At 36.8% G+C, this 66,319-nt stretch overlaps 2 protein-coding genes and 2 long non-coding RNA genes across 14 annotated transcripts; 3 read left to right on the forward strand and 1 right to left on the reverse strand.

Moving 5' to 3' along the window:
- Window positions 1-8,896: 8,896 nt before the first annotated feature.
- Window positions 8,897-14,955, forward strand: LOC129741344 (uncharacterized protein K02A2.6-like). The gene is made up of 4 exons (XM_055733068.1): window positions 8,897-9,412; window positions 9,472-9,543; window positions 12,051-14,326; window positions 14,382-14,955. The coding sequence occupies exons 1-4, from the start codon at window positions 8,897-8,899 to the stop codon at window positions 14,953-14,955; spliced, it is 3,438 nt and encodes a 1,145-aa protein (XP_055589043.1).
- A 703-nt stretch (window positions 14,956-15,658) lies between these two features.
- Window positions 15,659-16,315, reverse strand: LOC129744332 (uncharacterized). The gene is made up of 3 exons (XR_008736895.1): window positions 16,211-16,315; window positions 16,010-16,121; window positions 15,659-15,941 (listed from the first exon to the last, which is right to left on the reverse strand). It is a non-coding gene; the product is annotated as an uncharacterized LOC129744332 (long non-coding RNA).
- Window positions 16,316-36,003: 19,688 nt separating this feature from the next.
- Window positions 36,004-38,948, forward strand: LOC129747560 (isocitrate dehydrogenase [NAD] subunit beta, mitochondrial-like). Of its 7 annotated transcripts, none has more exons than XR_008737527.1 (6): window positions 36,004-36,360; window positions 36,449-37,083; window positions 37,148-37,539; window positions 37,876-38,085; window positions 38,493-38,677; window positions 38,785-38,948. XR_008737527.1 is itself a non-coding variant. In XM_055741839.1 (4 exons), the coding sequence occupies exons 3-4, from the start codon at window positions 37,933-37,935 to the stop codon at window positions 38,637-38,639; spliced, it is 300 nt and encodes a 99-aa protein (XP_055597814.1). In that variant the 5' UTR covers window positions 36,004-36,360; window positions 36,449-37,539; window positions 37,876-37,932; the 3' UTR covers window positions 38,640-38,725. The 7 variants fall into 7 exon arrangements, 1 of the variants encoding a protein (XP_055597814.1); XR_008737526.1 differs by having other exon boundaries at window positions 36,449-36,744; window positions 36,835-37,539; XR_008737528.1 differs by having other exon boundaries at window positions 36,004-36,263; window positions 36,325-36,360; window positions 36,449-37,539.
- Window positions 38,949-49,554: 10,606 nt separating this feature from the next.
- On the forward strand, window positions 49,555-66,319 carry LOC129743971 (uncharacterized). 5 transcript variants are annotated; one of them, XR_008736764.1, is made up of 4 exons: window positions 49,555-49,824; window positions 49,890-50,017; window positions 50,076-50,241; window positions 66,226-66,318. It is a non-coding gene; the product is annotated as an uncharacterized LOC129743971 (long non-coding RNA). The 5 variants fall into 5 exon arrangements; XR_008736762.1 differs by having other exon boundaries at window positions 66,178-66,303; XR_008736763.1 differs by lacking the exon at window positions 66,226-66,318 and adding an exon at window positions 58,272-59,529.

Genomic DNA, 66,319 nt, shown 5'->3' on the forward strand with positions numbered 1-66,319 from the left:
GTTACACCTCTTTTTCACCAGAAAAAGATATTGGTTTTCCAATGTTGTTGTTGTTGTTGTTGTTGTTGTTGTGTATTTCGTTTGAATTGGCCTGAGAAACGAAGCATTACATTGCAAATGTTAAGTTTTTTAATCCATTCTACGTTAAGCTGTTGCTTGAAGTTTTCGAAATCTAAGGTCTTAACCTTGATAAAAAATAATATTTTACACTCAAACAATTAAAGATCAGCCCTGTCTTATACATGATTTCTATATTTTCACGAATCTTTAGTTCAAATTCAAAAGTTATTCATTGTTTTGTATTAAAAAAAAAAATTATTTAAAAAACATGTCTTGAGATTAACTGCAATTAGAAAATAACTAAATATTTTCCTGCAATCTGATAATTTTAAGTTTTGTACGACAAATCTCTATACAAGTTGTTTTTATAATATGTTTCGATGTATTATTAACATATTTCTATACAAATTATAGAGTAAGGTGGAGTAAAAGTACGTTTAAAGATTGTCACAAACTGGGAACAGCAAAATTCCAAACTCTGGCGTGGATTGGTAATCATTTGGACTGCCTATATCCAGACATGAAATGAGGCAATGTTGCATTTTATGAATCACAAAAAATCTTAAAGGGGCAAAAGTACAAACTGCAAATGGGGCAAAAGTACAAATGATACACAGAGTTCAAAGTTTTAACTTTTTTTTAAAAAATGCACTGGAAACATCAGCGCATATTTTTGAATCTACAAAAACCTGCTCGCGCACAACAACTGCAAAATGGTTCAAAAATCGGATAGCACTTAGGTCGTACTTTTACCACTGCTTTTACCCCACCATACTAGACCTTTTTTTTTCTAGAACTCTTTAAAAATTTTAGAAAATTTATATCGGCTTAAAAGTACTACATTAAAGTTTCAAGATCAATTTAACCGGACTTATTTTTTCAAAATAGTTTAATTTGTGGAGTTCGTTAGATTTGTTGAAAAAATCAAGAAAACCTGTCAATTTGATACGAAAAGACTACGTGTGAGAAGACGCTGAAGTGTTTGTCATGATTTCTAACCGTTTAACTAGTTTTGGGAGAATTAGTAGAAATTTGAAACCCTTTATATTGAGTTTTTTTTTATGTACCATGATTCTATTTCAAAAACGAGTCTAATAAATATCGGGAAAATCAGCATTTATAACTGGGAAAACCTGGGAAAACCGGGAAAAACTTTGGAATTTCAAAACGAAAAATCGCTAGCAACCCTGCTGTCATTTTTGTCATTTCATCATTTTTGTCATTCTTGCTATTTTTGTCGTTTTTTAAATTTTTGTCATTTTTGTTAATCATGACATTTTTGACATTTTTGTCGTTTTGTATTTTCTGTCATTTTCGTCTGATTGTCATTTTTATAACTTTTGTCATTCTTGTCTTTCTTGTAATTTTGGTCATTTTGTCGTTTTTTTCGGTTTTGGAATTTTAGTCGTTTTTGTCATTTTTGGCATTTTTGTCATTTGTCGTTTTTGTAATCTATGAGTTTCTGTTATTTTTGTCATTTTTTTTTATTTTTGTTAGTTTTTGTCGTTTGTGTAATTTTTGTAATTTTCTTAATTTTTGTAATTGTTGTCGTTTTTGTAATTTTTTTTCATTTTTGTCATTTTTGAAATTTTTTTTACTATTGTCATTTTTGTAATTTTTGTCATTTCTGTCATTTTTGTCGTTTTTGTTATTCTATCTTTTTTGTCATTTTGTTATTTTTTCATTTTGTCATTTTGGTCATTTTTGAAATTATTGTTGATTTGTCATTTTTTAAATTTTTGTTATTTTTGTCGTTTTTGAAATTTTTGTTTTTTTTTATCATTCGTGACATTTCTTCGTTATGTAATTTCTGGCATTTTTGTCGTTCTTGTAATTTCTTTTATTTTTGTCATTTTAGTTATTTTTGTAGTTTTTTTTTTCATTTTTGGAATTTTGGTCGTTTATGTCATTTTTATAATTTTCCTTATTTTTGTAATTTTTGTAGTTGTTACTGTTTGTGTAATTTTTGTCGATTTTTTTTTTTCATTTTTATCGTTTTTTGATATTTTTGACATATTTGTGATTTTTGTCAATATGTCATTTTGTCAATTTTGTCATTTGTTTTCATTTTTGTTATTTTTGTCGTTTTGTCATTTTTGTCATTAATGTCAATTTTGTCTTTTTTTTTTATTTTTGTTTTTTTGTCATTTTTGTAATTTGCCTCGTTTTTGTCATTTTTTACATTTTTGTAATTTTTGTCATTTTATCATTTTTTACTTTTTTTATTTTGTCATTTTGGTCGTTTTTGTCGATTTTGTAGTTTTGTCTCTTTTGACATATTTTTCATTATATTTCATTTGTGTCATTATTGTTGTTTTTTTCATTTTTGATATTTTCGTCATTTTTGTCATTTTTGTTATTTCTGTCGTTTTTTTAATTTTTTGTCATTCGTGACATTTTTGTCGTTTGGTAATTTCAGTCATTTTTGTCGTTTTTGTCATTTTTATTACTTTTGTCATTTTTTTTTGTCATTTTTTTTTGTCAAGCGTACCCTAAAGAAGACCAAAAAACTGCTAAGGACGAGCAGCAGTTCAAGGCAAACTGGCTTTCTGCGGCGAAGAAGGTGGACAAGTCGGCTGTACAAAATCTTATGGCAGGGGTTAAGCGTAAGGCCCGGCAATTCGGATTTGGAAAAGCGGAAGTCTAACTGGATATTTTTCCTGAATTTTATACTAATTTAACTTGATAAAGAAATTTAATTTGATTTTTTAAATAAACGATTTCACCGATTTACAAGCGTTTTCCCTTGACCAAATTTTGACCATATCACCCTTTATATCTTTTCCTATCTCCTCACTGGTTCAATTTGTTTAATTCGTTCGACGGTCAAGTCAATGTTCTAATGCTTACCGAAGTGAAGCTTCCGAAGAAAAATAAAGACTTTATGCTCCAGAACAAAATTAAAACACACCCCTAGAAAAACTAATAGCCGTTCTCTATTTTGATCTGACTGGGCCCAGGTTGGGTTCATTTGAGTATATTAAACTGGTCTCACCTGCGCGCTTTCCGCTTCCCAAAGCTTTGTTAAGATTTGCTATTTTTAATTCCGTTAATTTGTGTTAATGAGTTGAGTTAAGTATAAAAAAAAGTTGTAAAGCTAGCGGAGCATGACGTATCGGTCGCACGTGCGTGAAACATTTTCGAGGTCATTTGGTGGAAACAAAAACTTCTTTCTTCGCTATTTTTGGAGCACACATGAAAACTCATAAACCCTCTACTCTAGAGGATCAGCATTTCATCAAAGGAAGCCACTTTTTGCTTCTTCGGAAGTTTTACACAAAGATCTGAAAATTTATGATGTTTCGAAAATCAAATTAGTTTTAAATGGTTCTAGACCTCAAACCCAAGTAAAGTTGTAGATAAAGTAGTTATGCATAAAAATAATCACTATTAAAACTTTCAATAAACCTTTTGAAAAAAACCTCGTCCGAGGTCTCAAAATTAAAAAAAAAACACAAAAACTGACAAAGTTTTTGCTTATCTCATTTACATTCTATTATGTTTGAAGCAATAAATGAAGTTCATATGCCTTTGTTTGTTCAACAATTTGTGTATTTTTTCAAGTTTATTCTAGACATGAATACAAAAAAAATCATAAAATGCTTCAGAAATGTAGGTTTCACAAGAATTACATATTGTTTTTTTCCAAAATGTCTAGAAAAAATTGTCTTTTTTGTCAATTCATTAAATGATAAACTTTGGATGAAATTTTTTGTTAGGTCCGTTCATTTTCAAATAGTTGTTCCCCTGATCTTATCTACATCTAACCCGACGAAAGAAAAAACCTAAAAATGATCGGGTGACGAACTCTATCAAAAAGATTTAGATCGATATTCGATGAGTTTTTTTTCATTGATTGACTAGTCTTTAATTTATTCGTCCTTGTTTGTTTTCACAAATTAAAAAATAAACTTAAGAGCCTGTTCATGCTTAATTAAAAATTAAAAACTATAAAATTTGAGAATATTTGCTTAGTATTTATATTTTAGTAATATTTTAGTCACAAGTTTCTAGCGAACCGAAAAAAATGAGGAAAACCGCGCATCTAAAAAAGCTTCGGGAAAAAACGGGAATTTGAAATAGAAACTGGTAAACAATGGGATCCAAAGAAAATTTAAAGTCTTTTCTTAAACATATTGGAAAATTAAGTTTATCAAAAAAAAAAACTATTATCCCGAAGCTTTTTCATAGAAATATTATTTTAGATTTTTTTAAAGAATATACAGGAAAATGAGTGCAAGTAGGCGTTGCCTTGCAAGGACGTCAAATTTCCGCTCCGGGCCTAAGTTTTTTCTCAATAAGTTAAAACTAGTATAAATACAAAAATACAATTCATCGAACAAGCTGAAAATATCGGCGAATGTAAATATTGAGAGCTAAATGTGAAGAGCGCTGTATCAAATGGGAAAACACACCGGAAAGACGTGAGAAGCGGAAAAACCGCTTCAGAAGTTTCGGTTGCAATAGGACCCTAGTATCAAAATATCACCAGCCCTGCTTCTGCCCACTAAAAACGAACGGATCTGAATCAGTGAAGATGACAACTTATTTGGTGAGATATAACCTTTTTACAGTTTCAGATTTTACAATTGTAATGAAGCGTTAAGCAGGAAAAACTTTGCAAGTTAGTGAACAATTTAGTAGCTAATCGGTTTATCTACGAACGTAAGATGTCGATCTGTAACATTCTAAATATATGGCATTAACACTGATTTCGAAATAAAAGTCTTACTCATATTAAAAAAAATGAAAACTCAAGCTAAATTCCGGACTATTGTCGGTGTTTCTTTGTTGCAAGGGAGTTGCTCTCTGACAAACAAAAAAAAACGGTCACAATCCGATGGTTGGGTGCATATGATTTCCAACCAGCACACGTGGTTGTGGCGTATCTTCTGGTGTGATTAAGCTGGAAGTCCGAAAATATGGGGTGCAAGAAAGGGTCTCTTTCTTCTTCCACTGTTGGGGAAGGATGGGTTAATTTTCGGCACCTTTGTTGAGCAACACCAGTATTTGTGGTAAAGAAGCTCAAACTATATTTAACATTGGTTAGGATAATTATAAATTCATTGAATAAGGGTTCCACTTACAATTTTGGTGACTTAACCTGTCTTTTCCTAACCTCCAACAATTTTATAATAAATCTTCCGGAATCAACCTTTCAGAGGTTTCGATAATCTGCAACCAGGATAATTATTGATTTCCACAAAAGAATCAGGCATGTCTTCGTACAAGTTCACAAGGATGGGGAAAACGTTGTCTCTCCGCTTTATCGTCTATCCGAGTGAACTGTCACTATTTCCAGTGCAGCTGTCAGTGTCTCGTTCTAGGAAGATGCGCGAGGGACTAATCAGGGACGCCGTAACATCCCCCCAGCCGTAAGGAAGTACTGAAGAGTTACTCGATGATCCTTTCTTACCGGAATCCAGGTCCAGTCGCGCCACCTTGGCTACTGGTCTTTGTATGATACCTCTATCGGTCTGCATCCAAGCTCTGCGTCGTCGACCATCCTTCGAATCAGCTACACGAATTACCTGTCCTCGAATCCATCCATTTCTCTCCGTTTCGTCCACTACCATCACTAAATCTCCGACTTCGATGGGCGGGGTGTCCTGGAACCATTTGGTACGTCGGGCTATTGTGGGAAGGTACTCTTTCACCCATCTCTTCCAGAAGTTATCCACTAATACGTTCAGGTGATTCCAATTGTTACGATACGCCAATCTATCGTCTCGTAAAGGTTTTGATGGTTGAGTAACTCCACTAGAGCTAAGCTTCTAAAAGTGGTTCGGCGTTAAGGCTTCACTCGCTTCGCTATCAATTGGAATAAACGTCAGCGGACAAGTATTTACTACGTCTTCAGCTTCTCGAACTATCGTAACGAAGGTCTCTTCGTCTGGGGTCTTAGTGATTACCATAGCTGCCATCGCCGTCTTCACGGATCGCACAAGCCGTTCCCAAGCCCCTCCCATGTGGGGCGCTGCTGGGGGATTGAAGATCCATTTGGTATGGGTGTTGGTGAAGCTTTCTGCAATATCAGCGTGATCTAACGATTTCTGTAACTCGTTCGCTGCTCCCACAAAATTAGTCCCGTTGTCACTATAGATCTCCAGGGGCGCACCATGCCTACTGATGAAACGTCTGATTGCCATTTTGCACGATTCGGTGCTCAGTGAATGAACGACTTCCAAACACACCGCTCTAATCGTTAGGCATGTGAAAAGGGCGATCCATCGTTTCGACGTGCTCCTGCCGATTCGTACGTCAACAAAGGTGCCGAAAATTAACCCATCCTTCCCCAACAAACTAAAAAATTTTGGTTATGGCACCGAAGAAAAATGTGTCTGTCGGAAAGGAAAGCAATTGCCAGGCCTGCAACCAGAAAGACACCGAGGAGATGGTGGCGTGTGACCGCTGTGGGAGCTGGTGGCACTTCGCTTGCGTAGGAGTAAGCGACAGCATTAGTGACCGAAGCTTCGTGTGCCGGATCTGCCAGCCACCAGCTGAAGATATTCCCGCGGTGATGTCGGAAGACCCCGTATGCCAGGCTGCGATCACTGAAACGCCAAGAGGAGTCGCTTCATCGATGGTAGGATCGTCTGCGTCAGCTGCCCGTTCCCGAACCAATTTGACGCTAGAAAGGCTCGAGGCAGAAAGAAATCTAAAGACGAAGCAGCTGGATCTGGAACGTAAAGCCCATGAAGTTGAATTAGAACTGCGCAAGCTAGAAGTGGACGAGCAGTTCCTGAAGGAAAAGTTCCTATGCTTGGAAGCGGAAATCGATGGTGTTGAGAACGATGCTCGAAGTCGCCGGTCATCTGTATCAGCTGGGATACAAAAAGTACAACGTTGGCGATGTGCGCCCACTGCTGCAAGTTCGACTATGGCGCCAGCTACAAAAATTTCAAAGAACGAAGAAGTTCAAGGCAGGTCAGTTAGTAAAACATTACCTAAACCGATACAGAGTGATAAGCCCGAGGTAGTTAAGAATCAGGTAGCTAGCCAGACGGGAGCGATTCCCAAGCGAAATAGGAAAAATGTAGAGGCCCTACCTTGTTCTGGCCAAGCCAATCAAGACGTTATCAACTCCTTAAGAGAACAATTGTTGTCGTTTGATATCTCACCAATCCGCAAAGAAAATAGTCAGCTAGGCTTCAGTCGAAATGAAGATTTAGTAAGCGAGCAGTCAAAAGCGAGATTTCCATTTTGCGATCGTATTTTTGCGACGACGTCGAACGATTCTCGATCAACTAAAGCAGTGATTACAGAAACCAGAGGCGACGGAGGGAGTAAAAGTGGAGGTAGTAGAAAGCAGTACTTTGAAGGAGAGGAACCTCCTTCGATGCTGAGCTGACGTTGGAATGGGATCGAGAATAGTGCTCCGGAAGTAGTTCGTGCCAAGCCGATTTCCGTTGAATTCGATAGTGAAGAATATCAAGACAAACAGGAAAGATATGGACCTACGCCACAGCAACTAGCCGCACGACACGTTCTTAAAGATCTCCCACAGTTTTCGGGCAGTCCCAACGACTGGCCTGTGTTCATTTCGACTTACCGAACTACCACCAAGGCCTGTGGTTTTTCAGAGGAGGAAAATTTCATGCGATTGCAACGTAGTCTTTCGGGGCCAGCTAAAGAGGCCGTTCGCGGCGAACTTCTAGTTCCAGCTGGTGTCCCTATTGCTTTAGATACTTTGGAAACGATATACGGGAGGCCTGAGCTGTTGGTGCACACATTGCTGCACAAGGTGAGGTCGGTTCCGGCTCCTAAGCCTGATAAATTTGAAACATTGGTGACATTTGGATTAGTCGTCAAAAACCTTTGTGCGGTGCTCGTCGCGGCCGAACAGGAGGCTCACCTCAATAACCCATCACTTTTATTCGAATTGGTGGGGAAACTCCCGCACCATCTGCAACTATACTGGGCAATATACAGGCAACGATGTACAAGAAAGGACTTACAAGGATTTGCTTCGTATATGTCTATCATCGCATCGGCTGCTTCGGACCTTACTATAAAAATTGATTCATTCGACAATAAACGTGGTGGTCGAAACGACAAATGGAATCAAAATAACTTCTGTGGGGCTCATATGACCGAAGAGACGTCATGCGAAGTAGAAGAGGCTATAAGTAGTGCTGAAAGCAGTAGACCAGGAGAGGTTCAGAAGTAATCGCCATTTAAATATCAACCGACGTGTCTGATATGCAAGGATCCAGATCACCGCTTGAAAGAGTGCCCTGAATTCAAGAAGTTGTCAGTGGATCACCGATGGAAAAAAGTTCGAGGTTTGGGAGTTTGTCACATATGCTTAGGGTGCCACGGGCGCCGCCCATGCAAATCCACGAGAACATGTGAAGTGGAGGAATGCAGAAAGAAACATCACACCTTGTTACATTCTAGAGCCGAGACTAGTGCAAGTCCAGTAACAGAAATGACGGCTGTCACCAACTATCATCACGGTGGGCGCTCATCGGATTCTACCGGTAACTCTTTTTGGTCATGGAGAACCAGTTGACGTTTATGCGTTCCTGGACGATGGCTCTTCTGCAACGTTGGTGGAAGAGGATGTCGTGCGACGATTACAAATCGATGGAGAGAGTGCACCCCTCTGCTTACAGTGGACGGCAAGTGTAACTAGAGATGAGGAGGAATCAAAACGTGTATCGATACAAGTGAGAGGGTGCTCGAAGCGGCAGAAATTCACAATCAAAGCTCGAACTGTTGCTAGTTTAAACTTGCCAAGTCAAACGATACGTACTGGAGAATTGTCCGCGCAGTTTCCACATCACATCTTCAGGGCCTGACTATACGTGACTACGAGAACATTCGCCCAAAGATGCTTATAGGAAACGATAACTTGTTCGTGACTGTAATCCAGAAGATACGAGAAGGACCCCCAGGAGCCCCCATTGCTGCAAAGTGTCGATTGGGTTGGTCGATATATGGTGCAACGGGAAAAGGGAAAATACAGTCCAGTTTCCACATCGATGAATGTACATGTGACCGAGAACTTCATGACCTCGTGAAGCAACATTTTCAAGACGAAAGTAGAAGCTGGCAAAAGGTGCACCGCCCCCTGTCGATCGAAGAGGAGCGAGCGTATGGAATCTTGAAGGCCACAACGAAGCGGGTTGGGGAACGATTTGAGACCGGACTCCTATGGAAGTTCGACGACTTCGAGTTTCCCAATAGTCGACCCATGGCAGAGCGTCGACATCAGTGTTTAGAAAGGCGTATGAAGAAGAATCCGGTTATCGGCGAAAGCGTAAGAAGACAGATGATCGAGTACGTAGAAAAAGGATACATTCATCTAGCCACAGACGAGGAGCTCGACGACATGGACCCGAGAAGGGTATGTGTGCGGTGTCACAATACTGTTCAAGGCTAACATCAACCCAATCGGTAATCCAGGCAAACCGGCAACACTTCGCCTCCCGACTCGGGGTCAGTCTCATCGCGAGTCGGCGGAGGAAGCAACCCAGGGTAAGTGTTCTGAAGGCCTACGTCGGCACCGCCAATCAGGCGATTCCACCGGACGGGGCCCGAATCCCATATTGGCGATCCTGCCAGGAGACTTGGCTGGTCATTTGATTTCAAATGGCAGGGTTTCCCGCGAGAATCGCCTGATTGTCGGTAGGAGGAGAAAACTAAAGTTTTTTGCGGCAACATGGCGTCGTTGGGCGGACGGCCTGATTCAGAGGAGCGAGAGGGCCTGCTCACCTGAGGCGTGCCTCGAAGGCCGCGCGAGAGGTAAATTTGAAGTGCTTGCCTAAGAGAAAAAGAGCGTGCCTAGAAGGTCGCAAAATATGGCGGCTTAGAAAGTCTACCTGCAACGCTAAAGCGTGCCTCGAAGGACGCGAGCGGAGAAAACCTGGGAATGGTTGCCAAAGAGAGCGTGCCTAGAAGGTCGCAAAATATGGCGGCTTAGAAAGTCTGCCTGCAACGCTAAAGCGTGCCTCGAAGGACGCGAGCGGAGAAAACCTGGGAATGGTTGCCAAAGAGAGCGTGCCTAGAAGGTCGCAAAATATGGCGGCTTCGAAAGTCTGCCTGCAACGCTAAAGCGTGCCTCGAAGGACGCGAGCGGAGAAAACCTTGAAATGGTTGCCACAGAGAGCGTGCCTAGAAGGTCGCAAAATATGGCGGCTTAGAAAGTCTGCCTGCAACGCTAAAGCGTGCCTCGAAGGCCGCGAGCGGAGACAACCATGGAATGCTCGCTAAAGAGAGCGTTCCCGGAAAGCAGTAAAGCATGGCGGCTTCTGGAAGCTTGCCAGAGAAGTAGAGAAGTATCTGAAAGGCCGCCTCATCAGGTCTGAAAACTTTAGCCAGATCAATGAGAGCGTGTCTCGAAGATTCTCGTTTCGCAGCTTCAGCTGAAAGCTTTTTAGAGAGTCAACAACGTGCCTCGAAGATCGCTGCAAGAGAGAGAAGCGAGAGAAGCTCCCTAAATGACAGAAACTTTGAAGTTGTGAAACAGCTTTGAAAAAAAAATAAGAGTCTCTCTCAGAACGAAACAAACGGAATCTATGACAGAGAGAAAGGCAGTTACGAAACATCGTCAAGCGGCAACGGAGCGAAAATTTAAGTTTTTTTTAACTGCTCGTTTATTTTTCAAAGCGTCAAAATGTCTGAAGTCGGAAAATTTGTCAAGGCACCCATAATCCCGAACGTCTGCGAAAAGCCAATTAAGGTAGGCAAACACACCTATATGAAATTCGTCCAACAGCCAGCCAGCAATAACTTTTTCACTTCGAATTATGTAGGAAAACAAAATGGCGAAAGTTGGGAGATACGTCCGAGCCCCGTCAGTTCAGGAACCAGTTTACGAAGAATATTTTGACCTCGGTGAATCGGAAAATGCAACAGAGACGCCTGTTCAAGGTAATGCGGATTTTGCGAAGCGGTTGGATGAATTCGGACAGCTACTTCAATCGCTGATTGAAAAATCCGTAAGAAGCGAAAACCAGCAACCGGTATTGGTCGACAATGACTGGGGGCGCAACACTGAGCAACCAGCGCCGCTACAGGACGGAGCAAGTGGTTCAATTCGATGGGATTTAATTCCCACTTTTCCCAAGGATATTCCTTCAAACAGACTCTGGGAGGCGTGGCAAACCTTCTTAGAGAACTTTGAAATTGTCGCCTCTCTATCAAACATGTCCTCTGCTCGTCGTTCAAAATTACTCTTTCTTGCTATGGGCGCTAACCTTCAGAGCATTATAAGAGCAGCCCATCTAAAACCATGTTTGAACGACCCCCAGTGCTATCAAAAGTTCGTTGATAATGTCGGGAATTATTTTAAATCAATGACTGATACAGCTGCTGAGCATGAAGCTTTTTCTGTCATGCACCAGAGAGTCGGGGAATCTACAGTTAACTTCCATGCTAGACTAACCGAAAAAGTACGGCTTTGTGGGTACAGCCCCAACGACCAGGATCGCTTTGTGAGAGCGTAATTGCTCAAAGGAATGGTCAACAAAGAATTGGTGAAAGACGCAAGAACAGATGGTCGAGCCACAAGTGAAATCGTAAAAGCAGCAACACGAAGAGAAGCCTACGATGCGGAATTAGTATCTGCCAGCCCAGTCATTAATCCACCTGAGGCTCTTGCCGTAGAAAACACGCGACGGAGGAAACGTGCTGGTCCTAGAGGCGAAAATAGAGAGGTTTATCCGAAAAGATATAAAAGGACACCCCCACTTGGACGACGTTCGCGTTGCTGGAGATGTAACCGACAACGACACACAGATGGATTCTGTCCAGCGTTAACGAACAGTGCAGAAAATGCAAAAAACGTGGACATTACGCAGCAACTTGTCGAATCGACTCGGTGAACGACATCCGTGAAAACGAGGAAAAGAAGCCACTGCACGGATGGTCTGAAGACGAGCATGAGCAGGTACAGTTCCGTAATTGATTAAAATAAAATAGATTTTCATAACGAAATAAGAAAATATTTTTTTATCAAACGCGAATATCCTTTATTCTTCCAGCAAATAAATGCTATAACAATTCGGGACGCTATAGTCGAATGTCGTTTGAGCTCCTCCCTTGCTTTAAGTTTTTTAATCGACTCGGGAGCCGATGTCAATATTATCGGCGGTAACGACTGGTCCATTCTCAAGAAACAGTATCTATCCGGTCAGGCTAAGCTTGAACCTATAGCGAATCCTGATAACCGACTGCTACGAGCATACGCAACAGCCAATCCCATGACTATTAATTGCGCTTTCAAAGCAAAAGTCGAAGTAGTCGGAGCTTCTAAACCAGTTGTGGAAGCTGAATTTTTAGTTGTTGACGAGGGACGCCGTTCACTTCTCGGTAGATGTACTGCTAATGAATTGAGACTTCTTGACATCGGCCTAAACGTCCATAATTGTGAAGAGGCGGATGATCTCACTGTGTTCCCGAAGATTCCGGGTGTGAGAGTGCGATTCAGCATCGACAAGAGTGTTCCTCCAGAAAAGAATGCATATTTCAACGTCCCTGCTGCCTATCGCGAGGCTGCTAAACGTCGTCTCGAAGAGATGGCAGCTCGGGGCATCATCGAAAAAGTAACGTCAGCCCCCAGATGGATAAGCGGTATGTCGGCGGTACCTAAGGGCAAAAACGACTTCCGACTAGTCGTTAATATGAGAGCACCGAATAAGGCCATAAAGCGGGAATATTTTCGGTTGCCCTTAGTAGATGAAATGCGTATTAAACTCCACGGCGCCAAGTATTTCACGAAATTGGACCTTAGTAACGCGTTCTACCATTTAGAACTTAGCAGGGAGTCACGGGACCTGACTACATTCCTGACAGAAACCGGTATGTTTAGATTCACCCGTTTAATGTTCGGAGTTAATTGCGCGCCGGAAGTGTTCCAGCGGGAGATGACAAGGATCCTAGAAGGAATAGAAAACGTTATTATATACATTGACGATATCCTTATTTACTCCCCCACCTTGGAAGAATTGCGCAAAATAACAGCGAAAGTGTTAAAGGTGTTGCGCATCAATTGTCTTACTCTTAATAATGATAAGTGCATCTATGAACAGACACGAGTCAAATTCTTAGGACATGAACTAGATGAAAGAGGATTTCACGTAGAAGAAGCGAAAATTAAAGCTATCCGTCAATTCCGTGATCCTACAACGACTTCTGAACTTAAAAGCTTCCTTGGGCTGGCATCATTCGTGAGCCCCCATATCCAAAACTTTGCAGAAATAACGAACCCTTTGTGGGCCGCTACAGCAACCAAAAACTGGTTGTGGGGCCCCGAACAGCAGAAGGCTTTTCGACTCGTCAAGGAAAGCATCATAACTTCAACAACAACGTTAAGTTATTTTTCAGAAAATGATAAAACGATTTTATATACCGACGCCAGTCCCAACGCTCTCGGAGCTGTTCTGGTACAACAACATAATTCCGCTCCCCCACGTATCATAAGTTTTGGATCTAAATCTCTCACCGAAACCGAAAAAAAGTACGCCCAGAATCAGCGCGAGGCACTTGCTACAGTGTGGGCCGTCGAACATTTTTCCTTCTTTTTGCGAGGGCGCCACTTTACGCTTCGCACTGATGCTCAAGGAGTAACTTTCATTCTGAATAGATCCCGGGAGAACTCAAAGCGAGCACTGACAAGAGCCGATGGATGGGCACTTCGATTAAGTCCATATAATTACGATGTGGAGTACATTCGCGGCAATGACAATATTGCCGACCCTTCATCCCGCTTGTACACGGGACATGATGAGCCTTTTGATGAACAACACAGCCCATGGGAAATAGCTACTCTAGAGTCCAACGTTTCTGGTTTCCTAACAGAATCTGAAATACGTACGGCAACAAAGGAAAATGATATTTTACAAAAAGTAATCGATGCTTTAGAAACTAACATCTGGGCAAAGGATTTGATTCAATTCCAACGAGTGGCTGCTGAGTTGTCAGTCGAAGATAATATGTTAGTGAGGAATGGTTGCGTAGTTATTCCTAAACAACTTCAACAAAAGGCGTTAGACGTGGCTCATAGTGGCCATCCCATGATAGCAAAGATGAAAAGCATTCTGAGGGAACGTGTCTGGTGGCCTAGTATGAATCAAGATGTTCAAAACTGGATTGAATCTTGCCAGGAATGTGCCACCAATGGCAGACCGGAAAGACCGACCCCCATGAAGAGGAAATTCGCGCCCCAAGCGGCTTGGGACACCATTGCAATCGATTTCAATGGCCCTTATGGAAAGCTTAGCGGTATTTCTATTTTGGTAGTGGTCGACTACAGATCAAGGTTTGTTAAGATTTGCTTTAACAGTAGTTTTTACTTACATGAGTTTTATATTCAGATTTGTCATAGCGGCACCTGTCTCTTCCACAAGTTTCGAGCATGCACGGCGTGTACTGGATACGATTTTTGACCGAGAAGGATTTCCGAAGTGCATCAGATCTGATAATGGCCCACCTTTCAACAGTGAGCAGTATAAAAAATATTGTTCAGACCGCGGCATCCATGCATCCTTTTCTACGCCACTGTTTCCCCAGCAGAATGGCCTTGTTGAGGGGTACATGAAACTGGTGAACAAAGCTATGGCCACGGCTATCAGTACTGGGTCCGACTACAAAGAGGCACTGAAGGCTGCAGTTAACGCTCACAATGCTGCGGCTCATTCCATTACTGGTTTCCCTCCGGAAGAAATTATGTATGGTCGGAAGATAAAACGTAACCTTCCTCTTTTGCATTACGGTAAAACATTTCATGATGAAAACTTACTCAGCCTTAAAGACAGGCAGTCTAAGCTTAAAGGAAAGGCACTAGAAGATGCTCGGCGAGGCGCACGAATTTGCCGAATAAAGCCAGGCGACGATGTGATAATAAAGCGCACGGCTCCCGCTAAAGGTGATTCTAAATTTCTTCCATAAAAATACACGGTGGTGCGGGAAGAGAATGGAAATCTTCAGCTTATGAGCAGTGACGGACACACAATTACTCGACACGTTAGCCATACAAAAAAGGTTTCCGAATGGCGTTCACCGAGTAAAAAACCCACATACACTGGCCAAAACTCAGCCACCGAAAACACTTCCGCACGACCGCAACGGCAGATAAAAACACCTTCTTACCTAAAGGATTATATCGATACTGTCGAGAATTCATCCTAAAAAAAAGTGAGAGCTAGATAACTGTCGAAATTTCGAGGAAAACAAATAGTTTTTCTTTACAACCTACTTTCAAGGCAGTTCGTTAAAACCTGTTAAAACGAAAATAAATACCACACGCTGGGCCACGTTGAACCATAAATGTTTGAAAAATAACCATAATGGCAGTTTAGTGGATCAAGTCATTTTATGAGTTTTCAGGAAAAACTCATAAAATGAGATTTCATAGAGAACTTGAATAATGGTTATTTTTCAAGCATGGTCGAAAAAGTAAAAAAGGGGCCGAAATCAAAAGGAAATATTTGTTCCCACATATGAATCGTCTTAAAATTAATTCATTAAGCAAATATCATATTCAGAAATGACCATGAGTTACCTTAAATCCGGATAACAGATTCATAAATCAATGTAACACCTGTTGATACAAGTACCAACAATTTTTTTATTTTAAAACATTGATATTTTTAGTAGCCTTCACAGCTATCTGCTCTGTTGGATGCTGGTAGAGGAGCTGGCACTACGATGTTGCATTAGCGGAAAAAGTTTAGCCGGTCGAGGGAATCGTTGCCTCGATTATCCTTGTATCGGCCACTGCGCTACCACTGCGGATGATGCGCTGCTGCTTCTATGTTCGCACATCACGCTTCCCGCTCTGCAGTTTTTTAAGTGCTGATTTTTTCCTCGCATATTTTCGGAACGAACCGACATGAACCTCTTGATGCAGCAAATGTAGGAAGTTCCGGAACATTCTGTAATTATATTTTCATGGTTGTTTATCTCGGAATAGGTGATATTTCCAATAACGACATGTACTTACTCATAGACGTGGCGACAACTGGAGGTTTCGTTGAGTCAACTGACGGATTTCTATCCGCGGCGGAACTGCTGCTGTTTTCGAATTCGGATATCCGTTGCTTCACAATTCTCGCCTGAAAATGAAATTTAAAAGAGTTGATAATTCAAGCTTAAGTAAATTTCTTTTAATCATTTTAACTGGTATTATCAAGCGAATACTTACAGTTTGTATTATCTCAGGAGAATTTATAAAAATTATTTACGATTACAACACGAGACCATAAACAAAACAAACATTTCAGGGATTGCAAACATGGCGACTTTTTTTCAGTCATTTTAGTTGTTGAATTTTAACCATTATCAACATTTTCATCATGAACTCGGAAAATGGTTAAAGTTTAACAATTCATTACGGTTAAAAAACAACAATTTTAGGAGTTCTTTTAAAAATATCAAAAAATGCATGAAAAACAATCATTTTTGGTTAAAAAAATATGTGCGTGCACAACATAATCGAAACAAAACATTTTGTTTACTTTTCTCCCACTGAAATAGTGATGAGTTTAAACTTTGTACACTGAAAAAAGTTGCACTGAATATGTAATGGGTTTTATTAGATGAACTATTTTTTTTATTTTATGACAACATAAAACATGATTCAACTTTTCTGGGTAGGTAAGTTTTTTTTCATTTTCAAAGGAGAGAAGGAGGAAGATGTGCGGTGTCACAATACTGTTCAAGGCTAACATCAACCCAATCGGTAATCCAGGCAAACCGGCAACACTTCGCCTCCCGACTCGGGGTCAGTCTCATCGCGAGTCGGCGGAGGAAGCAACCCAGGGTAAGTGTTCTGAAGGCCTACGTCGGCACCGCCAATCAGGCGATTCCACCGGACGGGGCCCGAATCCCATAGTATGGTACTTACCATTAGGAGTAGTTATTAATCCCAAAAAACCATCTAAGATTCGCATATTCTGCGACAAAGCAGCGAAAGTGGATGGCATATCTTTGAACACGATGCTGATACCGGGCCCAGATATGTTGACATCTCTTTCGCAGGTTTTATTTGGTTTTCGAGAAAAGTGCATAGCTATCTGCGCGGATTTGCGTGAGATGTTTCACCAAGTGAAGATTCGTAAAGAAGACTGTAACTCTCAGCTTATATTGTGGAGAGACGACCCAAGCAAATCGTTCCAAACGTACATTATGAACGTGGCAACGTTTGGATCATCCTGTTCACCGAGCTCTGTACAATTCGTGAAGAATTTAAACGCCAGAGAATATGCTCACGAGTATCCCCTAGCAGCAGAGGCGATCATCGATCATCACTACGTTGACGATTGGATGGACAGTGCCGATACGGTTGAAGAGGCTGCTAAGTTGGCCAGCGAGGTGAAGCACGTACATGGTAAAGGTGGTTTCCAAATTCATAACTGGCTTTCAAACTCTGAAATGTTTCTTCAACTCATCGGAGCAAAAATCGCCACGGAGGAAAAGAATATAAATCTTGATACCGATTCAACTAAACGTGTTCTGGGAATGTTGTGGCGGCCCACTGAAGACGTTTTCATCTTTGCTGCGGCTCCTGTGTGTGAAGTGCATCCGACGAAACGCGATGTCTTACAGATTGTAATGTCTCTGTTCGATCCATTCTATCATTCTTCATCATTCATGGCAAGATCATTATACAGGATCTATGGAGAAGCAAAACGGACTGGGATACCAAAATCCCTCATCAAATTCATTGCAAATGGCTTGAGTGGACAGATCGTTTCAAAGATTTGGAAAATGTCCGCATAAATAGATATTACTTTGGGAAATTGAGTTCGCAACTGTCGGAGAGCATACAGTTGCACATCCTCTGCGACGCAAGTGAGCTTGCTTATGCGTGTGTGGCGTATTTTCGAGCAAAGATAGGTGGAGAGATTCGGTGCGCTTTAGTGGCAGCAAAATCGAAGGTTGCACCACTCAAAACACTTTCCATACCACGCCTAGAACTTCAAGCGGCGGTAGAGGGAGTACGTATAGAAAAAAGTATAAAAGAGACGCATAGACTGACAATCCGAAGTACCACATTTTGGAGTGATTCACGAACGGTGTTGGCCTGGATTCGCTCGGATACCCGACGTTATAGGCAATTCGTCGCATGCAGAGTTGGAGAGATTTTGACTAGTACGAACGCTGAGGAGTGGCGGTGGGTACCATCGAAAGAAAATGTAGCCGACGATGCCACGAAGTGGGGGCGAGGATTCGACTTCACCCCTAGTTCTAGGTGGTTTCAAGGACCATCTTTTCTGTATCATTCCTCCTCAGTTTCGACTTCAACTATGGATTCCGCAGGCCATTCGCTTTCTGTATCAGGAATTGGTAGAGTGTTTAGTCCATCAAGAGGTCCAGGAACAACGAATGGTTGATTGGCAAAATTTCTCGAAATGGAAAAGATTGTTACGTGCAGTGGCCTTTGTACGTCGGTTCTGCCTCAATTTTTGCTGCAAGGCTACCAGGCTAAGTTTCGGTTGCAATAGGACCCTAGTATCAAAATATCACCAGCCCTGCTTCTGCCCACTAAAAACGAACGGATCTGAATCAGTGAAGATGACAACTTATTTGGTGAGATATAGCCTTTTTACAGTTTCAGATTTTACATTATTTTATTTTAACAAAAACAATTGTATGAAGCGTTAAGCAGGAAAAATTTTGCAAGTTAGTGAACAATTTAGTAGCTAATCGGTTTATCTACGAACGTAAGATGTCGGTCTGTAACATTCTTAATATGGCATTAACACTGATTTCGAAATAAAAGTCTTACTCATATTAAAAAAAATGAAAACTCAAGCTAAATTCCGGACTATTGTCGGTGTTTCTTTGTTGCAAGGGAGTTGCTCTCTGACAAACAAAAAAAAAACGGTCACAATCCGATGGTTGGGTGCATATGATTTCCAACCAGCACACGTGGTTGTGGCGTATCTTCTGGTGTGATTAAGCTGGAAGTCCGAAAATATGGGGTGCAAGAAAGGGTCTCTTTCTTCTTCCACAGTACTCTGTGAGGGCTCGCTTGCTCGGTGGTCAAAAGACATTTGTTGTATAGTAGAACTAAGCTGAGCCCTTCGCTGCTGTTAATAAGAACCCAGCTGAAGCGTAACACGTTTGGGTTTTTTTTACGAGTTGAATTATTTATGGGCTGGAAGCATATAGCGTATGCACTTGTTGCCGTGAAGTGTGATGGGTCTTTTTAGAGGTCTCTTTTCCAGAGAGTGTTATACTCTTTCCCGGGGATTTGAATTCTTCATTCACAAGGAAATAGCGACAGTGGCGTCAAATAGGTGGAAACTGACCGTTTAGATCTTAACCAGGTTTGTTAAATTGGGCTTGTTTGTAATTACACTAGTTTACAGCATTTTTGAACTCAGTAAACTGAAGGTTATTTCTAATGTGAAATCGGGCGCTGGTTCCGAAAATGAAATTCAAAAAAATCTCAGTAGACCGCACGTAATTATAGAATCCCGAGAACCGCATCTATCGATAAATGTGTCTCGGTCGTATTTGAAGCTTTTCTGAGCGATCACATTTCACAAATGGACAGTTTCTTTTAATTTGCAGTTCAAATTGATACATTAATAGATAAAAGAGAATACTTAGCTTGGATATTTTAAACTGTGGGATCAAGGATCCTCTACTGGAACCAGCAATGAGACCAATTTTTTCTTAGAGTTGAAAGAATCCGGACGCTTTTTCTCTATTATTGATCATTCACTTGATACACATCACTTGATTTTCCAATACTTCATTTTCCTTTCTCTTGTTGATATGTCCACAAACTCGAAAGTGCTAATATATTTGATTGTTTGGCAATACTCTTGAAAACTTTTGAAACAATATAGAAAATATTCGAAAAATTTTAGGAGCTCGAAAATTTAACGTCAATTATTCCCGCCGACTACTTTGATCCTCAATTAACCACATTCTCACTTCTCAAGAGAAAGTAAAAAATGACTTCTATGGAAGAAGTCAAAAGATCACTTAACCCGGAAAGGTGTGAGAATGGTTACTTTTGAAGAACATGAAGAAAGTGGCGCGCGTAGGCGGCTTCCTCATAGAGAACGGACGCGGATATCACGGCGATGGTTCCTATTCTCTTTCGTCTTTTGATATGGTTTCGATATTGGAGCGCGCTCTTTCTACCGGAAAGAAACGGAGAGGCGGGAATATGAACGATGAACCAAGGTCGGCTTTTGTCGGTTAGATCAGTGCTGTTTGGCAGCTGCTAGTGAGTAGATTGAAGTCGGAATGAAATATTCGGGTGTTTACCGGTTCTTATTTTCCTACCCAAATCATTACCTCTTTGGCTTAATTTGTCTGTTCATTATTCCGTCCACCGTATATGATTTGTGTTTAAAATCGTCGTGCAGTCGCTATCGGATCGTCGAAGAAACATCTGACACGCACATTGGCCGGAAGTGACTACCAAACATATCCTGCTGTATACCGCCCTTTGGGGTGAACCTCGATGGCGTCTTCCGGCGGACACAGTTGGGAAAGACTACTTCCAGAAGGTGAACTGTCCTGCAACGGATTGTGTCATAACCAATGATCGTCAATTGCTGGGTAGGATTTCTGACTACGATGCCATAATTTTCCACGTGGGAGAGTCCTGGATCGATACTCCCAGGATCCGATCCTCAAAACAAATCTACGTTGCCGCAAACGTGGAATCTCCGGCTCACACTTATGGATCCCTCGAGAGGTTCAATAACTTCTTCAACTGGACCATGTCCTATCGGCTGGATGGGGATATTGTGTGGACGTACGCTGAGATGGCATCCCTGGATTCGTCCTTAAAAGTGGCTCCGACCTTAAATCCCCAGTGGCTTCCTAGAGATCCCAACTACCAAAACAAATCACTACTTCAGCTGGTCACCCGGAAGACCAAAATTGCCGCTCAGTTCGTTTCACATTGTAAAACCTTCTCGGGCACAGAAAAACTTTTGGCAGAAATTCAAAAATTCATACCGGTGGATGTTTACGGAAAGTGTGGAAACCTGCAGTGTTGGCATGAATGTGACGAGCTACTTCAACGAGACTATTGGTTCTATTTCGCTTTCGAAAACTCGCTCTGCGATGATTACATTACGGAAAAGCTGTACAATCAGCTGAAAATCTTCGTGGTTCCGGTAGTATTCGGACGTGCCAAGTATCAAAATTTCGCTCCTCCACATTCCTTCATCGATGCGCAGGACTTCGAAACGGTTGAAAAGCTGGTCAAACATCTACTGTACCTGATAGACAACCCCCGCCAATACGTGAAATACTTCTGGTGGAAGCATCACTACCGGATCGTGCCTTCGGAACTTTTCTGTGAGTTCTGCGTCAGGTTGCACGATCCGAGTGCCAAGAACCGGTCCCAGCACTATCGGAGTCTGAAGACGTGGTGGTTCGGCGATGTGTGCCATAAGCAGTCGAGAATCAATTTCTGATCTGTTGCGCTTGTAGAGATCAGATGAACGATATACAAAATATGAATGAAGTGTTATCGGTTGTTTATAAGAGTACAAAGCAACATTAAAAAAAGTAATCCCTAATATAATTGAATTAGAAATTTCTTTAAATTACATGACACGGAATCGGATAAGGACGTTGAATTTGATTGCAATTAATATCACATTGTAATGAATACGATAATGTCATGTTAAAATACAGAGTGTCAAAAACAGACACACACGAATTCGAAAAAAAAAGGTTCATTCAAGTCGTGTTGAAGAAGTTGGCCCTTATTCTGCACCGCGCGTGAGGTTACGATCATCGAGTCACCTCGGAGTTACCGTGAGTTTTGTATGTATGTATGTATGTAGATAATCCACCATGGGTGCACGGATTCACCGCAGTTTCATCAAAGTATGTGCTTTCATGCATTTTTATAATACTATCGATAAATAATTTACAATGCAGTTAACACTATACCCGACACCATGATTTCGTGTGAGCTGTTATGAAATGAATGTATAACGTGTTCATGGAAGTATAATTTGGGAGAACGACTCAATCAGATACACAACAAGTCCAAAATGCTTTACATTTTCCATGTTCAACATTTACAACAGGTATTCCGGCATCCGTGTATACACCTGGCCAGTTGGCAGCTGATTGAAGGTTCCAGTAAATTCATATATCTCAAATAAATACATCTTACCCATCGGCAGATAATGGAACTCAAACCCAAAATCTAATGCCGATAATGGAATCCAAATGTCATCCATTTGGACCACCACACTATCCACTTAACCCTCAACAAATGCGAGATTTTTTACTGTATTTTTCATTGGATTCATGTTTTTCTTCCTTCTGCTTCTATATATGAACTTTTTTCACAACAACCAAATACGCAAACAGTGCTTTGCGTGCTCCCTTGTATCACTCCGATTTTCTTCACTCGCTCACTCAAAATTACTGCATCCGGAAGATTATACCCACCCACCCCACCCACAGCTACACGGTAAACAAAGTTTTTTCCGGGGTTTCTTTTGTTGATTTTGTTCGGTGATGTTTTTAAAAAATTCGCTTGTTTTACGTTTCGGTCTACTTTATTCGACCATCCTCAGAAACTATATTTATTATATTTGTCATTTTTGTCACTTTTGTCATTGTTGTCATTTTTGTCATTTTTGTCAATTTTGTCATTTTTGTCATTTTTGTCATTTTTGTCATTTTTGTCACTTTTGTCATTTTTGTCATTTTTATCATTCTTGTCATTTTTGTCATTTTTGTTATTTTTGTTATTTTTGTCATTTTTGTTATTTTTGTCATTTTGTCATTTTGTCATGTTTGTCATTTTTGTCATGTTTGTCATTTTTGTCATTTTTGTCATTTTTGTCATTTTTGTCATTTTTGTCATTTTTGTCATTTTTGTCATTTTTGTCATTTTTGTCATTTTTGTCATTTTTGTCATTTTTATCATTTTTGTCATTTTTGTCATTTTTGTCATTTTTGTCATTTTCTGTCATTTTTGTCATTTTTGTCATTTTTGTCATTTTTGTCATTTTTGTCATTTTTGTCATTTTTATAATTTTTATCATTTTAGTCATTTTAGTCATTTTAGTCATTTTAGTCATTTTAGTCATTTTAGTCATTTTAGTCATTTTAGTCATTTTAGTCATTTTAGTCATTTTAGTCATTTTAGTCATTTTAGTCATTTTAGTCATTTTAGTCATTTTAGTCATTTTAGTCATTTTAGTCATTTTAGTCATTTTAGTCATTTTAGTCATTTTAGTCATTTTAGTCATTTTTGTCATTTTGTCGTTTTTGTCATTTTTGTCATTTTTGTCATTATTATCATTTTTGTCATTTTTGTCATTTTTGTCATTTTTGTCATTTTTGTTATTTTTGGAATTTTTGGAATTTTTGTCATTTTTGTCTTTTTTTTTCATTTTTGTCATTTTTGTCCTTTTTGTCATTTTTGTCATTTTTGTCATTTTTGTCATTTTTGTCATTTTTGTCATTTTTGTCAGTTTTGTCATTTTTGTCATTTTTTGGTATTTTTGTCATTATTGTCATTTTTGTGATTTTTGTCATTTTTGTTATTTTTGTCATTTTTATCATTTTTATCATTCTTGTCATTTTTGTCATTTTTGTCATTTTTGTCATTTTTGTCATTTTTGTTATTTTTGTTATTTTTGTTATTTTTGTTATTTTTGTTATTTTTGGTATTTTTGTTATTTTTGTCATTTTTGTCATGTTTGTCATTTTTGTCATTTTTGTCATTTTTGTCATTTTTGTCATTTTTGTCATTTTTGTCATGTTTGTCATTTTTGTCATTTTTGTTATTTTTGTCATTTTTGTTATTTTTGTTATTTTTGTTATTTTTGTCATTTTTGTCATGTTTGTCATTTTTGTCATTTTAGTCATTTTTGTCATTTTTGTCACTTTTGTCATTTTTGTCATTTTTGTCATTTTTTTCATTTTTGTCATTTTTTTCGCCTGTTTTTATTTTTTCTTGTCATTATTGAGGCACCCCAAAATCAAGTCCGATTGAGTTGAAACTTTGCACAAATAATTTTTTGGACTAATGTTCATAATGTATATGATAGGTTTTTTTTTATCAAATTTAAAAACAATGGTTTTATTTATTGTAATCTGCATTTTATAACTAAGCTTATAGTTACAAAAATATTGTATACACTGTTAAGTCTCTTTGATTTTCAAAACCTTATTTGTACATTTTTTAACTTGGTTTCTGCATAAATTATTAGAGTTAGCCTTAGCTTATCATGTGTTTGCCAAAACTTATAAGATTTTTCTCTCTGATACAGGGGTTGTTTCCAATTAAACACTAAAAAATATGTTATAACTTTATCATTTACCGGAACAGTTATTTGTTCATAATTTTACCCCAAGAAACTAACTCAAAATGAAAATATATGTTGAACAATTAACTGTAACTTTTTTCACTGAAATCAAATCCACATTTTTCTGCATAACAAAGCTAACCCTCTACTGAATGAATTATGAATACGTTGAGATTTTTTTAAATAAAAATATTTATTTAAATCTGTGTAAATTATGTATGACATGACTTTTTTTTTTAAATTATAAATATATTTTTCAGTTATTTACAGAACTGAATCATGCTAAAAATATTTTGAAAAATTTCGAGACCATATATTCAGTAGAAGATTAAGAAATGTTTTCTTTAAAACATTTATGGGTGCTACAAAAATTACATGGTACCTTTTAAAATTACTTTCGAAACTTGTAATTTAAATTTTAAATCAAAAATTTACGTTCAACTTAAAATTCTTGGGTTCTTAAGTTTATATATTTTTTTAAATTCAATAAAAACTGCAAAATTACAATTACAATTTTACTACGCTATGAAAATCAAAAATAAATGTTTGTGGTTTTTATTGATTTACGCTAATAAATTTAGATATCATAATTTTGTATTCTTTTTGCATTTTATTTAAACATTCATTTCAAAATGTTAAATAATCTCTAAAACTGGTAATTCAAGACGGCATAATTCGTTGTCCATTTTTTTTTTATTTTTGAAGTCAGAACTCAAAATAGAGATCATGATTTCCATGTTCTGCATTAAGAATCTTTTTGAAACTTGGCTGAAAACAGAAGGCAATTTTTTCGGAAAAAGTTTATACTTTTTGGGTCTTGCATTTATCTCCCAAGTATCAATTTAAGCTTTATTATGGTCAGCAAAATTTTGTTTGGACTATAGCATTAATCTTCATAAAAAGCTAAAGCGCATTCTATAACATCACCTGGACTCTAATAAAGCCAAAATCAGGCTATTTGGCCCTACCCTAGAAACGTCATCAAGACATATCATTGTTGGTCATTGTTGGTCACCAAAGCTTTTAAAAAACTATTATAAAACATGTTAGAAATTTTTTTTTTCGATTCTGTGAGTTCTCGGAGTTTTTTTTTTATTTTTTCCAGCAACCATAATGATTGATGAATGATGATTGCATTATTCAGATATGATCTGGTAAAATTAGTAAATAAAAAACCAATGTTTTAACCATATAATGAGCGTCTTTTCTACTGCCAGTAAAGATTTTAGGTAAAATGTTTATGAAATAGTATCTTAAAATAAATGCGCCTCGTCAAATCTGATGGTCAATCATGATGGAATTGATGGAAAAAAGGCCTGAAAAAATATTTTCCAATGCTTGCATTGTGAATCCATCAACATGGCGTCATTTTGTGCCCTTCGATTTCGCAACCAACATGGCGTGAATCAATTCATTGTTTTATTATGGTTTAATGATGACCCCAAAAAAAAGCTACGATTTGACGTTTCTCTCGCAAGCCAACCAATTACACGCTAAGGATGAGTTCCTCATTTCTGAGTTGTTAATCATTAGTACAGTAAATGAGGACAGACTTTTTGAATGAAAAGAGATTGGTTGTGAATGACCCGTGGAATAAATCATGAGTTGAAGTCAAATTTCGTTGTCTGACGCCATCTTGAAATCCAAGATGGTGGCTTCTGCTGAACTTTAAAATGCTGTAAATGACTTGAAATCGCATGAAACCCCAACAAAATGGGTATTGGGTGAAAGGGCTAAACGAGTAGAAGTCGAATTTCGCTATCAGACGCCATCTTGAAATCCAAAATGGTGGCATCCGCTCCACTTTTAATGCTTTAATGCTGACAAAAAGCCGCATTAAACCACCACTATACGGGTATTGAATAAAAAGGCTAAACAAGAAGATGTCGATTTTTTTCTTTTCGACGCCATCTTGGAATCCAAGATGGCAGCGTTCACTGAACTTTAAAATGCTGTTAATCAATGAAAATCGCATGAAACTACCACAATATGGGTATTGGGTGAAAGGACCAAACGACTAGAAGTCGAAATTTACTATTAAACGCCATCTTGAAATCCAATATGGCGACTTCCCCTGAACTTAAAAATGATTTAAATCACTGAAAACCGCATGAAATCACCACATTATGGGTATTGAGTGAAACGACTCAACTAGAAGAAGTCGAATTTCGCTATCTGACGCCATCATCAATCCAAGATGGTTGCTTTTCCTATTTTTTCAAAGCTGTAAATAACAGAAAATCTCATGATACATCCACAATACTGGGTATTGGGTGAAAGGGCTACACAAATAAAAGTCGAAAATCGTTGTCCGACGCCATCATGAATGCCAAGATGGCGGCTGCCGCTCAACTTTAAAATACTATAAATGACTGATAATCGCATAAAACCCCCACATTACTTCAAAGCGATCAACGAGTAGAAGTCGAATTTGGCTATCTGACGTCATCTTAACGCCAACACGTCCGAACTTCTTGTGTTGTCAAAATCGGACGATTTTTTCTCAACTTTTTTTTCACTTAATACTACATTAAAACTACTATTTTTAGACAATTTCGATCATTTTAAATCACTTTTATTATTTTTTCAATATGTTTCTAATGCAATTAGAATTTTTCTTGTTTTGTTTATAGTTTTTTGATTTTTTTGCCATTTATGTCATTCTATTATTCCGATCATGCTATTATGTCTAAATTGTATAGGTCTTATTCTAGCGAAAACTATAAGGTTATGGTGTTCCTGCTAATCGTTTGATTTAGGCACATGTGTTAAATTCGATGTTGCCATTAACATATCGCAGAGAGAGGGAGGGTTCGTCTTCACATCCTATGGAAAATTTCACATAACAATTGCTTGATTTTCAATTGATTGTCAATAAATTGTACTTTCGGTGGAGACCCATTATCCTTACCCCACAGAATAGTACAGGTTACTCTACTTGTACATTCACTCCCTTGAAACAGTCCACTCAAAGGCATTTTTAGTCAATGAGTTGGAAATCGAGATCGAGTTGTTATGTGTGAATAGTTCGCTGCAAACGGGCTGTGCCACGCTACATAGGATGTTAGCTTACATCACATCACATCACATGTGTTAAATTCGATGTTGCCAAATTCGAATGTTGCCAAAAACGAATGGGGTCTGTATTGTGGTGTTTTTTGTGGGATTTTCAGTCACTTACAGCATTTCAGCATTTTCAATTTGAGTGGTAGCCGCCATCTTGGATTTAAGATGGCATCGGGCAACGAAATTTGACTTCTACTCCTTCATCACTTTCACCTAATAACCATATTGTGAAGGTTTCACAATATTTTCAGTAATTTACAGCTTTGAAAATAAAAGCGGAAGCCGCCATCTTGAATTAATGATGGCGTCAAGCAACAATTTTTTTTCCTACTATTTTGGCCCTTTCACTCAATACTCATATTGTAAAGATATTCATACCACTTTCGGTGATTTCAAGTTTTCAAAGATTTTTAAGTATTTTTTTAAATTTTAACTCAAAAACAACACGCATAACTTACCAAAAATGTGTAAAAATGGGAGTTCCAATTCAAATATGTGCTATCTAACCTGAGCGTGTCCTGTTTGACATCTTGATCGAGAACTGTCACTAAGTTTTATGGCGGTTTAATAATCATGCACTGAGTGCTATTATAGAACATGCAAAAGAAAGCTTGGAGCAAACTTCTAAGTTTGTGTTTTTTTTTAGTTTAAAAAGAGCATTCATAACTCTTTCAAAATAACTAAAACTGTATGTTTAATAAAAGTTTTATTAGCGTTTAAAAAACCATCTAAAAACATATGGTCGAAAAAAAATATATAAGCATTCTACATGACCACAATAAAACCGTCATAAAACGAGCTGCACAAAAAATGCCATAATTAAACCGTAATAAAACTTCCTAATGCTAGTTGGCTTAATCTGTGTTACTTGGGCTGTTCAGTACCCAGATGAATATGGGGTAATAATGAACACTGTTAAGATTCTTGTTACGTAATAATTTTTAGATAGGATTAGAGTAATCATGTCCTACAATCTCATATTTTCATTTTCATATTCTTCATAGTTGCTATATTCTGACTAGAATGGACAATAAAAGTCTGTAAAACCTTGAATTTTTGACCGAGAAAACCGGGAAAAAACCGGGAATTTCAAAATGAAAATGTTGTGGCCACCCTGGAAACCTTAACCTAGAAGGAAAAAAACGGAGAGATTGGAGTTTAGCTTGAAAGTGCTAGCCACTCTTCTGTTCGTAACTGCGGCTCTCGGATTTCGATTTCCCCCAGATCCCGGCTTTCTAGTTGTCGAAATACGTTCCCCGAAAACTTTTATTACTTTGGTGACAATTGATTTCGCCACATTATATGAATGAATAAAAAAGTTTTAAAGTTTCCTGCTTAACGCTTCATACAATTGTTTTTGTTAAAATAAAACAATGTAAAATCTGAAACTGTAAAAAGGTTAGATCTCACCAAATAAGTTGTCATCTTCACTGATTCAGATCCGTTCGTTTTTAGTGGGCAGAAGCAGGGCTGGTGATATTTTGATACTAGGGTCCTATTGCAACCGAAACTCCTGAAGCGGTTTTGCCGCTTCTCACGTCTTTCCAGTGTGTTTTCACATTTGATAGAGCGCGCTTCACATTTAGTTCACAATATTCACATCCGCCGTTATTTTCAGCTGAATTCCATGTTCGATGAATTGTATTTTTGTACTTATACCTACTGGTTTTAACTTCTAGGAAAAAAAATCTTATTTGACAAAGCGAAAATTTAACATCCTAGCCGGGCAACGCCTACTTGAACTCATTTATGTTTCCTGTATATTCTTAAAAAAATCTAAACCAGGGGTGAGCAACCTTTTGAAGCAACGGGCCACTTTTAATTTTAAATTCTTTCGGCGGGCCGCATTAAAATGAAATTTTCATTATACGGTAATTTTTTTTTTTAATTTGAACTTCCCTATGAAACCATTGCATTGAGATGTTGAACAAGATTTCAATATAACTAAAAGTTAATAATTTTATAGATTTTTAACAAGATTTGTCAATGTTACAGTTTACATTTTTGATTCTGAAAATTTATTACAGCTTTCGGAAATTTTATTATTTTAATTTAGATACCTCTGGGATAGGCTTTCTAAGGCTGAATCATGAAAATCTTATGACTTTGGTGAGGTGGATTGCTTATTTTGAAGAAAAATGACTCAATATTTGTCAATGTTTGGAAACGAGTAATTTAGAACTCTGAGAAAAAAGTTATGGATGTTATCTTTATGTTATTTTTTCCAAACCTGCAAAAAACAAGAATTTTGACGAAATTCTAGAGTAAAATTAAACCAAATTTAATCTTAGATATTTTTAAAATCGTAAGTCAAATAATTTGACAGTCTTCAAGAAAGTTGTTAAATCAATTAAAGTCTTTTAAATCCGAAATTCAATAACTTTCTTTAATGATGTCAGTAGGAGTTTTTATTTTATTTTTTGGAACTTCTTTAAATTTTAGGATTAATTTTTTAAAAATGTTGTATCTCTTATACGAGAATGTCTTGGCAATAACTGGGTCCTTGATTGAATGAAGGGTAGTAAATTGATTGAAATTTTTTGAATTATCAGTTATGAAAGATCGATTTGACCCAAAACTGTCAATTTAAAAATTTCCACATTATTATATCATTGAAACTAGAAGTGATAAACGAAATCTATGAAATGTTTTGGATTCGGGACGCCAAAATCTTACAAAATTAATTATTGAAACATAGGCACCAAAAATGCTGTTCCCCTGTGTCATTGTTACAAACTTTTTGAGTGGAATCACAGGATTAAAGATATTGATTTTGTCGAGAAATATTTCGCTGAGTCATGTTGATAAGAAACCTATCATCGTTCACGCAGTCTTTATTATAATTCCTCATTTCTGTTATTAATCGAAAACAAAAATATTTCACTTCATCATAAAATTTCAACTTCGCTTGAAACGAAAAATTATGACTTTACTAACTCCTACATTACAGTTTTCCAATAAATAATATTGTATCTATGCCTTTAAAAGAACTCAATAAAAAGCTTGAATCCTAAAAAAAAAGTCAACAATCTGATGATTAGGAAGCAAATGCAACTGCAAACAAGTGACGAACATATTTTATGAAGTAATTAATATGTAATAATTTTTTGGTTCAGTAGGGACTGCTATTTTATGATAATTTTAAATTTTTCTCAGAAAAAAAATCGTTTAATAAATTTAATTTGAGATAAGCTTCGCGGGCCGCACAAACATGTCTCGAGGGCCGCATGCGGCCCGCGGGCCGCGTTTTGCTCATCCCTGATCTAAACAAATATTTCTATGAAAAAGCTTCTGGATAATACAAGTTTACATTTGATAAACTTAATTTTTCATTATGTTTATGAAAAGACAATAAATTTTCCTATGAATGCCATTTTTTACCGGATTCGATTTCAAATTCCCGTTTTTTTTCCCGGAGCTTTTTTATATATGCGGTTTTCCCCATTTTTTCGGTTCGCTAGAAACTTGTGACTAAAATATTACTAAAATATAAATATTGATCAATATTCTCAAATTTTGGGTAAACAACTAGTCTTTAATTTATAACTAAGTTTGAACAGGCTCGTAAGTTTATTTGTTAATTTGTGAAAACAAACAAGGATGAATAAATTAAAGGCTTATCAATCAATGAAAAAAAACTCATCGAATGTTGATCTAAATCTTTTTGATAGAGTTCGTCACCCGATCATTATTAGGTTTTTTCTTTCGTTGGGCTAGATGTAGATAAGATTAGGGGAACAACTATTCGAAAATGAATGGACCTAACAAAAAATTTCGTCCAAAGTTTTTCATTAAATGAATTACAAAAAAGACAAATTTTTCTAGATATTCTAGACATTTTGGAAAAAAGCAATATGTAATTCTTGTGAAACCTTCATTTCTGAAGCATTTTATTTTTTTTTATTCATGTTTAGAATAAACTTGTGAATGAAGACAAAATACACAAATTATTTAACAAACAAAGGCATATGAACTTCATCTATTGCTTCAAACATAATAGAATATCAAAGAAATAAGCAAAAATTTTGTCAGTTTTAGTGCTTTTTTCAATTTTGAGACCCCGGACGAGGGTTTTTCCAAAAGGTTTATTGAAAGTTTTAATAGTGATAATCTTTATCCATAACTTCTTCATCTACAACTTTACTTGGGTGTGAGATCTAGAATCGTTTAAAACTAATTTGATTTTCGAAACATCATAAATTTTTAGATGTTTGTGTAAAACTTCCGAAGAAGCAAAAAGTGGCTTCCTTTGATGAAATGCTGATCCTCTAGAGGTTTTATGAGTTTTCATGTGTGCTCCAAAAATAGCAAAAAGAGAAGTTGTTGTTTCCACCAAATGACCTCGAAAATGTTTCACACACGTGCGACCCATTGGTCATGCTCTGCCAAATTTTCGCGATTTTTTTATATTCTCAACTCAAGTTGCTGTAACACAAATTAACGGAATTAAAAATAACAAATCTTTGCAAAGCTTTGGGAAGCGGAAAGCGCGCAGGTGAGACCAGTTTAATGTGCTCGAGATAACCCAGCCTGGGCTCAGTCAGATCAAAACAGAGAACGGCGATTAGTTTTTCTAGGGGTGTTTTAATTTTGTTCTGAAGCATAAAGTTTTTATTTTCCTTCGGAAGCTTCACTTTAGCAAGCATGAGAACATTGACTTGACCGTCTAACAAATTAAACAAATTGAACCAGTGAGGAGATAGAAAAAGACCAAAAAAAAAAAATGACAAAAATGACAGAAATGAAATTAATATAAAAATAACGCAGAAAATTACAAAAATAACAAAAATGTAAGAAATGACAAAAATGACAAAATAACAAAAATGACAAAAATTTAAAAAAAATCCAAAATGTCGAAAAATAAGATTAATGACAAAAATGATAAAAATAACAAAAATGACCAAAATAGCAAAAAAGACAATAATGAAAAAATGAGAATAATCGCCAAAATGACGATAATGACAGAAAGAACAAAAATGATCAAAATAACAAAATGACCAAAATGACAAAAAACGACAAACATGACCGATGAATGAAATGACTGACATAAAAATTAAAAATGACAAAAATGACAACAAAGACAATAATGACAAAAATAACAAAAATGGCCAAAATGACAAAAATATTGTCATTTTGGAGACAAAAATGACAATAATGAAAAAATGACAAAAACGACCAAAACGACAAAAATTACAAATTGAAATCATGAATAGTGTTTGACTTCGGTTGACTAAGTCGTTTTTCCAAACCCCAAAGAAGGGCGCGTTAACGGAATGAAGGATTTGACTCGATATAGATTCTCCGAAGTATCAGGCAAGGTAAAAAGCGTGATATTCAATATTAATTTTTATTAATTCGAAGTTTTAGAGAAAAGTATAGTTGCTGAAATGTTGTGAGGCATTAGCAATAGATGTATATTAATTTAATTTTTGTTTTATATTTTTGAACTTGATATCAACTGGCTACAGTCAATTTTAATTAATTGATTGCATAATACTCAATAAGGGATGGATCCTGACGGGAAGGTCGAAATCCTGAATTACCGATGTGGTTTATTTCGCACAGCACGAACTTCGATGAAAATGCCAGTAATATTTACGGAAAACTGTGAAATGTTCGGAAATTTTTACCGAACATCGTAAAACATTCGGTAATTTCAGTTTTGATGTACGACGTATAACACGAGATGATTCGAGACTCGAGTCACCTCGCGTCATAATCTGTGCATCATAAACTGAAACTATCGAATATCTCACGGTATTCGGTTAAAACTCCTGAATTTTGCAGTTTTAGGTAAATATTACTGGCATTTTCAGACGAAACTACAAACGAAACATATCCATTCTGATTAGCATTAGAGGCTCCAGTCAAAACGATGTTTTTTTGCATGGAGCACTTTCGGGAATCGACTCGTGTTATCTCACATCGAAGTTCGTTGTTTCGATAAAAATAAAAAATACCCATTTTTCGGTAAAAATTACCGGATTTTTGGTAAATATTACCGAACTCTTTGAATTTGTGTGGTAAAACTTACCGGTAATTCGGTTGTAATTACAGATATTTCGGTAAACTCTACCGATTGTTCGGTAAATATTACCGAACTTTTACATTATTTTCGGTAAAAATGATCTATATTCCGATTATAATTACGTATATTTCGGTAAAAATTTCAGGAATTTCGGAAATAATTATAGTTGTTTCGGTTAACTCTAGCGGTTGTTCGGTTTATATAACCGAGCTTTTATAGTTTTTTGGTTAAAAATGACCGGTTCTTCGGTAATAATTAAAGACATTTCGGTTCAACAATACCAGTTGTTCGGTATTATAAGGAGCTGTGTTATGACAACTGTAAATATTTTGCTAGATGGTCAGCCGAGTTTTGGTTATTTTTTACCGAAAAAGTTCCGTAATATTTGATAACTGTCACTTCTCGGCCATGAAAAAAATTACCGAACAGTTTAACGAACTCCACATGTTAGGAGTTCGGTAAAATAATTACCGAACTCGGTATTTTTTGTTTACTGTGTGTGCACCAAGTTTCGCACCCGTACAGCAATACGGATTTGACGTTTAAGTTGAAGATTCGGATTTTCGTTCGTAGAGAGATCTGGCGTGACCGCCAGATGTTTCGGAGACTCACATGTCGATGTCTGTTCCATCAGGCGTTATCTGGATACCAAGATACTGGAAGCACTCCACTTTCTCAACCTGTTGCCCAGCTACCATGAAACTGGAGGGATTTCCTGTGTTGATCTCCATCGACTTGGTCTTTCTGACATTGACTTTGAGACCTGCTACCTTGGAACTTTCGGTGAGGTCGTCGAGTTTGCTCTGCATATCCGGTTGTGTTTGGGCGAGCAAAACGATATCGTCAGCCAGGTCAAGGTCGTTCAGTTGCTCCATTCTTGAAGGATTCCACGGCAATGCTCGGTTCGGTGCACAGTCGATCTATCCAGTCAGAATCTCATCCATAACGATTAGAAAAAGTAGCGGTGATAAGATACATCCCTGTCTCACTCCAGCAGGTACCGGGATTGGATCGGACAAGACACCGTCGTGCAAGACCTTGCACGAAAATGCCTCGTATTGTGCTTCGATGAGATGGACTAGTTTCTCTGGGACCCCTCGTCGTCTAAGAGCAGCCCAGATGTTTTCGTGGTTCAGTCGGTCAAATGCTTTTTCGAAATCAACGAACACCAGCAGAAGAGAGTCCTGGAATTCGTTGATTTGTTCCAGTATTATTCGTAGCGTTGTGATGTGGTCCACACATGATCGTCCGGATCGGAATCCAGCTTGTTGCCGTCGGAGTGTAGCGTCGATTTTCTCCTGGATCCTGTTCAGGATCACTTTGCAGAGTACTTTGAGGGTTGTACAGATCAAAGTTATGCCACGCCAGTTACCGCACTCTGTTAGGTCTCCTTTCTTTGGGACCTTTACGAGGATACCCTGCATCCAGTCGGCCGGGAATGTTGCAGTATCCCAAATGTCAGCGAAAAGACGGTGCAACATTTGTGCTGACAGGGCAGGGTCGGCTTTCAGCATTTCAGCAGGGATGCAATCGATCCCAGGTGCTTTGTTGGATTTCATGTCTTTGATTGCTACTTCTATTTCAGCCAACGGGGGCGCTTCCGAGTTGACGCTATTAATGCGGCTTACTGTTGGCGCTTCGAGCTGCGTTTTCTACTGGCCATCGCTATTCGTGACTCGGAAGAGTTGTTCAAAGTGCTCAGTCCATAGTTTGAGCTGATCTGTTCGATCGGTCAACCACTGACCTGCTCGGTCTTTCAGTGGCATTCTTGCATTAGTCCTTGCACCACTGAGGCGGCCAGAAATGTCATAAAGTATTCGGATATCTCCATTGGCGGCGGCTCTTTCTCCCTCTTCGGCTAGGGAGTTTGTCCAGGTTCTCTTGTCTCGTCTACAAGCTCGTTTAGGGTAAATGTACCCAATCTTGGCCCCTAAGGCATGGTTGACTAGATTTCCCATGATTGTAGTCTTCCTGTAATGTGTACCTTCAAAAGTCCTTCGACAAATATGATTGCTAACTAGCCTAAAATGCAGTAAAAATATGCCCTTGCTTGAAAGCGGTTGATAATTTGAGATAAACCTTATCAAACTTTTGATTGAAATGCTCCTTATTGTAGCCCCCGCGCCGTATTTTGGCCCTTTATGAGTTCCTTAAATTGGCCGTCTCTAGGAAAAACTTGCCTCACTAATACAACAACAGCCCCCACGAATTCATTGAAAATTTCCTGGAAGGAAGCACATCAATGTTCTGTATTGTTTTCAAAAAGTCGGAAGTATGAAATGTCAATCAATTTTTTTAACTTATATTTCCATGTAGAATTATAATCTTACGTGAAAACGCTTTACACAGTAAACGAAAATTACCGAGTTCGGTAATTTATTTTACAGAACCAGTTCTGTAATTCGAAAATTTTCGGTAATTGATCAGTTTGACATCTTATTTTTACCGAGTTCGGTGAATCGATTCTTGATTTTACGAAGCTCGTTTATTTTGTGTAAACAAATCGGTTTGTCATCATTGTTCGGTAAAAAAAACGCCGAAAAAATCTGTAAAACAATCCTGCCGTCATGTGCCGCTGTCAAAACCAACGTCAAACCTCGTCTCACTCTCACAGCCGTGATAAACTATTGCATCTCGCTTCCGCCAAAGAAAAGCAACAAATATCTGTCCAGCCGGCCAGCCATCTCGTTTTTTCATTTTCTTTTTCAAGAACGCGAGCGGGATGTCTAGCATCAAGCTGTCGTTGGAGCAGTTGCGAGCAAAAACAAAACGTGTATTGCAATTGTGAAAACTACAACGTAAATTTCTGGCAGTACTAATTGTTTTCAACTTAATGTTGTTTTGTAAGTATAGCCATTGCAATTTTTCGTACCCATGTATTCAATCAGACCATAATTTTTCCAGCTTCCATTATCATACGGGAACACCGAAAACCAGCAAGTAAGTAATTTCAAAGTTAATAAATTAATTAATAATTTACAAGTCAGCCTCATAAACTTTTTTTCTGGTTCACCCGTCAATAAATCAGAAATCTAAAGACTGACGATGGAACAAAAAATCAAGTGGAAAAATACCTGGTTTCATTCACAGAAAGCTAGTGTTTACAGTTCCGTTCTATCGTATCTCGAAATCACGAGCATCCGGAATAAATGCTCTACAAATTCTTGTTTTCTTCGACTTGGCTGTCAGCATCCTGTTCATGTTATCGTTTGCTTCCTCCAATGAGGAGCCACCTGGAACTAAGGGAACTAAATGTGATTTCTAGTAGTGTGACAAGGAATTTAGATATGCAAATCCGAACCGATCTGATTTGTGGAAGTTGTGGTAGTAACTCTTGTGTTTAAATTAAAATGCAATAATTATGATTTAAATGTGTCGTTCTCCAAATGATTACCACTGTTTTCCCACTACCAGTGTCTTTCCCCAGCTACAACCCGCGGTTCTGAAGTTTCCGAATCAGCACCAGAAATCGGGGGTTATTCTGCGACTCGAGTGACGTGACTTTCGAAATTTCATATCGTTTTGCTGATCTCATGACATGAGTCATGACACTCGAGTCGCAGAATAATCCCCATCATTCCAGCAGGCCGTCATTAGCGAGCTCGATAATAGTTCACCTTCTTCAAATCTAACCCTCGTTTACACTTTGTACCTTTGTGCCAGGTGAGTTGGTGTTTGAAAAACTAATCCAATGTGTTTTTATATTTGTTTTTTTTTTTTTTTGCAGGTACCTTGCCTTCACCCACTATACTGTCCCGATTTATACTCCAACCGAGCATGCTAAAATTAACAGTTTTCCTCTTTCACATAATAAATCTGATCCAGAATGTCGTTCAGAAGCAGATGCCAAAATCCTGTTCTTGTGGGTGTCCAATAGATCCGAGTTTCTGCACATTCCACACAACTTTGGCTTTTAGCGTCCAGGCGCTGAAAGTTCTCGCCGAGAGAGCTCTGACGGCGAAATTTAATATCGATTTCCAGGTCAAACTGTCCCAAACGCAGTCGTAACACGTATCACGATTCCGCCGCTGGACTGGTACTTTCCGTGCTCGAATCGGTCATGGCCATGCTGCGAAGGTATCGGGCCAACGCTGCCCTCACTGATTGTGTGTATTTACGGTAAGTTGATTTTTTTCTTAAACAGAATTAGGAACAAATCTTTGAAACTAATTAACGCTAGAATAATTACTAATTAGGATTTTCCAAATTTAAGTATTTATATACACTATATTAAAACGAGAAAGCCAAAATGTTTTCCGGGTTTCCGGGGCCAAAATGTTGAATATGGGTAATCTTTATAATTTTTTTATAGTTCCGACTGATATTCTGCTTTATCTAAAAGTTGCTAGTGCCTAATTATATTTCTTTGAAATTTGAAACAAAGTCAATCTCGGTTTTCAAGACACAAATTAATTTTTCATTTCGTGTACTTATCGTTTCTCATTCACATTTCAGAGCGGTGAATTGTACCTGCGTATTAACTTCGGGAAGATAATTGTTGACAACACCACAATGCAGCTGGTTAGCAACACGAATCAGTTTGTCGTGATGGTTGCCCCTAATTTGTACGGAAACATAATCGACAATATCGCTCCAGGTTTAGTTGGTGGTACTGGTGTTGTTGGTGGAGCTTTCTACACGACCGAGCATGCCGTTTTTGAAAAGGTAAGTGGAGAAGACTAAGTAAAATTTGGATTTTTTTTCCAAATCAAATCGCTTAAACGGGTACGTGCAAAATTAATTTTACACAAGTTAGCCGAACAAATCTTCGCCCTATTCAACGAGATAGGTGCCAGCTCAGTTTTTTTTTCAAGAATGCGGTTTCTTTTCGTCATCATTTTTTTAATAGCAATTTATTAAAAACTCCTTTGCTGATGCGACGAAAGTTAGCTGATAACTTTTGAAGATTTGCTAGAGCATATTAAAGTTAAACTCCGTTGTCACTTGTCCTTGTGTATCTTATTTTTTATTTTTTGCGCATTTATTCCTCGAAACAAATTAAGTGTATTTGAATAAGTTCTAATAAATGTTGTTCGTATGTAAGATATCCAAAACATTCTTTTCTCTTACAGGAAGAACATCACGCTTTCGCCAAGGGCCTGATGATTTTACAAACCGTCCAGAAGGTGCTGAAATGGGATAGGGTTCGCGTTAACCCCCTGGGCGGCCAATCGACCATCAAAGACTTAACCCAGGCTGTTACCGACAATTTGCGATAAGCGAAAATATAATTTAAGTTTTTGATGTTCAATTGTATGTATGTATAAATTTCACGGTTACTATAACTTTTGTTTTTGTTAAAATATTTTATTCGATTGATAATTTTTGATGAGTGGTAAATCATTTCCAATCTTACTTTTTCAGGTTGGCACATTCATCACCTCTCTACCAAATGTGATAGGATGTTGGAGGCTGAAATCATCAAATGCCAAAAGCCAGTGTTCACCGTGATAAGAAATTTAGTTGACCCTGACATCCCATCAACCACCAAATATCGAAAAATTTCAAATGCTATGCGAAAAAATCAACCAACCATTACTTAAGCAATTGCTATCTGTAATTAAATATAAAACTGTAATTAAACATAATATTATTGATATTCTTGAAATTCTTCTAATACTTGTGAATCAAGTTGTGATGTTGTGAAAATGTATTTAAAAAATATAACTTTTAATATTTTTTTCTATTCACTACTTGTTCATTAACGGCCTTTTACCTTTACTAGTTTTTTTGTGCCGAGTGTATTCATTTTAATAGGTTAGAAGGGTGGGGCCGTAATAGTCGCAGAATCTCAACAATTAGTAATATTTTAACAAGAGAGGGGAGGGGGTTATAGAGCAGTTTCCTTTGATATCAGTGATTAAAACGTTATAATAATCTCAAAATAATAAGAGTTCAACCGACTTCATGAATAAAAGAAAGTGTTTATTCATAAACATAACCTCTTAAGTTTAGTTGTTTCATATAAACTCACAGTGGTTTTAATCAGAATTTTTGTTATTATTACTGAAATGCCTGCCAAATTTTCGGAAAACTGTAAAATGTTCGGTTATGTTAACCAGTTTATCGGACTTGTCGGTAAAAGTTATGTTCTTTTATTAAGAACAATTCAAGATTATGAAAATTTAGACGGATACTATTTACAAAAAATCAAAAGCGAGTAGAATTGAATTTAGAAGCATTTCCATCACATCAACGAACATTCGTTCTTAGTGCAAGCTGCACTTGCTGGGAGAACTACACTTTTTCAACTACATTGGGGTAGGGCGATCAGCACCGCTTAAAAAAAAAAGGTGCTAAACAAATCGATGACGTGTGTTGAAATCCTTCTGAATAAAATTTGTATCGACTGTTCATTTCTTTTAACTTTCTATCCGTGTCTAATTTTAATAAACTTGAAATGCTCTTGCTTGAAAAACATAACTTTAACCGATAAAACCAATAAATTGGTTAATATAACCGAAAATTTTATAGTTTTCGGCGCTTCGGTAATAATTACGGAAGTTTCGGTAAAAACTACCGTGTGTTCGGTAAAAACTACAGATTTTTCGGTAAAAATTACAGGTTTTTCGGAAAATTTTACCATATATTCGGTAAATATTACCGAGCATTTTCACTTCATTCGGTAAAACTTACCGATATTTCGGTAAAATATGCCGTTTGTTCGGTAAATATTACCGAACTTTTAAACCTTTTCGGTGAAAAAATTACGGTATTTCGGTAATATTCACAGATATTTTGATAAAAATTACAGGTATTTCGGTAAAAATTTCAGGAATTTCGGTTATGGTTTTAGGTATTTCGGTAATAATTACAGGTTGTTCGGTTTATATAACCGAGCTTTTATAGTTTTTTGGTTAAAAATGACCGACCTTTCGGTAATAAATAAAGACATTTCGGTTCAACAATACCGGTTGTTCGTTAATATAACGAGCTGTCATGTAAACAACTGTCAATATTTTGACAGATGATCAGCCGAGTTTTGGTTAATTTTTACCGAAAAAGATCCGTAAAATTTGACAGCTGTCACTTCTCGGCCATGAAAAAATTACCGAACAGTTTAACGATCTCCACATGTTAGGATTTCGGTAAAAAAATTACCGAACTCGGTAATTTTCGTTTACTGTGTACTTGTTTATTTTAGTTTTTGTGTGTTTATAGTTTCTATTATAAGTTCCAAACTATTGCATTGATTAACATAAATATGTTCATTTATCCAGCAAACAAATCGTTTGCTAAATCTTTAACATGCAATTATGATAGATCTGTTTCCATTGAAGTCAACAGGTTAACATAAGATGGTAAATGTTCATCTTTTTTTTTATTCCACTCCCATAAAAGGAGGACCGACATTTTAAAAATCATTATTATCGAGGCAAGAAGCGAACTAAAGCTTAAACTTAAGTCAGCGAACGATTCTTTGAATCATACATATTCAAAATGTCGCCCTTAGGAATGTCTAGCAATCGTTTGCGTACACCGGGATAGCAAAACAATACAAACTTTCGCTCACTCCAGCCAGCCTGATAGGAACAGATTGCATCTCACTCATTCGTTTGGAAACTATAGGCAATGGAAGCGAACAGCAAATTCAAAAGCTAGGTGAAATTCAAGCTGCATCCCACTCGAACTCATGCAAAATCATCACCCAAACTCGGCAGAGCTTCTTTCGCATATTCCTTTCCTACAGAGAACAAACGTCATCACCTCCTGCTGATGCACAGTGATCTATAATAAAAAATAAACTTGGTCAAAATATTATTTTTGATTTCACATGAAATTGCAAACAATAAAAATTGAAGTTCGTTACAACGTAGTGTTTCAACATTGCAGTGCAATTATTTTTTTAAATAAACATAATATTTAGAGTGTCATAATTTGAGCTTTATAACAATTCCCTTCAAAGCGACACATATGCAGCAAATGTTCATCTTCAATACAAATTAAATTAAATAAAAATACGTTGAACCTCATTTCCAAATGTGGAATTTTTTGGGTATGGATATAGTAACTTCAACATTGAGATCCAAGATATCAATTCGGATTCGGATCCGGTAAATTAATTTATTGAGAGGTAAATTTTATTGAGTAGAAAAGTTCTCGAAATTTACCATAAAAGAGCAGCTCAAACCGTAGCATTATAATTCCAACTAAAATGCCAAATACGCTTGAGTCGGCTTGAGAGATAAATAAATTGATTACAGTCCAAAATACATTCATCATATTTTTAATTTATTTCAATCATTTATTTTACTTTAGACCGGCTTTTCAATTTCCAGACCACTCCCAAGTAACCATAAGCACTAAAAACTAGCACAAATTCTGCTCTAACATCAGCTATAGAGCTTGATTCTGTGCATCATATAAGCCCTGTGAGCCAGGTTTGGCGAAATTAACTTCTGCTTTAGTGCAGAAACTGGTATAACCCTATAAAAGCACTGTGCTATGCTAAGTTGATGCTATAGCGTTGGCGGGCAAAATGCTGGGAAAATGCAAATGGCGTTCAAATGAGTTACAACCATGCGAGTAAAAAAAAACGATTTTTATTTGGCTCCATTTCTCTGCCATGATAATTAATTTGGCTTATGTTGGATATTCGCTTATTCATGTTATGGGGATCTCTCGGGTTGAATTTTCTACATGATTTTTTTTTTTCATTTTTCGGATGAAGATGACCAGGAATCGAACTCATGACATCCATGGATCGGACATTTTTCAGTAACTCTGCTTGTGGACCTATCAGGTCCGCGTTAAATCTTTGAAAAAAAGCCCTATTTGAATCAAATTATTGGCAACCGGTGCCCTAAATTTACACTATTTCTGCATCAATCAATGCTAATGTGCTTTGGCCTAATGCCGCTGTAGTGCTTACGTTGTGCTAAAAAGCATTACAGCAAGCTTAAGTGATGCAAATTTAATGCTTAGAAATTATAGCATTTTTTATTCTGATTTAGAGCTATGTTGCATTTCCAAAGCATTGTGAAAAGCTGATAAAATGCTGGTTGCATTTTAAAATAGTGGTATAATTCTAATATGATGCAGCAAAGCACTCGAAGGGCTGTTTTGATGCGAAATTGCACCTGATGTGCTGATATAGTGTAATTTAGCACTTGAATGCTGGTATATAACTATAAAAAGGCAAAGCTTTAGTGCTTATGGTTACTTGGGCTGTGCTCCGTCGGCCGACATGTTAGGAATCCTACATGTTGCAGCCTAATAGTAATAGTTATGCTCAAATTAGTATAAAAACTTCACTTTCACCTCACTTCTATTGACATTTACACTATGAAGGTCACAATTGGCCACTTTGAATTGTAAATTTTTTGAAAGGCGATACGTTTCTGATTGCAAAACTGTAAAATATAAAACCGAACTCGTCCGAACTCAGCAGATATAACCAGTTCAAAATGACTATTTTTGGTAAGTTTTTTTAAGATATCTCGTTTAAACTTCAAAATTTCTAAACAGTATATTCAGCAAAAGTGTACAACTTTTCTGTCTTCAAAACTCTCTAGAACATATTTTATATGAAAAATCACGCGCAAAAAAGTTATGTTGAAAATACTGAAAATTGGTGTTATTTTTTTAAAAATTGTCATTACTTTTAAACGATTAATGTTACAGCTATGACTTCTTTAGCAAAGTTACTAGAATTGGTACAAGCTAAAAACTTTTCTCAGACAATACAGCTCTAAGATGAATATTAAAAAAGTTAGTTTTTCTAACTCACTACTAGGTGGTTTAATCAATTCTTCAAAAAACTAATTTTTTAGCCCTTGTAATGTTGGTCATTTGTCTTGAAGACACTATAGATCTAAAACAAACAGTTTCGGCGGAAAATAGTTTTGATCGCCTTTTTCATATTTTACCCCTGTGTGCGCCGGCTGCCGACTGCCTGATGTCGTTTTCACACATACATGCATACTTCTATCTGTGGAATTGCATGCCAAGATTAGGCGAAAAATATGTTTATATTTTCTTAAATTTTAGATAGAAGATGTACGTTGTTTGAAGTAAGTTATAATTTTATATTTTTTGCCATGTTTTGCTGCAACCAACGGTAATTTTTAGTGATTTTTCCATTAGGAAGTGTGTTTTTAAAATCAATCTGAAGATGGGAGATGCACTAGCAAGGTAGGTTCATTTAAGATTTTTTCCGAAGATCATAATTTTATTTGCAGTTTGTCATGCTAAAAAAAATTATTACGCAGTAATTTGGATTCAATTGTGGACAAATGCTATGCAGAATGTTGCCATATGCGGTTTCCTTTAATGTTCAATTTTTTTTTCATTTTTAGGCGTATGTTTGACATGAAAATCACCAAAATGCATTTTGGCATGCCAACATTAGGAGCATGCCAAGTTAAGGCTCACTTACCCTAACTGCCTTTTTCAGCTTTCCACTTCTTCTTCCACAAACTTTACCGAGAGTACCATGGCTCGTCGTGATAAAGGCATTCTTGATTCCACACCACCGTTCTTCGACTGTTCCGAGGCTTGGGATTCTAGCTGTTCAACGTATGCCCTTTTCACCTCTGGATTCTCCAACCGGCGGACGTTCCTCGCGCCGCTGGACACGCGACTCTCAGTCGTATCTAATCAAGGACGAGGCGTTGGTCAGATGCAATGTCAGCGCTTTGTTTGTCGCGGAGAAGGCTTCTTTTCCATTTTCTGTTCCGCCATCTCGGGATACCCAAGTGAACCTATGTGCTGATCGAAGGGGGAAGAGCGATCCACCGATCACCATGTTGTTTTTTCCACAAAATTCTACAAACAGCTCTCCGTTTTCGCTCATCTGTCCTTGACCATGGCGCCCTATGATGTATGTATGTATGTATGTATTTCAACCACCCAGGTAGCAAGGCACAGCCAGTAGCAGCGAGCCACTATAGCTTTGCAACTTGTTCAAGATTCATCAACTAGATATATTCAAAAAGTCTTTGAATGGACTGTTACAAGGGATAAGAAAAGTAAGCAGAGGCACTTACATTTCTAAATAGGGGTAGGATCGTATGGTCTCCATCGAAAGTACAAATTAAATATACGAGCGTCTGGATCAAGCCGTTGCAACGCACAGCGCTCAGCTGGGTGGGGAGACGGACCCGTCCTCAATCCACGATCCCTTGCTGGTGAGGTAGCCCAATGCTCTCCTCAAGAATCGCTTCAATCAGATGCCCTGATGGCCCAACCCAAAACCCCAAAAATATGACGATTTTATCATGAAATAGTGAGATTAAACAATTTATAATCAGTTATCAAAAATAAAACAAATAAATACTGAAAAAATGTAATAAGATGAAGTTCTAAAACAAAACATTGTTTTTACCGAAGAAAACTAGCGAGATCTTAAGTTAAAAAAAAAGTCGTGAGTAAAAACAGATCTCGTATGATTTTATTTTAAATATTTTTTTTTCTATTTTTTATTTTGATAGTTTTTTACTTGATTTCCATGAATAATTAAAAAATTGTTTTAATCTCACCATTTTTTCAGATATAACAGATATTTGGATAGTGTAATCAAAAGGAAAATTATTCCACTCACCTGTCAAACCGGATACTGACCTTATTATGTGCTTATATCTACCTTGATACCCATGTAAGCCCCTCACACCGTTGCATTGTTATGGAATAAACAAAATTTTGAAAATACATGTTTTATAGATAACAAAACCCTAAGCTACATAAACTCGACCCGAGCAGAACTTGATGCCTAAATTGATAGCAAACTGAGATCATAATAAGGTGTTAGCAGCAAACTGATAGCATTTTTTGCTGTCGTATTTTGTACGAGAGCAAAATTAAGCATAATTAAGGTATCATATATTTTTATTTGACAGCAAACTGAGACCACATTTAGGTTTCAACAGCAAACAGTGAGCAAAATTTGAGGTAGAATTTAATTTGATAGCAAAACTAGCCATAATTATAGTATGCTTATATTTTTATGAATTGAAAACCTGAGACCAAAGTTACAGCATCATTTGCTGTCAAACTAACCCAACAACAAAATTCGGCTTAATTTGGGAACTCTTAGTTTGAAAAACTGAAATCAAAGTTTTAGCCTCATCTGGCAAAAAAGTTATTAATTTTTTTCTACACAGAAATAAAAAAAATAGCTGATAGCAAAAAAATGCATTGATAAGCTACATACATAATTTATTATTTATCACAGCAAAAACTGAATCATTCAATTTTACATTGAAAGCGCTGCAAATTTTTGGAACATCGCTTTACACTGAAATTCATGTTGTGTTTAACAAAAATCCTTGGTTTGTAAAATTTAAAATGTTGAAATTGACTGCGCGATGAAAATTTACGTCAGGAAATGTATAATAAAAATGATATTTAATGTTCTTTTCAAATTAAAATGGATCCAAAATTGATTTAGAGGTGAGGCGCTTGGGATCAGAAGGGTGCAAGTGTCTGAATGATAGTTTCGAGAAAACGCGCTTCAAAGTTGTGAAGGTGCTCGAATTTTCATATATTTTTTTAATTCGAGCAGTTTTAATTCAATCAAAAAAGAGTTCAAAAAAAATTATTTAAAATCTTAGTTTGGAACTTGCACTTAGCTGATCCTGAAGGCCTCAATTGCAAATATTGATTCAAGTAATCATTTTCATCCTGATTCCAAGCAATCGAAGAATTCATTTTATTTCAACCACTGTAGTTGAATTAAAGGGAATCTTTCGATTGCTTTGATTCAGTAGTATTATTCAACCAAGTCGGCTCATAACATATATTAGAGGATTTTCATCCTGTATCCGCCTACCATTATAAGTTATTATGTTATAATAAAATGCCATTAAAAAATTTAAATTATTACATAATTATTTTTTGTTCATAATTTTATTAAGCGACAAAATATCCGAAAAAAATTCTTCACATTATTCATCTTATTACTCTTTTATTTCTTAACACATTTTGAGCGTTGCACCTGTAGTTCACGATTTCCAAACTGTCTAAACCCTAGATTCGGTTTCATTATAATTTTACTTTTTCTTGACGGTTGCAATCATATTGGTACAACTCACTGATTACGCTTTTTTGTATGAATGAAGTCTAAAACTTTCCCTAACCAGAATCGAATCTCCTCCTGAACCATCATGATAATCTGGCACTAATAATTTTACCTCTAATAGGTGTTCCTTATCATCGTCAACCTAAATAATAATCTTCACAAATAATCAGTTTACTTAACAGATCCTTTACACTATTTTCAAAGCCTAAGATAATACCAACTACTGCGCAACAAAATAATGTTTTTTTTCTTCTCGGAACGTGCTGGCTCATGCATGATACCACTGCATCACCAATCCAGGGTGGATTTCAAGAAAAGCTTTTACTATTTAGCTGAGTCTTTCCACCAGCGGCACACTTTTTTTGGTCAGGGAATTGAATTGTAGAACAAGCTCCAGTAACCATTTTCAGCAACCGAAATTGTTCCCGTCCCGTATCAGCCTGATCCAATTTAGTCAGCAAAATTAACAATTTCTCGGGAATGTGTAGTAAAAGTACGGGTATCCAGACACCAATTTCAAAATAAATCTTCTACTTCTGTCATCGGTCGACCGGAGGTAATCTGAACGGTTCCTTTTTGGGAGTCCCGCTGAAAAAAAAGCAAAGGCAAATTAGTACAGCATGACCGGGTTGTAAAATACTTAATTCTGGACCAACCAGAATGTCTACTGGTTGGTATTCCCCGACAAGGGTGCAGATTAGTGATACTCACGAAGTGATCGTAGTACTGGAACAAAAATATTGCTGGGAATCCACTCGAATCTCAAATTCTGCATGCACTCTTTGTTTATGTTTCTTGTATATGAAAATTACAGTACCTACCGGTAAACAATAGCTTCGTTCAATGGTTGGTAAACATCGGTTTCAACTGGTTTCTATCAATTGGTAGATGTTCAACCAGCCAATGTTTTGGTCGAAACAGGTCTGGTCTTGTTCAATGGAGCAAGTCGAAACTAGTCGGAACCGATCCAACTCGGCAGCAGGATTCGTTTCGACCTGGTAGAAATCGGTCGAAGTCAATTGGAAAGAGACAGATGATCAACTGTCAATCCATTTCTACTTGTTTCGACCCGTTTCGACTAGACTTCATTGAACAGACATAATGACTATATGGCTGGATCGGCTGGATGTTCTTATTGGCGATATGCTGTGCTACTTTGATGGGGTTGACTAAATGCCGCGAACTTTTTAAAATAAATCGAAAAAAACCCTTGTTGGTTTTAGCAATTTTTTTTTTATTAACGTACCCTTCGATAAATTAGATTTACATCACCACGGCGTATTTTTCGTTTCGCCTCATAAAGATATATATATCCTGTATTATTACTAGGTACAGCACGGCCATCAAAACCACGGTAAACCAAACGCTTAACAATTTCTTTGATATTGTTTTTAAATGTAGGTTTAATTTGAATTTAAGTCATTTACTGTGCCAGATTGAGAATTGGGTTTCATGTAAATAATTTTGTTTATGCTGTGAGGATTTTGAATTTTCAATATTTTTCAAACGAATAAACTATTACAATAGTAGAGAACTGAAAACATTCTCAATATACTTATTACATAAAAAATGAAATTGTAATCCTATAAATTTAATCATTTACCATGCATAAGTAGAGCTTTGTAATATTTTCGTTTCATTTAACATCTTTTTTCTTCTTGAATGTTTCAAGCGTAAAGCTAAATTCGTCACATGCATACACTCAATTGTTTATAAAATAATGTTAGAATGTTTTTTAATCAAAGCATTTAAATTTAAAACGTTCTCGAAATACGTTACAGCAAACTCGTAATCATAAAATATTTAAACAAATAGTTAACCGAATGAATCTTTTCATTTCCTAAATATCACCCCGAGCAGACATTGATGCCCAAAACGATAGCAAACTGAAACCAAAATAAGGTGTCAACAGCAAAATGATAGCATCATTTGCTGTAGGGTTCCTTGCGAAAGCAAAACTAGGCATCGTTGTGGTATCACTTTGTCTATATTGATAGCAAACTGAGACCAAAATGAGGTAGCTACAGCAATATGATAGCATCATTTGCTGTATCACTGTACGAGAGCAAAATTAAGCATCATTATGTTCTCATCAATTTTTTTTTGACATTTTAACCACATTTTCAGTTAGATAAAAATCATGTTGAGAGCTAAATAATAGCGTATGAAGAAATTTCAGTTTTTCAATAATTGCAATTTATTATTCTCATATAGTAAAGTTGCACTAAAATAACAACATTGCATATTTTTAACATAATTTTCTGTTATAAATCTACTCAAAAGTAAACATGAAATTTCAACACCAAGATAATAAACACATTTGGGCGTAAACTTTAAACTCAGATCTCATTAAAATAGCATGAAATTATATGTAATGAGCTACAGCGAATAGATAATCTATTTAAGTAAACTATATGTTCGACAACGTCAAAATAATCTTCATTTGGATGTCTTTTACAAGAAATTTTGATTTTTCTACTATAGTTGTCAATCATTTTCATTTCATAGTTAGCTTGTTTGAAGTTCAAAATTGAAATCAAATATAGTTTACTGGAAAATAACTTAAAAACGCGATATCTAAATTCGCATTTGCCTTTGACTTCAATCGATAGCCACCGATCTGTCTTTTATCAATCGATTCGGCTTGATTATAAAATTGGAAAGATGATATATGTTTTAAAAAATATAGAAATTTTCATATTTTTTTCATTTTAACTACCCACACAAATTTGATGACATACATTGTTTCATTTAAAATTAATCGAGAAACGAGCCTTGTCAAATCAAATATTTGAGGCGTTCAGAGCCAAAGGGGTGCAAAAATAGTCAATTTTGAGTTAATCATGCCAACCAATTAATTATATTTCCAACTATATTTTTTGATGAAAATTTCCGATTTTTCTCCTCACACTTTTATTGTCAAGACGAAAAATTACAAATTTTCGAAAAAAATATGAAAAACTGGCAACACGAAAACTTTAAACAGTGTTTTCTCGAAATTAGCTTTTGTACACTTGAACACCCCTTTAACTTCAAGGGCCTCATTTAATCTTTTCATGACTGAATTCATTACCAATTAATATGCATTCTTTTTCAGTGTGTAAGAGAAACGTCAAAACGGCAAAAATGTTGTTTATGTTTTTCTCGCGTAGTGAGTTGTTTTCTTCGCGCTGTTCAAAATCGTTTCGAAAATTAAAGAATACCATTGGCACAAATCGGACTCAATATCAAATCAACTACGAGGATTGCACCAGACTGACCGCGAATCCCGATGGTAGAACGACAAAAAAATGCTTCCTCTTTCTATCGTGACACTGGGAGCGTTTTTACGAACACCGGTTGTATGGCATGAAATTCTTATCAATCCAGCGGGACATCAAACAAGCGTAAGTGTGTCATTGAAGCAATTGAAAAGCTTATTAACATTGGTTTTAATATTATCCTTATTCAGCCGGAACACACAGAAGTTATGTAGCTGCCCAATCAAAAGGAAGAGTTACGACACGACGTTTGTTATTCCCCTAGGAAGATTCCGCCACGGGGCAAGCAAGATTCCCATAGTTATCATAATTTGTGTTGGTGAGTACTGTTCTAATTTCACAACAAATAACGGTTTGATTCCCAATATAAATTTCAGCCTGCCTTATTATGATTTTGAAGAAGAATTAGGAAATGCCTCGAGTTTTCATTCAATCTCAAGAATCGAAATCCTGCATCGAATTGAATCGAAATATTCTCTTATAAACAACCTGCGAATTGATCGGCCAGGGCTACAAAAATTATGTCGATGGTTCTTTAACTGGGTGAGCGTACCATTGGATTGGATTAATTACTCAATCTTTGAATGGAGACGTTGAAAAAACGCCTTCCTCGATCCAGGTCGCAAAACGAAAACTTCGACTAAGTTGAGCTAAATTGAGTTGCTGTTTGAAGTGGACATAAATGCTGAAATAATTAATACCCCGGGAATTCTACAGGTAAAATAACAAATAAGTTTTTAAAGATTTAAAACACTAACAATGATTTGGTGATGAAAATCCTGTTTCAGGTCACCAATAATTTACTAATGCAACAGCTCATTACGGCACATCTCTATTTGCTAGAACAACGAAAATGAATCGAATACCATCGGTTGTGCATAATTGTGTACTTGTGAACTGACCTAATTCTGCTAAAAGAGAGTCTGCAAAAATTTAATCCTATGCGCATGTGTACTATTCGTCTAAGTTCTTAACCAAATACTGTTATTTATTATTATCACCATTAAGCACGGTGCCAAATTTCATCGGTTTTAAACGTTTGAAAACCCGTTTATAATGCTTAAGCGTATACTGCATATTTTAAACGCCTGAATTTATATAATGATGACCATGAGAATGAAGAATATAAATACTGGCCCTCAGAATCAGAGGGGTGCAAGTCCAAAATTATCAATTTTGAGCTAAGTATACCTAACGATTATTCATGTTTAATGTACATGTGGTACAAAACTCAATTTTTTAAATAATTTTTTTGAACATTTCGATTGAATTAAAACTGCTCGAATTGGAGAAATGAAAAATCGAGCACCTTCACAACTTTGAAGCGCGTTTTCTCGAATCTATGGTAATGGCACTTGCACCCTTCTGATCCTAAGAGCCTTAATTGGAATCGATTTTTTAAAAGGGCGTATGCGTTATAAATATATACTCATTTACTACCATAAACGTATTAAATTTTCTATTTTACTTTTTTTTAAACGTTCTATTTTAGTATAATTTAATTTGATTTTTAAATAAGGCGAATAGCCTTTTTTATAAGTGTGTTATCACGGAAAACCTGTATTGCCCTCACATGAAATTAAATTACGCTTATTTTCTAGAAGTTAAGGTACCAAGTAAGGAAAATACAGTGAAAAAGGCAATGGATTATATATCTGGAACTTTGAACGCATTTTTCTCAAAACAGAGGTATTGGCGTGTTGGCCCTTTTCAAAAATCGATACCGAAATTTTATATTTTTTGAAGCACTTATGGTTATAATTGTATACATTTAGGCGTTTACAATGTGCGGTATACGCTTAAGCATTATGTACACCTTTTTGACTTACAGTTGCATAATTTGAGGTGATTTCATAAGCACCGATATGTCTCATGAATACGTAACCAATGTTGTTTACATAGCTGGAGGCGATATTGATAACCTCGATCAAACTTTTCGGACAACATTTTCGCAAACTTTGCTATCACGCCTTTAGTGTCTTATTTGTTTCCGTTTTGTTTGACATAAGATAGAACACAGCAAACCTGCTTAATCTGAGGCCTAACCGATATCTCGTTTTTCGAAAAAAAAATTGAGAGCATACTGTTGTCTAATTTTGCTGTAACCGAATTTTTTTTTGATGCTTTATATTGGCATCATTGTGCTCTCCAAGCTCTCAAAAAACGAGGTGTAATTAGGGTCTCAGTTTTAGCAAAATTTGGTATCACTTTGCTAACCAAGTATGAAAATTTTTGCTCTCATTTTTGCTGTGTACCACCTTATGTCAAGCAAAATGAGAGCAACTTTGGCTCTCAGGGCGTGATAGCAAAATTTGCTAAAATTTTGCCATAAAAGTCTGCTCGGGGACGGTTTATTACTGTTGTGGATTTAATTACACTAAATTACTACCAAATCTATCAATGATTTATTATAATGAATATCGCTTTATTACATTTTTTTGCTTTGCCACTGGTTACGTGGTGGGAAAGATGTACTTAGTCTTTCAATTGATTGTCTCTAAACAGAATATTTTAATCATAATCTCGCCTGCAAGAACTATCCTTAAACCGTTATCTATAAACTTACTCTTTTCAAACATTTTTATATTTAAAAGAAAAAAAAAAGTCACCCTATTACTGGTTTTCTTTCAAATCATTATCACATACACACACTACTCTTTTCAAACAAAAACATCGCATAAATGAGACGGTACAACAATTACTATGGTTCTGGCTGGCTTTTCTCGTTTCACACTTGCACGTTAATAAAAAAAATTTGCAGCGCGATTCATTTCACATAACTTATTTGGAATATTCTCTTCTAGCTTCAACCACTGGAATTGTTAGCGAGGTTTTATAAAAAATCATGCTCATACATACATAATTCTATCACACAACACACTATGAGTACCTTAGTACCTATTATGAATTTTACTTGTTTTTTTTCAGAATAATAAAATTACCACGCATCCCATACCAATTGGCTGTAGAAATTATCTTTTTAAATTCAGTCTGCATAAACATCTTCACAATTTAACCATTTTTTTGTTCAATCTTCTTCCGGGAAAAGTTTTTGTCCACACATTTTGCTTCAGAGTTGGGATTTAACTTGTCACTCACTGCGCTCACTGCACGCTACTCTCTTGACCATGGCGCCCTATGATGCGCTCAAAGTCCTGATTAATGGGTGATACGGTCAAAATTTGGTCAAGGGAAAACGCGTGTAAATCGGTGAAATCGTTAATTTAAAAAAATCAAATTAAATTTCTTTTTCGAGTTGAATTAGTTAAAATTCAGGAACAATATTCAGTTAGGCTTCCGCTTTTCCAAATCCGAATTGCCAGGCCTTACGGTTAACCCCTCCCGAATATAAAAATACTGTTACCAAACAGTTACTATAATAGTTATACAACTATTTGGAACAGCGTAAAAAAACTTTTAGAAAACGATAACAGACATCGTAAAAAACATTCCACTAATTGTGAATTCCAAAACGACGGTCTATGGAATATGGCGTTAAGTTATGTTACTGTTTAAAACTGTTAAAACATTTGTATGAGGCGACTGTTCTACAAACAGTTGAAATAACGTCAAAATACTGTTCATGGAAAATATATTTAGATTACCAAACTGTCACAGTTATAGTTTTTCTTAAAGTGTATTTGAAGCTAGAATTTCTAGGTTATAGTTGTGTAACAATTTGACCTTATCTTAGGGTTGCCATCCGTCCCGCAAAAGCGGGACATGTCCCGCTTTTTTGTTGAATGTCCCGCTGTCCCGCTTTTTCCTCAAAATGTCCCGCTTTTTTTTCTTGGAAAACTTTTACAACCTTAACTGACTGACACCGGAAAAAATCAAACTTTAGTCCCAGTTTGAATTCTATAATGATCAGAAAATCTTTCAAATCAACTTTTTCTCAAAAACAAGCAGCATTTTTTCATAGCTTATATAAGATAGTAAAGAATAAATCTAAACATCTTAGCATTAGAGTAAGTTTCTAATTCAGTTAAGTGTTTTTGCAACACGTAAGTCAATGTATGAAAAAAAAATGTTAAAGTTGCCTCCAGATAGTTATAAATCATAGAATTAGGTATGTGAGATAAACTTCTTTGCCGGAATCTTAGTTAAATTTCCAAAAGATAGGTGTACACCACCTTTTTCGACTCAATTGTCCAAAGTATATAAAGATGGAAGCTTTCTTGATGTTTTCAAACTTTTGAACAAATTACCAAAAAAACTTATTTTTATAAAAAATACACAATGGTTTTTATCGCGGTATCAAATCCGCCGTTCACATGAACGACCTGAAATATTGTCTCTCAAATAACATGTTAATTTGCGAGAACCGTGGAACAAACGGTGCATATGGCAAATGTAAATAGAAGTTATTTAAGAAAAACTGAGCAAAATCAACCTTATCTTCTTCCAACGTTATGTGTACCTTATTTGGAATCACTCGTGAGTGGAGCACGTACACATAGAAACATATTTTTCCTTAATTTTGTGTAAAAAATGAACTATTTTTTGTTTTACTAAAATTTTCATTTATTCCAGCCAAGGATGGTGATTGGCGAATAAATCGACGAACATAAAATGATTCTCTCACTCTTTGAGGTAACCCATTCCCCGAACGCATTCGAAAAAATTACACACGATGGCACTCAGTGAGCGAACCAATCGGACTTTCCAGCCAACCTCTTTAGTTCATTCAGGAGGCGATTGGGTTGCCTGTCTGCGATGCTATAATCCAATCATCAAGCGATTGCTTTGGAAGATGATTCTGCACAGAAGAATCGCAGACGAATATCATCAGCGAGCGATTGATGATTGCAATTCTTTCGACCGCATCCGATCATTCGTTCTGCTCGCAAATTTGGTTTTGCTACAGTTTGGTTGCCTGCGTTCGGGCGCTTATGAAAGTAGCTCGAGCGTCAGCATTAGGTGGATCCTTTTTTATGATGAGTAGTATCATTAATACATTTGATTTGTTGTTTGAATTATGAAATTGATAATTCAGAAACTACTTTTATCAAAAACCGTTTTTAAAGCAAAATATTACCCATTTTCGATTTTAAGAAATGTGTATACATCAACTTAAGAGATGATGGGTATAAATGTAATGAAAAAAGAAATGTATCCATTTTCATTATCGGTGAAAAGAGATTATAAAACTTGTTCATCTTATTATTAAAATAATATCTTCAATTATTAACTTTAAATACTTCATAACTTTTTTTTGTGTATTCTTCCGTTTTTCGACTGTTTTTGTTAACATGTATTGAAAAATCCATGAAAAATTATAAAAAAATGTTTCAATTCTTCAAGCAAGTTCAAAGCTTCATCTAGAATGATTTAAGAGACAAGAAACTATTGTTTATTCAATCCCAAGGTTTCCAAAAAATAACTATGTTTTTGATAAAAAATTTCTCGAATTCTGTGATTTGAACCAAAACTTCTGTGATGGTTTTCTGTGGCGCAGTTTTAATATAATTTTCAATATTTTTGTTTTTTTTTTTGTAAATTTTTTGTCTAAACTTTGCGATGGTTTAATAGTTTAATCATAAGTTTATAATGTTTTCATCATACATTTATTATTCATATATTTACAACATTTGCTAATTTTTGTTCATAGTGTTGTTATTTTTTCATCAAAATTTAGCCTTTTGTGATGAAATAAAACTCATGATTAGTTTCAAATTTGAACAAATTTTAATCCAAACTAATCTTCATTTTTATATTAATAAATAACACAGGGAAACAGCATTTTTGGTACCTTTGTTTCAAAAACGGATTTTGGAAAAAATTTGCGTCTTAAAATTCAAAACATTTGTCAAATTTAGTCTCTCACCTCTAGTTTTGGTGAAATGGCGTGTGTAAATTTTAAAATTGGTCAGTTTTAGGTAAAATTGATTTTTGATAACTGATAAACAAACAAGCGTACATGGAAACACAAGGAAAGATTTTTTTGAATCAATTAATAATATCTCATTGAATTTTCTTGTTTCAGAGATACATCACTTAAAATAAAAATTGAATTATGCAAAAGACCCAAAAGATTTGATTGCAACTATTCCTCACATCACTCATGGAAGTCATTAAATATTTGACGATGAATATTTGAGCTCATTCAACAACTTTCAATGCCCCTTTTTTTCAAATTTGGACAAAATTTTCTACAGGAAAACTTCAATAACTTTTCTCTCAAAAGTCAAAATTTCTAGCGGTCTTTGGGAAAGTTGATTATTGACTTAAAACCTTAATTTTCAAAAAAAAAAAATTGATAGTGTTCTCTATTACTGCCAAAAAAGTTCCCAAATTTGATTAATGTATTTTAACATGCTTTCAAATTTTATCTCGAAACAAATATACTCAAAAGATGGACAATGTTGCTGCATACGTTTAGGGGCAAAAATATAAACAATTCTCAATATTTTTTTATCTTAAAAACAAACGAAAAAACAAATCATGCAATTCCCTAAATCCTCGCTCTGTTCCCATGTTCATTTTTTTCTTCAAACTTAACCATTTGATAGGATTTTAGCCATTTTTTCTTCTCCGGCTTTTTCATGGAAAATGACCGATTTTTTTAATATTCAAAAACTATCATCAAATGACCATAAAAATAACACTTATACTAAACTTACAACAAGAAAAAAGTTGAACTTTTGCATTAACCAACCCATCTGCTCCTAAATGCTAAAATTTGATCAGAAGAGATGTTTGTTTGTGAGCCTTCAAAAAACGAGATATTTTGAGATTTTGAAATTATAGTTTCAGTAATATAAAAAATCTTCTAATAAAAACCAAATTTAGCATATTTGTAGCTCAACTCATAGGCTTTCAAACGTAGTAAACAGTTTGCAGATATTTTATCTTTTTACTAAGTTAATGATGATTATCTGCAAAAATTTCATGTTAATCAAAGTTACCCCGCTGATCAAAGTTTACGGTACATCAAAGTTTTAACTTATTTTTCATATCCCTTGGCAATAAAGGCCCTTATTCTGCGCCTCGAGTGACGTGACGATGGTAGAGTCACCCAAGTCACTCTATTCCAGCAGTCGGTTTAGGTGAGGAACGTCACTTCGGATGAACTTTGTGAGTTCTTACCCTATTCTCGTAGTCACCGTGGGTGAGAATCGTCGCATTCAGGTGACGATTTTAGGTGACAATTGTCGGTACCTTTTCAGGTGGCGACGAGTTAGGAATTTAATCGAAAATGTATGTAAAGTGGAATGGTTAGGCTCTGAATATCAAACTATACTAATGTATGATATTTTGAGAAACAATTAAACCGATTCACGTACTTTTTTCTATATCAATTTAGAAAAAAAAATTCTTGATGATAAAAAATCAAAGGAGATTTCCTTTTTAATCTGATCGAGTTCTTAACAAAAATCCAAAATTGAACCTTAAAATGAAAAACTAAAGTTGAATAATAAAACAAGTGAGGAGTAAGTTTTTAATTGAATAAGTTTATATTTTTTAAATGATCTTCTAAACATTAAATTTAACAAACTACAATTTAATACGGCAAGCGCTGCTGCCATTCGAAAATATAAAAAAACGGTTAAATTAATAGGTCTCCCCAGCAGCGTGACGTTTTTCTTCAGGCTAGTCAGGCACTAAATAACTTACTAAAAAAAACAGGAGAAAACCACATTTAGGTACTTAAAGAAGCTGCCTGCAAAACACATATCTTACTTACTTGGATAAGCTAAATTAAATCCGTTTTAAGGGTTTTATGATGACTGGTTGGTGGACTCATCCGCCGGCTTGGGCATTTGATTTGCGGTTAGTTTTTCTGCTCCAATCAGTCAGCTTACCAGCTCATCCGCTGCAAATGTCGGCTCCAAATCCGGCCTGGACGACTTGCTAACACCGTAAAATTAGATTGTGGTCTTTTCCGAACCGAAATTCGCAGTTGTTGATTTAAAAACTAATTTTAAAATTCGGAAACGCGAGCAAAACAAAACAAACCGAGCTAGTTTGACACATGAGCTCACTCAGTCACTCACCTACGAATGAACCTCCGTCACTTTACCCACATCGACTACGGGAATAAGGTGACAAATCTCACGGTGACTCCGAGGTGAGGTGACAATCATCACGTCACGCGCGGCGCAGAATAAGGGCCAAAATCAGTTTTTTCTTTGAAAATAAGAAAGATCATAAAAAAATATGAACATGTTGCGAAGAATTCAAATGTCTACCGTGTACCGTTTGGTCGCAATGATTTTTTTGTTTAATACTGTGTGCGGCGATTGAAAGATATCTGAACGAACGGCGGGTCAATCATTTGCCGATTCGATTCCTTCTTTCAGTTGAACCAGTTGAATCGGATCAGCGAACGAATATCTGGAGCCAGGAAAGTCGATGATTGCATCATTGCATGATTCAAACTTGCCCGTATGCAAGCGCCCAACGTTCAAAACTAGCAGCACTCACAATCAGATTCGATCAACGTTATTCTTTTTCCCCCAGCGTTCGGTTCAGACAAAGATTCGCGAGATCCGAAAGAGCGCTTGAGTGAATCGTTGAAGAGTGCATCGCGATTGAGTGAACGAGTGGATTCAGACCATCCTTGATTCCAGCTTACGCAATAAATATCACATTTACTCTTATTATATTGGGTATCCATAATAAACTGAATTGAACACTAAACACTGGATGTAATGTGGAAATCCTTCTGAAGCTCTGGTAGCATCTAAAGAGCCGGTTCAGCTGGGGGGTCAAATTGGTCCATTGAAGAGTTCGCCATCGGGATAAGTCAGTTCGGCTGGTGTTACCGAGAGATCGATGTCATATTGCCACTAGAAGAAACTGGTAACTTTCCGGCACACGATTATTCTACCAGAATTATTGCTCCGCCTTCGTTGCTGAAACAAAAATGAAAGAACAAATTAGTATGTTATTAAAAAAAGGAAATCCAAGAAATGATAAAAGAAATAATTGAAATAATACAATCTTTACTAACCTATGGTTTGCACCTTCTAAGTCCCGCTCCGTTTGTATTTTCCACCAAATGCTGCTGTTCCGTGTCCAAATGGATTCACTTGTGGTTGATCGTATGTGGGGCTTGGGGACAGTCGAAACGGCTTTGATCCTCCGGAACTAGGATTCGTAGTAGTGGCCGGGAGTGGCGACCTAGAGGAAATGATTAACCGGAACCACGTACCGGCAGGGCAGGTACTGATCGATGGTTTTTTGTGCACCACAAGAAGCTCGAAATCGCGAACAACTACACTCAGCCGAAAAGGAAACTTTAAATTCACCTGGATTTTCACGTAGGCACTCATGGGTCGATTCACGATGACGTATGTTCCCTTTTGTGGTGACAGTTCGCGCGTCCTGTTTACAAAATTTTACGAACGAGAAATGGGGTGCGGCGAAATTTTTCGTGTAGCTGCACGGTCAACAAATTTAACTTAAAACTCAGTTAAGGGATAGCAAAAAACCAAGTTCTATTTTGTTAATTAAACTTAGCGCATTTTTTGGTTTCTCATGTTTATCTTTTTGGAAATGAACAGAAAGTTGAAAATTCGTAAAAATTTCGAAAAGAAGGTTTGTTTATTAGAATGTTTCAACATGTTTTCAAAACCCTTCTTCAACACATTTATTCTGGACCAACCCAGTTTACATTGAATATTCTAGGAAAGCGCGTCTACTTGAAACATAAAACCCTATCGAATGTCCAAATGTGGAAACATCTAAGGAATTCGAATGTTTCGAATCGATTGTCCGGAAGCTTCATGTGTTATTTTTACTGGAAGCTGTGAACAAATGCACATACTTGTACGACAACAAAATCCGTTGACAGAAGAATCCAATATAGGAAAATTCTCCACTAAATCAAAGCAATCGAAAGATTCCTTTTAATTCAACCACGGTGGTTACCGTGGTTGAATTAAAAAGAATCTTTCGATTGCTTTGATTCAGTTGAATCATTCAACCAAGTAGGCTCATACCACAACAGAGTGAAAATTCTCCAATTAACATTCCGAATGTAAAGTCTGCAGTGTTATAAATTTGTACGATATGATATTTTCGAGGAATAAAAATAATGTCAGATAGTTTGACCACTAATCACACTGACATAAGACTTAGAACAAAATTCTTCTCAGTTTTTGGCTAGAAGCCTCCCATCGTCGACATTGCGCGGCAGCAATTCGAGCATGAAAATTTTATTGGTATCGACATTCTCGTTAATTTTCGAGCAGCGCCAAAAATCGAAATCGAGTGTCCAGTCAGTGTGATTGAATTTTCATTATTTGATACTTGAAACATCTAATTTTCTTTTTAAGTTTATTTTTATCCCAAAATTGAGCTGAAAACTTTTGCTAAAAACGTGTGATTGAGAATTGAATGAGGACCCAAATGTTTGCTTTGTTTCCTCAGGGTGCAGAATTGGAAAATAAGGAATCAAAACAGGAATCGCGAAATGTCAAAACCAGTGAGGCCAGGCAGTGCGTGAATCGACCTATTACGTGAATTTTTCTATGATTTACGTGAATCACTTAAAAGCTAATACAAATTCATTTGATCCGTACGTGAAAATCACATAGCCGTTTGTTGTCAAAACTAAGACACATTTGATTTACGTGAAAATCCAGTGATCCGCCAAGTACAAAGGGGTTTGGTGCATTCTATGTGATATTCACGTAACTCAGAAAAGAATATTCACGTAGCATCTATGTGGATGAAAACAGTTTTCAATATGTCGCCGGATCCAACAGTTGGTGCTGGAGCTGGAAGATAGACAAATTCCGGGGCATGCAAACGCTGATTTTTCGTAAGTACATAGTAATAATTTTATTGTGTCTTTGTTATTTTAATCTTTTACTATTTACACAGGATTCGGAATCGGGGTCGCTAGAACGGCCAGCAACGCGGCTCATCCTCAAAATGTCATTTCATCGACGATGTTTTAGTGATTATGTGATGTGTAAATGTGTATTTAAAGTGTTAAAGTAGAAATAAGAAGTATGTGCTTCGTGTTATAAAATTAATTCGACATAATAAAACTCCCTGCAAAATTAAAACATTTTTTTTATTTAATAGGCGAAATAAAACACCCGCTTCGTTCATATCAATATGAAATCTACGTGAATTTCATGTAACAGAACGAATTGTTTTCTACGTACGCTTCAAGTGGATCTCACATGAAAATTACGTGAATTCTGCTCGCTACGCGGGCTCTGTTTGCTACCTGAAATTCACGTAGATTCCACATGATTTTCAGGGTGGCAAAAATCCATGTACATTTTCACGTAGCGGTCATGTGAATAGTTTTTTCGGTGTAGCAATTTTTGGAATGCACGCTAGAAACTATTAAACCATATATGTTTCAAAAATAACCATTTTTGACCTTTTCCCGGAAAATGTCATTTTATGACCCGAATAGAAAAACATCGTGAATAAACCATGAATTTCATTTTTACAGTACCATGAAATTTATGGTTTGCATTATGAATATTATTGTACATGAAACCTTGAATAAATTGTCAAATTCATCGTTTTCAACAATGGAATTTATGGTTTTGGAAGAATTGACCATGAAAAAAGGGGGTTGTTAAGCAACTTAACCATGAAAAAATCAACTTTTTTCCATGCATTTGAAAACTTAAAACTATTTAGTTGATGGTTATTTCAGCTTCCATTTTTTCTAATGGGAACCGTGGAATTCATTGTCTTCGAATGTTTTTTCATCGTTTCAACTATGATGAACTTCAATGTTTATTCATATTATGTATAAACCCCCGTTACCGTGGAATTTCATGGTTGGAATTTGTTTTTATTAATTTTCTTTTCGAAGGATACATTTTTTAATAAAAAGAGACAATTTTTATATGTTACAAAAATGTTTATTTATTTTAGAAAATTTTAAATACACTCACTTCCATTGTTTCCACTATTCCTATTCTTATTTCTACCTGAAGCTTTTCCTGCCGGCTGCTCGATGCCTCCTGTCCAGAGCAACCATAACCTGGGAGATCGCATGGTGTAGTTCCAGGCCTCCAAGTTGAGCGAGAACTTTATTATGCGTTGTGCTCCAGCCGTCTATCCTATTCAACCAATAATGAGATCCACGTCTCAGGTTCGAGTGGGCAAACTCCATCTGTTTCTGGAAAGATATATAGTATTCAATTATTTTCTATGTTTACTATTTATGTTCGCCGAAAGTACTCACCTAGACCACCGAGGTTTGTGCCTTCCAATCGAATCCCAGCTTTGTCCCGCCGGCTCCTAAAATACTTTTTCATAAAAGAACTTGTCCGAACACCCGATTCTATCTGGGAAAAAATCGCGATCATCCAGCATCCAGCAAAATGGCGCGCGATGAATCGAAATTTGTTTTTACACGAAAAATAATAAATATGTAAAAAGAGGAAATTTTTACCAATGTTCGTTATGGTTTGGATTTTAGTTTTACCATTGAAAACACTGTTACATTGAACATCACAAGAAAACTATTGTTATATGATGATTTCCGTTTATTTGGCAACTATGAAATATTATGAATCAACTATATATTTCAAGGTCACTTAAAAAAATGTGGTGACATCATGATTCAAAGTGGTTCTTAAATACTGAGATCTTACGTTGAAATTCATTGTTAAATTGAAATTCTAAGTATGGTCATATTATTGCTATGATCTTTGCTATTCGGGGAGTTCTCCATGAGAACTCATAAAATGACTTTTCGGGGAGAAGTAGAAATATGGTTATTTTTTAACCGTAAGAAAGATTACCGTAGAAATTGAAAAATGGTTATTTTTCAACCGTAAGAGCTGTTTTGTGCGATTTGTAAAATTGATTGCAATTGTCGAAGGAATTTAGAAAAACAAGAGTCCTCAGGATAATAATTTTATTTCTTGTACATTATGATAATACTTAAAAACTATGACCCATTATAATAGTTTGATAGATTTTTTTAATATATTATGACTGCCATCTAACTTTAAGCAAACGCAAACAGCAGCCGAATCACCTGGTAGCAAAAGTAAAATTCCCCCACGAACGCTACCGGGATGGATGGATGGAAACGAGCTTTGCGGAATAGTCTAGTCTGCTATCGGGGTGAGGGTGGAGGAGGCGGTTCTGACGAATAATCCTTGACTCGCTGGTGATGTTTTTCATACATTCCGGCCCGTTCCAGCTCCTTCCGGATGGTGTGAAACACAATTCCTTTTGAACTTCCATTAGCAGTGGCTGCATGATAATGGTAATGGTAATGATGGTACGGTGGGTGAGTCCTCGCGTCCTATTGAACGTTGTTGGTGTATCTGCCGTGCCTAAACCGGCGTCATCCAATCGATACCCTGAAATTTTTTTTTGTTTATGTTGTTGGGATCGGCAAATAATTAGACGAAATCACTTACCTTTCTCCATCTCCTGCAAATCCAAAGTTTCCACAATTTCCAGAACCGATTTTTCTGGAAACTGGATGCTGTTCCGCGGGAGAAAAAAATTTGCTTAATGGGCGTCCGGCTGCAACTACCGCTTTCAAAATGGCGATATCAAATTATTCAACCATTTTCTGGTTTATACTCGAAAACTACCAAAATGGTTAAAATTCTTTCTAGAAAAATTGTTGAAAAATAACCATATTGGCGGTTTTGAAGTAAATATCATAAAATGGTTATTTAAGAAACATAAATGGTTATACAAAAATGAGCGTGTGCAAACATCGCGATTAAAAACGACAACAAACTTAACGCCATTTTGAATTATTTTTTCCTCTGGTGAAAGCAGTGATGCCAGTGGACAGGTCTTTGAAAATTTGCAGGAAATTTCAATTAAACTGAACAAATTATGAATTTGTATTATCACTCATAATTTTTCAAAAAGTTCATCAGAACAGAATCGGGATTCGACCAGACCGAACTGAACGCTGTCAGCATGTTTTCGAGACCCTTGAACTTCATGTGCAAATATTTTCATCAAGAAACAAAATCTTTGATGTATATGAGCCAGAACCAATAGTTAATAATTGAAGGAATTCATTTTAATCATTCGTATTCGGTTTTGCGATCTAGAAAATGAATACTCGAGATTTAGTTTCTGTTGCTGTTAAATTTTCTAATGGCGATCTAGATGATCGTTTGATTAAAATATTTATTTCTCTAGTTAAAGGTTTTTGCATATGAGGGACGCCTTGGTGTTTTTGTGGTTTTGATTATTAAATCGTTGATTATGATTCATATTTCGTATAGGTTGTGAAGCTCATAAATATTTATCCGTGAAAAATACAGATTTAATTTATCTGAAAATAAAAATTATTTAAAAACGATCTGGCATCTTTGACTGCCATTTTCACCGAGTGAAAATGAGCACGTTCAATGTTGCAGTTCAAGATCATCTTTACTTTTCACATTAACATCACCCTTTACATAAACGTGAATAATTCGTTTTATATCTTCTAAAGAATTTTTTTAAACAGGGTTTTACGTTATATATACGATCTCATGAGCAGTCACTGTTTCTTGATTAGTTTACTTAAAGTATTGATTATTCAAGTAAGGGTTTTTTCACATGCGGGCTGCCTTCTTCGCCGCAGAAAGCCAGTTTGCCTTGAACTGCTGCTTGTCCTTAGCAGTTTTTTTTGGTCTTCTTTAGGTTCCGCTTGACAATAGCCCAGTATTTCTCAATTGGGCGGAGCTCTGGCGTGTTGGGAGGGTTCTAAAGCAGTACGGAACAACCGTGTTTCTTCAGGAAAGGCAGCAGACGTTTATTCAAACACTCTTTCGCGTAAATTTCTTGGTTGACAGTCCCGGAAGCTATGAAAATGCTGCTTTTCAAGCCACAGGTACAGATGGCTTGCCAAACCAGATATTTCTTCGCGAACTTTGAACTTTCCCCTTCCTTTTGCCGTATAAAACTCCTGTCCCGGAAGCTGCTTGTAGTCGGCTTTGACGTAGGTTTCGTCGTCCATTACCACGCAGTCAAACTTCGTCAGCATCGTTGTGTAGAGCCTCCGGGATCGCGCTTTGGCCGTCGTGTTTTGTTTATCATCGCGATTTGGAGTCACAACCCTCTTGTAAGTCGATAGTCCTGCTCGTTTTTTGGCTCGATGCACGGTTGTAGACGATGCACCCAGCTTATTTGCAGCATCTCGGAGAGAGAGAGGTTAGGGTTTCGCTTGAAACTACCGACAACTCTCTTTGTCGTCTCAGCGGCTTCCGGTTTTCGATTTCCCCCCGATCCAGACTTCCTGGCTGTCGACAAACGTTCCCCAAACACTTTAATTACACTTGTAATGGTTGATTTGGTAACTTTTAGCGATTTTGCCAGCTTTGCGTGCGAGTAGCTCGGATTTTCGCGATGCGCGAGCAAAATTTTGATACGCTACTCTTCTTCCTTGGACGGCATTTTGACAACTGAAGAGTGAATTCGAAAATCAAAATAGGAGCAACATTCTACACACAGACACACACACACACACACACACACACACACACACACACACACACACACACACACACACACACACACACACACACACACACACACACACACACACACACACACACACACACACACACACACACACACACACACACACACACACACACACACACACACACACACACACACACACACACACACACACACACACACACACACACACACACACACACACACACACACACACACACACACACACACACACACACACACACACACACACACACACACACACACACACACACACACACACACACACACACACACACACACACACACACACACACACACACACACACACACACACACACACACACACACACACACACACACACACACACACACACACACACACACACACACACACACACACACACACACACACACACACACCTTCAAAATGAGGGGTGTTCAGGTTTTTTAAATGCAAAATTGAAAGAAACACGTCAAGTTGATATTGACCAAATTTTTACCGTAATCACCCTTTACATGTGATTGATTTGACTGAAAATATGTAGGAACTTGAGGGTTCGAATGGCAATTCGTTTGCAGCCTTCTGAAAGATATCACAGCAGCAATAGCTCGCCAGCGAGCTCAAATCCGACTAGCATCGTGGAGAACTACTCTGAAATTTTATTGGTTAATGACCCTCTCTATGAAGAGGCTTACAAACCCTTTGAAGAATCCACAATTTGAAACAAATAAGAATCATAATTTCGCAATTCGCAAAAAGCCACTGACCCAATAATTTGCGCTCAATAAATTCGCTGACTCCGTACTAAACTAGGTCGCAAACATCCTCTGACCTGTGTTACTCCAGTTTCACGTTAGCCACTTGGATTATTTGCTTACGTATGCGCAAAACAACCAACCCGATTGAACGTAATACCAATATTCAGCAATCATCACTCTCAAATCCTCAATCTCAGTATGGGTTGATGCTGACGCTGCCCGCACTCCCTTAAGTAGTTGACGTTAGTTCGATCATTCGTTCATATTCGTCGACAAAGTGGTTTGACCCCATCCCTACAGCTTTCAGCTTACTTAGATTACAAACGAACGACACGTCTCTCTCACTAGGAGGGACCGAGATTAAGCACCGATGAGCAAAAACGAACTGGGAGGCTGAGTCGCTGTCGCCGGTGATAAGGAACTACGTGATCATAAGAAGTGA

Source organism: Uranotaenia lowii, chromosome 2, assembly GCF_029784155.1.
Source record: "Uranotaenia lowii strain MFRU-FL chromosome 2, ASM2978415v1, whole genome shotgun sequence".
NCBI lineage: Eukaryota > Metazoa > Arthropoda > Insecta > Diptera > Culicidae > Uranotaenia > Uranotaenia lowii.

What these genes read in the sequence shown, in the direction of transcription:
- LOC129741344 (XM_055733068.1), top strand. Translation starts at nt 8,897, where the DNA reads ATGCTTATAGGAAACGATAACTTGTTCGTGACTGTAATCCAGAAGATA. An exon ending in ACGACATGGACCCGAGAAGG is followed by an intron (nt 9,413 to 9,471) that starts GTATGTGTGCGG and finishes TCGGTAATCCAG; the next exon opens with GCAAACCGGCAACACTTCGC. An exon ending in GGCGGAGGAAGCAACCCAGG is followed by an intron (nt 9,544 to 12,050) that starts GTAAGTGTTCTG and finishes TTATTCTTCCAG; the next exon opens with CAAATAAATGCTATAACAAT.
- LOC129747560 (XM_055741839.1), top strand. Translation starts at nt 37,933, where the DNA reads ATGCAGCTGGTTAGCAACACGAATCAGTTTGTCGTGATGGTTGCCCCT. An exon ending in AGCATGCCGTTTTTGAAAAG is followed by an intron (nt 38,086 to 38,492) that starts GTAAGTGGAGAA and finishes TTTCTCTTACAG; the next exon opens with GAAGAACATCACGCTTTCGC.